General features: G+C 39.6%; 4 protein-coding genes across 4 annotated transcripts; 3 read left to right on the top strand and 1 right to left on the bottom strand.

Annotated features, from left to right (window-relative positions):
• Positions 1-14631: 14631 nt before the first annotated feature.
• Positions 14632-16686, bottom strand: RB195_003554 (uncharacterized protein; the record flags this gene model as incomplete). The annotated part of the gene is made up of 4 exons (XM_064201254.1): positions 14632-14676; positions 14737-14830; positions 14942-15014; positions 16617-16686. 4 exons carry the CDS (start codon positions 16684-16686, stop codon positions 14632-14634), a joined length of 282 nt encoding a protein of 93 aa, XP_064057135.1.
• Positions 16687-49185: 32499 nt separating this feature from the next.
• Positions 49186-52075, top strand: RB195_003553 (uncharacterized protein; the record flags this gene model as incomplete). The annotated part of the gene is made up of 2 exons (XM_013441095.2): positions 49186-49262; positions 51913-52075. The coding sequence occupies 2 exons, from the start codon at positions 49186-49188 to the stop codon at positions 52073-52075; spliced, it is 240 nt and encodes a 79-aa protein (XP_013296549.2).
• Positions 52076-58461: 6386 nt separating this feature from the next.
• RB195_003552 (uncharacterized protein) lies at positions 58462-59307 on the top strand (the record flags this gene model as incomplete). The annotated part of the gene is made up of 1 exon (XM_064201253.1): positions 58462-59307. One exon carries the CDS (start codon positions 58462-58464, stop codon positions 59305-59307), a length of 846 nt encoding a protein of 281 aa, XP_064057134.1.
• Positions 59308-67313: 8006 nt separating this feature from the next.
• RB195_003551 (uncharacterized protein) lies at positions 67314-68668 on the top strand (the record flags this gene model as incomplete). The annotated part of the gene is made up of 2 exons (XM_013441094.2): positions 67314-67390; positions 68533-68668. The coding sequence occupies 2 exons, from the start codon at positions 67314-67316 to the stop codon at positions 68666-68668; spliced, it is 213 nt and encodes a 70-aa protein (XP_013296548.1).
• Positions 68669-72089: the final 3421 nt, after the last annotated feature.

Below are 72089 nucleotides of genomic sequence, written 5' to 3'. Positions count from 1 at the left end.
GAAGATAGTCGTATTCTACTGTAAATTCGGCAATCTATACATCTTATCTGGATTTCCACAACAACCAGTTTGAAATGCCACGTACAACATAGACTATTCGTTACACATTCATTCTACAAAACACATTTTACTTTTTTTTTTAAAAAGAAAATCTTTCAAGTTGTTCTTCTATCATATTACTGAAGGTAAAATGAAGTAGATGGTGAAGCAAGAAGCTTATCGCTTTCTTCAACTCCTGTGTAAGGGTACGGTACTTTTGTAATGGTGAACCGTGCGACTTCGAAAATCCATAGGAATAAACTTCCTTTTTTTCTAAGTATAATGTATTAATTTTGATTTCATTTATTATAATTATGATTTCAATTTAGTTTAATTATAACGGCATGCTAACAACTCTCGCTTTACTTAATCTGATTCCTATTGAGATTGTCACTCTATAGAGACTCCTTTTCTTTCTATAATTTATAATTTGAATTTTGAATTGTAAGTTGAATTAGTTGCATACAAAAAAAAATAGCCAACATGGTAGTCACAACAACCAACAGGAACTACCCAGGAGAAAGAGAAGGCGTTTCTTAGTTGATTGTTTTTAAGGTTATCCGTACATAGCTGTATCCTCCGCTTCAAATGCAGGAGAAATTGCTCATCTGGGGCCAAAATCCACAAAATAACAACACAAAAGAAATATTTGCGACGGTAAACAAAAATATGCATCTGAGTCAAAAAACGCTGTTTTTGGGCACTGATCGAATTTTTGCAGGAAGTGTTCTTCCAAGGTAAAACAAAAAAAAAGAAACTTTCAAAAGATTTTATATTGGTAACACACGAGTAGGAGCACGAGCTATAGCAAAAATCAATAGGTGTTTCACTAAAATTTGAGCTAAACGATTCCTTTTATGAAAAAAAAAAGAATGAGAGGGTTCTACAAAAGTAGAAGAGATCGTAGCATGCCATTTTCATGAAGACAAAATAGAAGTTCGAAGCGGGAAACGAAAACAAAGAGCTGGATTACTGCTTAGAAATTGTAGATTTCAAATTCCTCGTAAAGGGCTCGTTGTAGAAAACAGCGCCCCGGATCGCTCGAAGCCGTATCTTCCGGGCCGTTTTTTACGGCAATTAGAAAGAAATTGACGGAATCACCCTTTTCTCCGTAATCTACGACTCCGTATAGGCATAACCCATCTGAAATCCGCACCACTCCAGATTCGTGGGGTGATCCCTGTTGCTCTGCGCACGTACGAACTATATAACTAGTACCTTTCTTTGACGAAAGTCAGCCAGGTATTGAAAAAGTATTGCAAAAAAAGGTGCTGTCGTCCAGCATACCAACGAAACAGGTCGAAGACTTGAAAGGGGCATGGAATTAGTGAGAAAACATTGTTTCGTTGCGCTGAACTCCTGGACACTGTCCACCCAAGGCACTCGGGTCACTCTGATAGGCTTGATAGGCAGCTCACGTGCGACTCCAGGTCCTGCATACTACGAAGCGGTAACGAATGCATTGGATTCTGTGTCAGCTCTTGTCTCAGATCGAAAAGGCTAGGTAGAGCAACGTTGAAGGACGACACGTCTCGGCGAGGATACGGTCAACCGCTCCAGAAAATAGTACTAGCACCCCAAAGAACACCAAGCAATTATGTGTCTCTCCAGAATTCTATGGAGTCGAACAAATCAAAGACTTTTCCGAAGTGGAGTGCCTAACGCTTCCATATGATATCACCGTTTTCAACAGGTACCACCTCGTCTCTCCGTGGGCAAAGATCTGAGGCAACCTGAGGTGCTCCGGTCACTCGGTGACATCGCAGCACATGGAACAGCAACGTGTGCATGAATCCTCTGCGAGCTTTTGCTGTAGATCAAGAATGTTTAGCTGAGCAATGTTCACGGATAGTAAGGTTGCTGGTAACCGCGTCATGCGATAGTACAGTCCGTGCTGATTAAGTCAAGTAAGTCAACGTAGAATTCAAAGAATAGTTCTAGGCCATAGAGGGGAGGGAGGGGGTGAGTGTGACCGTGCTTGGCCACCAAAATCGCCCCTGCATCACCCAAACCTTTCATATTTCCAATGTCAACAAATTGCTGCCGTATTTGTTCTCTTAATGTAAGAATCAACGCCTCAACTCATGCTCAAAAAGGATAACGCTTATTTTAAATCCAGGACCACTCGTCATCGACATTTCCATAGAGAAGAGAAAAAACGTGAGAATGTCAGACCAGCTTAGATAAAGAGAAGACCATTTCTACTTACTTCTCTTCTCTTTTACTTTCTACTTCTCTTTTAATTTGGAAACAATGGCCTTTTTATAGCAATGGTACTAATATTTATTTATTTTATTTGTTTATTTATTTATTTACTACGCTTAAAGGCGTGCCTAAAGTAAGAGGCAAGGAATGAATACAAATAAACAAATATAGAGAAAATCTCTCCCGAAAAGTGGGAAGCAGGCACAACAAACCTTATCAGTCTAGCGTTGAGTTAATTTTTGCTACAGTAAACAGACCAGACCATGATAATCAAATTTTTACCGTAAATATTCATAGACATCGATGTATTCAGAAAAAGGGGTACTGCTACTCTGGGAAAGAGTAACAAAGACTACTCATTCACTGGAAAGAATAGCCTGAACTTTGCAAAAAGACGATGGAGTTTCAAGAACTTCTCGATACTGTGTTCTCTACAGTATCACATGAGTTGGGACGTATTTAGCTCTCAGATGACACAACAAAAACGCGAAACTCCTCCTGAATAATGGACTCCTGGGATAATGGAGCTTCTTAGCAGGAAGAGTAGATGACTGTCCTCAGGAAAAAGGTTTATTAGAATTTCCCATAAAAATGGGAATAGTGCACCAAACAACAGTAGACAGAGAAGAAAACTTGGCAGAAAGCAGAAACGGGGGGAGGCGGAATAGTGCAAAAATACAGGCGAACAGCTCTATAATTGTATTAATTAAGAGGAGCAAAGGAATGGAGTTCGAATGCATCTATGATGAAAGAAGCTATATAGACGGCGATACGTTTACAAATAGCCAGACGAATGTGCGTCAGAACAGCAGAAAAACGACTGAATTGGTCGTGGAGTCGACCATATGGATAGCATAACTGCAGCATATCTCCTCATAAAACCTATGGAAAATTCGTGGGGAATTTTAAGCGAGAAAAAAGTGGGAATCGCATCCTTCGCCGGACTACACGCTCTCGTATCAGAACGAAGTCCTCCGAGTTCCCTAGAAAAACTAGGAATTGAAAAACCACCGGGTAAACTAAGTACAAGGTGGGAAGCCTGATGCTACTGAAACTCATCAATCTTCCAGGCGTTTGCCTTCTCGTGAATTCTTTTGCACCCCATGAGGGAGGTGTAATGAAAAACGAGCAAAAAGCCGCTGATTTATGTCTGGTCATTTATCAATCGTGCCAGCGATTGCTTCACTGATCTGAACGACAGGTTGGCTAAAAACTACGAAAAATGCCCGGAAGACTAGCATCTCCCATCACAGTGTTATTCTTCTTCAAGGCTGAGATATATTGGTGGTTATGGGGAGCTTCAGAAGCATTTTGTATGCAGAAAAATCAGTTCTCGCTTTCAAAAGGGATTGCCTTTGAATTGGGGTTGAACAGAAAATTTTCTTATGAATTTAGAATTATCTATGCTAGGACAAATACTAATGATCGTCATATATTATAAAGAACTAAAGACTTTTGAACACAAAAAAAAAACATTTTTCTTTGCAAAAAGCGAAAAAAAAACAGGAAAAAAACGGCGAAAGCAAGATCTTCTTTATTTGAAGATCGCAATTTAAACTACATGCATGTCACGAAACTGAGAGTGTTGGAAATTTCCAGCGATTAAATAAAGTGAAGGATGTAGTTCACGTATATGATTGCGATCAATTATCAGTTATTTCTTATCCACTAGTTACACCAACTGTGTATTTTCCCTAGTTATCCAGAAAAAGAGCTTGAAAAACGCTCGGTCTTGTCGCTCGTCTACATACTTCCGAAGCACCCCACAACGCCCCACGTCTGTAAGAGCATGCATCTGTACGGTATGCGCGTCCGTCATGCGACAAGGACATTTATCACGCCATTTTTCTGGATATCTAGGAAAAATTGAGTGTGTATGTGTTCGTATTCGTGGACTGCATCCCTAGTCTTATCTTTTCGTGTAGAAATACCAAAACGTTTAGTTTCTTGGTAAGTTGTTGTATGAGAACGGGAAAGGAGCAACCCTCTGCTAGAACACTGATATAGTCTAGTTCAAAATTTAGTTCATTTAAAAAAATATTAAAAAAATAATTTTTTGTCAGAGCAAAACGTTCAAAGTAGTTCTTTATCTTCTGTAAACCTTTTTCTCTTCCCTTAAACTTCTCACTAAATCTAACCATATTTATGTAATGTCCAACTTTTGAGAGACAAAAATTTGAGAGAAAATTTGTAAAACCTTTCAGCGAGGAATTGAACAAAATTAAAAAGATGTCTTTTTTGATTTTATTAGTCTACATTCCCGAATAAAAAATAGTTCGATTGGTTTCTTTTAGTTTCAATGCAGTCCACTGCCTATGGATCATCTCCGATTTTTCCGTAGAAAGATATTTTTCCTCAGGATTGCTCAAGTACAAATAGAAATCTTCTGACGCACTCCTTCAGCTGGGTTGTGTTGAGATTTTCAAATCTAATTATGCTTTATGGACATGCAGATATTTGGGCAAACAACCGAGCGTCATTAGAAAACATTGTTGTTTGCAGCAAGAAAAATAAATGGCTAACCTGGTTACCATTTAGGATTCAAAACATGACCAGAAGATAAACAAAAACAATCTGAGTGAAGAATGCCGGAAACAAATGTTTAGCGCAAGGGAACTTGATTGGTAATACCGCTGCTTATATAAAAGTAGGAAAAATTTGAAATTTCTCCTACTTTTATATAAGCAGCGGTAGGACCAATCAGAAATACGTTGCGCTCAATGTTCTTTCACCTTCGGATGGATTTCACTTGCTCGTGTGATCAACCTGTGAAATTGACCGCACTCTAATGCGCACCGATAGAACGTTGGTGAGGTGATTGCTGTAATTTCACGAGCCAAGGGCGCACAACTGGGCCCCGCCTGCTAGAAAGCCTCCTGTAAAGATCTATAATTAAGGGGTGGAAAGGCTATAAAAGAAGAAATGTGAATATCCAAATCATCTCATCTTCATGGCTATTTTGCAGGAAACATAGCACTAACGACTATGTACGAAAATGCATAGCTCCACTTTTAATTTCAGACATAAATCTATGTCCATTATTAACAGCAATATTTTACAGAAAAAATAGGACATACATGCGAATATTTCGGGAAAAAAATTGAAGCAATCGAAAACAAACGAGAAGAAGCTAGACGGTAATTGTCTGCTAGGAAGGCGAATTCGAATGTTAGCCAGATTTCAATAAATATCTTCAAAAAACTGAGTTGCTGAATTGCTATCATAGCTAAAGAAGTTGTCGTAAGGATTTGAGAGTAATACTGGAGTCATTTCATTCCGAGAGCGTTCGACATCTGGCAGAGATATTCGAAGCCAACGCAATTAGTCTTTCTGGACTTTGAAGTCGCTCCTGACCCTTTTCATCGAACACGTCTTCTCGACGATATTTGCGCCGATGGAGTACCAGGAAAGTTCGTTCGTTTACTTGATGCCATAAATCAACGAACAGCTGCTGCAGTTCGAACATCGTCCGCATTTGCCACACCGTTTGGAGTGGTAACTGGAGAAAGACAAGGAGCAGCTGGAAGAACCCTTCTTGTTCCAATTTGCCGTCGATGGCATCGTGCGAAAAACTGTTGATCAGTGTCCTATTTACATCGTCTTAGCTACTACGGGGTGTTGTTATATTCGCGCAAAGCAGCGCAAAACTTCACCATATAGTCAACGTTCTATCGAAACTGGCTGCAGCCTATGGACTACGTCTACGCCCTGGTAAGTGCAAGGAGGAGTGGGTCTCTTTGAGACCTCGAAAAGGAATCAAAGTGGTTGGAGAACCGATTGAACCCGTCGATGAGTTCTGTTACCTAATATGTATGCTGGAGAACAACAGCTACGAGAAGACATTAAGCAAAGATGTACTAAGGTCATTTCCGCATTTAAATCCTTAACGAAATGCCTGTGGTCGACCCTAATTACCAACGAAGTCAAGTTCCGAGTTTACCTATCCGCCATTCGCACTATCATAATGTACGGACCGGAGACTTGGGCAGTCCCGTCTTCGGTGATGGAGAGACTAGATTGCATCTGCTGCTTGCATTGCTGCTGCTCAGACGGTTGCGGATGAGGGAAGGTATCAATATCTCCGACCGCTATCGAAAGTGGCTATAGAAAATCATCTTTGCTTCCTTGGTCGTGTATAATACTAAGGGGACCAGAGACCGCTTCCTTCAACAAGTCCTGATTGCTTTGTCGAATTCAAGCTGCAAAAAGCCACCTGGTCTGAAAAAAAAACTTCTGGACTGAGCGTTAGTAGGTAGTTCAGACGATATGTGAGGTTTTACATGATATGGAATAGTGACGAATGGATTCTGTGCTAACTCTCGCTAAGATCAAGGTTTTACAAAGCTGTGGTAGAGGACGATATGTCTCGACGCAGATGCGGACAACCTCGTCAGGTGATAATATCAGCCCGCCGATTAAATCAAGTAAGGCAATACATATTTCCAAGAATCTCTGAGTACTCAATAACAATGATGAGTGCTTATTAATTACTAATGACTTTATGCTGCTCATAACACTCTGTGAGCTGCCATGTTGTCCCACATGGAGTTCCTTAACCCTATCGAGACAGCATAGGTACCGCACGGTGTGCCGATCTTATTTGCCCTAGGTGACAATCTGAGAGTTCGGTGGCTCATCCGCCCCTCTAGTCGGTGAGACTGGTCATTTTGTCACCCTCCCTCCATGCATGGTTCACTTAGAACACATAACAAGAGCATAGTGGAGATACAATAACATTTGGAAATGTCCCATACAATGGAAATGTGGTCAAAAAATCCACTTTATTTTAGAGAAATGATGCTGGTTTGAGAATAAAAGGGAAGGGAAGCGGTAGTTATACTTCATACCTTGGGTGTTTTCTTACATGAGGTGAGAGTCAATGAAAGGAGAACTGTTTGACTAGATAAATCACTCAAGAAACTTCTTGAATGTTTGGAGAAATTATTTATTACTTGTTAATAGCATGGATTAGTTGTTTTTTCAACACAGCTCAAAGAAATAGGCAGCGATTTCTATGCACTCTCAGCTTGACTAGGTCCAATTCGTTGGCATATCCGTACTTTTTTCTTTTTTAAAACACATTCCAGAGAACTTCAGAGAAAAAGAGAATGTCCGAGAGAAGGCTGAGAAATCAGTCGCCCGGTGTCACACAATCTCTTCCACGATCGTAGATGCTTCCTGGCATCACGTTTATGTCCAAGTCATTTCAAAACACAGCTTATTGAACACTAGATTCCAGTCGGTCACTTAACTGACAAAAACAGCAAGATTGTCAACCCTTTGCACTCCGTTGTCGCTGTACGTGCGACATGGCGAAAATGATATTACAACATTGACACATCTTGTCACTATTTCATAAACTAAAATTAGCTAGTAATGGTGTTTACAACAAATAAATAGTATTGCAGTTACTGTATTTTCTGCTTTATGAAGTATATGACTTAGAATTAAGGTAGCATTTGTAACAAGAGCGTTTCATGTGCTTGACTAGACTGGAAGAGTGCAAAGGCTTATCACGGAATTGGCGATGTTCGGGTATCTCTGGAAAACATATGGTTTAGACTGTAGATTATGAGCATGGGCGTGACAACGCTCAATTTACTCTAATCTTGTTAAAAAAAATGGCGTGGGAAACGGCCCAAAGTTCCTACGAGGTACATAAGAACGCGCCACACCTGTACACGCAACACTTTCACAAGCGACCAGCGACGATAAGTTCCAAGTCTGACCTTCTTTGAATCTTGGCATCGTAGAGTTTGATTGTGTACTACTTTTTAACATAGCATAATAGCGGCGCAACTCTGACAACTGGGGGTCCGCTAACATCACGATTTTGTGGCTATCAAGGCTCTGAAGAATGCGACGACGCCGAAACGTTAGCCAGAATAAAGATCAATAACAATCTTGGTTCTGCTTAAAAAGTAGTACACGACCAGTCAACAATTAATGGGGTCTCCTAAGCAGCCTATTCAAGTTAAACTATTGAATGAGCTTCTGAGATAACCAGAATATAAACAACGACGGTGCTTTCTACCTTAAATCATAGGATTTGGGGCGCTTCTCCTGCCGTTTTTAGGACGATTAAAAGAATTGAGCTTGGTCACGCCACCAGTAATCTACAGCCTGAACCCTATACTGCCCCACAAAGACCCCAAGATCGTCAATTTCGTTATATCCTGCCTTTGAATGAATGAATTTTCATTCTCCATAGTCCATAAAACTAGCTATGCTCATATTCTTTTTTCTAGAGCGATTTTCCTACACTAAACTTAAAATATGCTCAAATCTAACAGAAATAAAATAACGTGAAATAAAAAAAATCAAAAAGATCAACTTTTAGATAGAACTAGGTAGGCAAATCTCAACTTTCGATGCCTTTTTCTTTCTATCAGAAAAAAAATTGCAATCACAAGTCATTACATTGATCTACTCAATATTTTTCCGATATATCGTTTGTGCCCGCCACTGACATCTTTGCTGTGACAACCGCGCTATATTTTATGTTTTTTCTTGCATGAGTTTTTTTTTTTTATTTTGATAAATGTGTTCAATAAATTATGGATTACCCTTATGAATCTAAATAAATGGAGAACTTTCAGGTATTTTAAAAACGAACTTGCAGCGTGGTAATTTGTCTGCGGTAGAGAATATTTTATATCCTTCTCTGCTTCATAGGTTCTTCATCTTGGTTTCTAGTTACTAAATTCTCGAATTCTGAAAGATTACCAATAAAAAAATCTTCTACAATCCACAGACTTGAGTATGTTTTGAAACGTAGATAATTGAATAGGGTGCACAAAAATTCTTCGTAGTTCCGTGTTTTCTTGTACGATAGATACAAGTCAACGTATTTTTTCGTTCGTCGAATTAATTATTAATTTAATTATAATTAACGATCAGTTAATGAATAATGAATCATGAATATAATTAATGGAAATTTGGGGTGGCTTCTTTGTACTATAATAATTACTTAAAGCTAAATATGTAAGTGTCATCAATGCATTCACGTGGAATGTGACAGGATCGGTGATAAACGTTCAGTTTGATCCACAGAAAGTGTTCTCGAAATGACAAAAGATATCGGAAACTGTTTTCTGTAATTCTGTTGACGTCGTTTTGCATATGATTCGTATTCATCTCGTACGAACCAAAATCTCAAGAAAATATCCTTACTTCGACGTTTTCGGATCACCTAATGCGTTTTGGAAAAATTATCTATCTAACGGTTTCAATATTTGAACTGAAAAAGTTCTTACGAAAAATCAAATCTTTTTAGTCTATAAAAGATCACCAAAAAAATAGCTTGTACCATCCACAGACTTGAGTATTCACAAAAATTCTTCGTAGTTCCGTGTTTTCTTGCACGATAGATACAAGTCAATGAATTTTTTCTCGCTCGATTTGCTCGAGCAGGTACCAGTAATTACGAGTAGTTCCGATTACGCAAGGGTTGCCCAGTGTCTATCTCTTCTCGCGAGGGACTCGAAGAGCACCGAATCTCTCTTCGAAGAACTTCGTGAAAAGGTTTGGCCATCGAGTCTTCTTGCAGGGTGTTTGATATTGCGTGGTAACGTGGTATCCAGTCGCTCACAGCTCTGGTTCAGCGATGAAACGCATCACGTGTCCGGCCCACTTTCTTTCACTTTCCTTAGCATAAGGTACAGCGTATCTGATCTCCGGTCGTTGAAATAGGACCAAACTTCGAGTACTCTCTTTCACTTGCATAATGCCGGATACTCCTAGCATCCTTCTTCCAGTTGAGCGTTCTATGACATTGATTCTTTCTTGCAAAACGTAAAGTTTCCGAGAAGTAAGCCAAAGCGGGAAAAACGGTACTGAGTATATAAACACAGAGCCGAATGTTCTTATCCTTCTTCACATCCTCGATGCACTTTAATGCTCTCCAAGCATTTTTCTCCTCCTGCGCAGCTCGTAGTTCAGGACCTTTATCATGTTGAATTCCCTGCCTAGCACTACTTCGAATAATAATAATAATAATAATAATAATAATAATAATAATAATAATAATAATAATAATAATAATAAGAAGAAGAAGAATAGCAGTCATAATATTGATAATAATAATAAAACTTCTTTTAGCCTTTAGGAAGCTAGTAGAAAGGCCACTACGACTTCGAAAGGATAAAATGAATGTTATTGGTATCGCTGACGAGATTACCATGCACAGGAATCCTCACCTACCACCTAACAGCTAGGCAGCGTATTTTTGCATATAATTCCAATATCATACAGGATTTACAGATGCGGTTACGTTTCGTTGCGGATGTCACGTTCCTGTATACGTTCCGGTACGTAAACCGTACAAGTTTTACTTACCTAGAATTATTCTAGGCACGTATTCTGGGTACGGTAAAAGTCCAAGCATCAAATGTTTGGTTCATTTACTTCGCCCTCGAAGTAATTGGGAAAACGTCACTAAAACCAACATTTAAAGATTTATCTGCGCGAACTATTACATTGGGACCAGTGTGACTCAAAAAAATCCAGGATCATTTCCGGGCTCCTTCAGTTTATCGTGTAGCGCATGATAAATGCATTGCACTGGATATGATCCAAAAACTCAGATAGATCATGGAAATTGTGAGAAGAAGAAATTCTTTCCTACGATCTGACGTTTTATTGGTGTTGTACTGATCTTTTAATGAGTTGTACACGAGGATGTCAATCGATTTATTGGCTAACATTTCGGGAAATCGCTTTCTTCAGAACGTGAAACTCTGGGCGATTCAATTGATAATTTACGAGATGATTTCTCCACAACTATACAGACAAACTCTGTCTCTTGTTTTCCAACCACAGCACTAAAAGCTCACCTTGGATTGGAGAAACCTGTGAGTAACCACTGACTGAAACTCGTAAAGTTTATCAAAAATCAATATAATATCTTATTATGTCGAAATTCATCGAAAATTCGAAAGTTGCGCATTCCAAACGGTTTTGTTTGTGCGTGTACAGCGTAATAATTTCAACTGTATCCCCTCGCAACAGAGAGACAAACAATTAAGATTAAGAAGATAGAGGACAAGGCGCCAAATGCTGGCGTTATTCAATTCGTATGGTAGGCCCCAATGCGCTGGATATCGGCTCAGAATCCTATGAGGTCTAAACGCTTATGTTGTTCATATTCAATGTATTAGGTCAATACCCTTATCTTCCCATAAAAATTCGGCACCAATCTGTTGATTCCGGAAAAATGAAAAGAATTGTTGATTCAAGGGTAATTTGAAACCATCCACCGTGCACTCGGGGGCGGAACCTCCTACCGCATTACGATACATCCACACCTCGGAGAAATATAGCATTTTCTTCTATTCCTACCTCTCTCTTTCTAGTACTAGCAATAGTTTGCTCCTATTGTTTTTTAGTTAGTGGAACTTTTGTACTAAACGTTCTGGAAAAGAGAATTCCTAGATAAGACCACATTTACGCGTGATTATCTCCGGTTTCCCTTATGTTTACGATTGTGCTTGCTGCTTTCTCTCGCAGGTTAGCTGATTCTCAGAAAACTGCTCTTAATAAATTCGCTGTTTTGTGCGTTCACTTATAGTTTCCATGGTTTTTTTTATTATGCTTTTTGTTGTAAGCGCTACAGATGAAAAATCTAGGTTTCACGGTGGTGGGACGTAATTCAAACGCAAATATTTGTCCCCATCTCATTTTTCACTCATTTTAATACGTACATAGGTGGAATAGGGGCAGACTTGTCATTTCAGTTTAATCATTTGTTGAGTAATTCGTACACGATACGCTGAATTCATACAACACAATTCTCGAATTTCAGCTGTATTTTTTTTAGATATATTTTTTTTCAATTTGTACAACCCATTTTTCTATGCATCTTAAGGGATCTGTTCGCTACACTACAGTTTTTTTAAGCTAAAAAAATCCCTTTATGTAAATATTTTCAATGCCTAATATTTCATGGGAAAGTTTCGATTTAATGACGATAAATTCATGCTTTGGAAAATAAAAAAAAAATCAAAATTTACACCCGTCGCCTTTGTTTGTCTAAGCGCTTTATTCTAGCACCATGTTATCTTATTTATTTTATTTTACTTATTTTTATTTCTTATTATCATTATTTGTCATTATGTTTTTTTTACCTGTTTTATTCACTCTTTTTTGTTATTTTATTTATTTCATTTTATGTTCGTTGTAATTTTTGCATCGCTTCTGACTTCCATTCGTCACTTTATTTCAACTTATAACCCTGTTCCAATATTGTTCAGTATTTTTTCCGTTAAATCTTTTTATTATTCTTGTTATCTTTTTGTTGTTGTTATGTTATTATTGTTATTGTTATATTTTGAGGAATTTCTCACGAGAATTTCTCACGAGGAGCATTGATAAACAGGTTTTCTTCGGAAGCTTCTTCTCAAATTTCTAGCTTCAGAGTGTTTTTCTAGAAAAAAAAACACCAAGTTTTTTTTTCAAGTTCCTCGCTTTTTCTTCATGATCCCGTTATACCCATTCAGCGGTTTCTTTCTTTCACGTTTTACGCACCCGTTCTACATCATTTATTTATGAGACCACCGCTCAATCCGTTGGTGCTCTGCGGTTGCCATATGGCTAACTATTCCTACGTAACTTGCCGATTTTTGCTTCTCTTTCCTTCAAGACGAGTTTTCAAAAAACTCTACAATATTTTCTCGTGGATCATCCTGGTAATAGATTCTAAAATTAACCTAGGTGAAACTTTTCCAGAAAACAATCCAGAGAACAGAACGTGAACACTGTGGCTGGAACATTTAGCAGAATGTAATATTAAATGAATGAATATGAAAAAATATTAGGAAAAATCAATAATACTGGATTCTAAAGTTCCGCAAGAAACTCAACTTTTAGAGTTTTCTCGAGATTCCGACATAGCCTCCTTGATAAGTCTTTGAGGAATTCATTCGAATTCATCGAAGTTTCTTCCAAATATGAAATGTTGAGAACCATTTCATTTCCTCTAGAGATTATCACTACAACATAATACTCGGCGTATCTCCAAAGTAACTTTAACATCTCTCCTGGTTTTTATCCTTTTTGAAGTGTGCAGAAAATGTAATTTACTTTCATAAACATGCTACAGCTCTGTAGAATACGTCGCATTGGAAGGAAGATAGTGCATTCCGTAGTTAGAGTTAGTAGCTTACATTTGTTATATGTATGTACAAGGGGTAAGGGAATCCATGCACGTTTTATTCACTTTTATCCCAGACACCAAATATGCAGTAATTTTGCAAAAACACAGTAAAAGCAAAGCGTCTACAGTATCTCGTTTGATTGGAAAGCTAGTTAGCACATTCTAAACTATAGTCGGGTCTGAACAACATGAAATACGGTCCAGTTATGTGAGCGGTTCTTTTCCAAGCGGCGCAATGTAGCTACCGGTTGGAATCGACGTGGGACTATCGCAAATTGCAGCAACGAGTTGTGCTAGCAAGGGTCCCATCTCGATCGTAACCGTCACGCTTCACCGCACCGCTACGAGCGCAGCTGCTAACGTAACCGCACCGTGATTCATGTCGTTTTGACTCGAATATATGTATAGAGCGGCATTGCAACTCAACATTGTTTTATTTACTTATTTAGAAACTCAAAACTTCTTTGGAACGATGAGAATTTCACTGAACCACTAAAAAAAAAGAAAAAAGATTGAGCAGACAAAATTCTCGGATCTTAATCTGTCTCAGTTTCTCCCCTTCCAGCACATAAGTAGAAAAAAGAAATGAAAATCAACACTGCTGTTGCTCCGTTCAATTATATGATTTTTTTGGCTTGACTAGAACCAGAAAGTTTTATAGATAGCTTACAGACTATGCCACATGTCCATTTTGTGAGAAAGGTAAAAAAAAAAGAAGAAAAAGCTTCATTTCATAAAACATCTACATACCTCAATCGCATCGCACTTAATTATATCCATGTTCAATGATCCATTCATACAAAATGATTGTTGATGCTTTATAAAAATATCCGATTTGCAAACGAAATTACGCGCTTTGTCGGAAATCCAGATCTATAAATAATAACGTCATTTATTTTCGTATTTTGCGATAACCGCTGCTCCACAACAATTTATTTAGAGTCAAACATCATCGTGTGAAATATTGCTACGCTTCAGTGATTATACTTTGAGGGTTGTCGTTTAATTAAGAACGATTTCACGCCATTTACGCTGATAATTGATATCAATCTATCAAATGTCACTCATCTCCACTTCCCTGTTGAAAATGTCAACAAGGTAGATCAAAATCAAAAGTGTATCGCGCTCATTCGTTTAAAAACGTCCAAAGCCGGACAAAGTCTGAATGTGTTAGTTTTTTTCTGTCTTTTGCCTTTCTTTTCCTTCCTGATTGAATGTATCTTTGTACTCCAAGATCAGAACCGCGTACAGGAGTCTGCTTCTTGTTGGGGTGGTGCGGCCTGAACTAAATGCAATTAAGCATTCGAGAATACGTTTTGGGTATGTATGAGCTATATTACCTGCACAGGTGTGTGACGGAAGTTACCTGGATATTGCAAAAAAGGTACTACTGTCCAGGACGCTGCCAAAGCCCAGCCGAATTGGTTCAAATACCTAGAGAAAGCGTGAAATCTATGATAACCATTTCGTTTTTTTTCGCGATGAACTGCTGAACCTTGTCGACCAGGGGTACACGGGTTACTTCGGTGTTGATTCCCAGCTCACGCGGGACCCGAAGCCTCGCTGACCACGAAACGGTCAAGAATGGATGGATTCCGCGCGGGCTCTACCTTTAGACCTTTAGACCGTGAAGGTTAGGCAGAACAACGTCGAACGGCGACACTTCTCGGCGAAGATGCGGTCAACCGCATCAGGCGAAAGTACCAGCCCGTCCCGTCGATCAAGTAATTATTAAAAACTACGAAATTTTACGGAGCCCAACACAACAAGAGTTGTTCGAAATGGGCTCTGTAATGTTTCTGTGTGATACCGTCATATTCAATAGACACCACCTCGTCTTGCCGTGGGCAACGGTCCCCTTCGAAACATTTAATCGCTCATGAATTTCTAAATAGATTACGACTCATTTCCAGATATATGGTACTATGTGTATCGAACATAGTGAAGCAGGGCATGTATGTCGAGAAATATTTCTGCAGCGTGTTTTCTGAGCATAATTTAGGAAATTCTCAAATGTATCAACATGGTCACCTATAAAATGCTCACTTTCCATAAAGGATAATACACTTTCTTTGTCTTCGCTTCTATCTCTAGGAACATTGACGGAGTTGCTTCGAAAGTTCCACTGCTTCGGAGAGCAGTACGGAAGAACGAGACAATAACGGTTGTTTAGAAGAGGAGCAAGAATAGGATAAGTGAATTTTTCCCTCTTTAGCAGTGACACCATTTCTCCTTCAAACGCGCTTATAAGTTATTTAGAAGTTCGTTCTTGTGAATAGTTCGTTCTTTTAGGCATACGTAGCTATCCATAACTAGTTGATAAATTTCAGGACTTCCTAATTTCACAAGACCCATATATGCTGATTAATTGGTATTAGTTCCACACTCCTCTCTCAACTGAGTTATTAGAATTTACTAACCTAGTCGATAGATCCCTTCAGTTTTCCTTTGTGCCAATCAAACCTGCGTCGCGATCACCCAATCCAAGACATACAGCCCCGAATACATATTTTTTAAAATGTACTGCGTCATCGATGGCTTGACGAAAAGAAATTAGAGTTCTTGCAACAGTGAAGAATTTAGCGATTATGATTTTCTGGATTTTATTATGATCCTATTACATTTAATCCTATTCCTACTGCGGCGGAGGCACGTCAATTCAATCTAATTCCCACGAAATTTCGCCAGTTTGTAGGCTCCTCCCAATTTTTTTTTATCGCTGTACAGTATTTCCCAACAAGCACTATCAGTAATTACCATTTTGTCCCGGAAAGAAGATTTTCGGGGTTTTAAGTTTAAAAAGAACCAGGCGAGCTTTAATGAATTTAAGTTTCTCCCGCCAGCCTTAAAGGCAGCGTATCACAAAATGGACGATGTTAGGGTCTTTATTGACGAATGTAGAGCTCAGGGTGAACACTAATCGTTTTGAAAAACAGCGTGGGAATCAGGTTTGTTCCTACGACGAGCGTAGGAACACACCTTATGCACGCAACGCTAACACGAGCAAGCGGTTGGGAATCGATGAGGTCTGCTCAAGAGTCTATTTGAGTGAAACCAATAAATAGGCTGGTGAGGAAACCGAGGTTGGCGCGTTCTAGCGTATCTCGTACGAAAAAAATATTTCCAAAGCCGTTTTTAAGGACGGTATGGGGTTTGGGGGAAGGCAGGAAGGGGGAATTGAGCGGAGTCATGTAATCTACATCCCGAATTCCATATTTACCCACAGAGACCTCAACATCTTCAGTTTCCTGATAGGATGCCTTTACTCTTTTCTCTTCCGTCTTCTGCATCTGTCATATCATATCACGATGTCCACATTCGTGTGCCATCGTTATAGTCGCTAATCATGTAAGTTTATTATCTGTTTGAAGAGGTTGCGGTCTACTATCATCCGATCTTATATCGATTTGATATTGTCATCTATTTCGTTCATATAAATGGCACCCGGGCAGATCCAACGCAGTACTAGGAGGTTCTGCGACTGCACGGTTGAGTCCACGCGTTAGGCCTAATAAGCCTTTCATCTCTCCAGATAAAATGGTTCCAGACCTCTGAGAGGATAAACTTTACACATCAGCTACAAATAAACTCAAATGCATTAGCGCCGGTCAAACGGATTGATTAGCTCCAGAATTCTTCGGGAATTCTATAACTTATTTTATACTTTTAAACGCCTCACGTCCTCGAAAGGTATCGAATGAACATGCTCAGGTCACTTCACTGAAAACAACAGTTTTAAAGGCATCACCCCACGAATCTGAGGTGGCACGGATTTCAGGTGGAGTACTCGTATACGGGATTGTAGATTATAGAGAGGAAGGGTGATTCCGTCCATTTCCTCCTAATTGCCGTAAAAAAAACGGCCCGAAAGATGCGGCGCGTGCATAAGGCTGGCGCGCTCCAGTCGAACTCCATGTAGAATATACTGGGCCAGAACATCTGAAGCCGTATCTTCCGGGCGGTTTTTACGGCAATTAGGAAAAAATGGACGCAATCACCCCCTTCTCCGTAGTCTCCCATCCCGTATACGAATACTCCACCTGAGATCTGCACCACCTCAGATTCGTGGAGTGATGCCTTTAAATCCTAAACGCGAAAGTCCTGGTGTTTGCGCATTTTCAACGCGTTTGCTCTGGAATAATTCTTGCCTATCCTCCCTTATAAATGTTGCGCTGTTCCTTAGCCAACAGGGTTGTTAAAGTAGTAAAGTTGCAGTAATTGCTACGGTAAAAATGTGGAAAAAGAAAAGAATTGATTTCCTCAATCAGCGGTAATTTCACAAATGCAACATATGTGTTCGGGAAATTAAGATTCTCTGCGTACATATGTATAAATTTTATGTAACATTTTCTTGCGTAACTCCCCGATATACTATGGTGTTTATATGTTTATATATATGGTGTTTTGTTAACGGAAGCGAAAGTCTAGACTTCGAACTGTAGATTTGGGACCGGACTGGTTTCGCTCATCTTTCCCTAATTAACGTGAAGAACGAGGTGGAAAACGCTGTTCTTTCCTACGAAATCTGTTGCAACGCGCTACGTTCATGTGCGAGCGGTCGAAGGTGAATGATGACTTTTCAGCAGCCTAGTCAAGTAAAATGAATAGACTGCTGAGGGAACCGAGCGTATACACAAAGGTGGGGGAGGAGGAGAAGGAGGGAATTTCTGACGTTCCTCGCAGGACCTCAAGCAATTCCCACACCGTGTTTTACGACGATTAGGGAAGCAGAACCACGCTGGACTCCCCGATCTACAACCCAAACTCTATGTTCCCGCTATGGGTTCCGCACTGCGTTAAAATCGTGAAACGCTGCCTTGGAGCGGTCTGCGGAATGGGCGTTTTTAGGATTTTTAATTGTTGGAGCAAGAAGAAATTTGCCGCTATCCTAAATTCGGAGAAAATTTCCAGCAAACGACCGAACAAGTCGAAGTTACCGTTATTTTGTGTTCACAAGGTCTCAATGCTGTTCCACCAGCATGTGGTCAATGAAATTTATCAGCAGCCACGCGAGAAGAAATTTCTCAAGCTAAAGTGGAATTTTGTCTATGCAATTATCGAGAAAAAAAAAAACGAAGAAGCCGGCGAAATGCTTAATCAAAATTACGGTATCTTTGAGCAAATTAAATTCTTCCTAAGTGACTGCTGCATGCTTTTTTCGATGCAGCTAAGCCTTTGCATTCCTTCTTTGATGCTGCTCTGCACAAAAAAAAGAACAGCATGAAACAAAACAAACGTTGTAAAACAGTGACGAAACTACATCCGGGCACCGTCCCTCACCTACTTTCTTTGCTCATACATAATTGCTGGATTTTTGTTTAGATCACCAGAAAATAGAAATCCTTACAAGTCATTTTCAACATAGAATAAATATCAGCGCGATGGTAAATAAATGTTTGCCCTTCTTTGCTCTAGACCGCACCCATAATTCCCAGAATTCAGCATATTGCTATTCCTGGCCGACGTTTCCTTGAGCTCACAAGAGTTTTTCCCTGACGCATTTGTGTGATTCTGATCGGAGATTGGAGGGTGAGAGTTCCCTCGCATGCCGTACTCAGAAGTTATCTCCAGTAAAGTTGCGTTGCCGAGAAAGCGAACTTTGTGGGAAAATTGACGGAGCGCCGATTTGTCAGACTCCAAGAATAGCAAGATTGAAACCATGGACTTTACTTCAATAGAATCGAAGTGGAAGTGTCTGTCCACTGATGAGAAGCGCATGTGAGGAAGGAATGTTTGAGACTGAGTGAATTTCAGGGAACAGGTGATCATTTGTACATGGATTCGTACCGCCACGTAATTCCTAAGGTTTTCGTCCGCTGTTTTTCGCCGAAACAAACTTCTTGCGTTATACAAGCGTTGCCGAGAAAGCGACCTTTGTGGAAATACAAGCGATCTTAGGATATTGTGAATGAGAAAACGCGCGATTCCGGTTCGTCAGATATACATTAGCTACATATATACATATAGCTTTTCACAATTCTTATTTTTCGTTTCAATTCCAGTCATTTTTTTAGATCTTTCGATCGATTTCCTTGAGTTATAGCCAAGATTGGTATTATTCTTCCTTTAATAACCAAACAACCAACGTTTCCGCATTATCGTCTTCGTCACAGCCTTATTCGCTGGATCTCGTAAAGTAAGAAACCACCACCTTTTTCTCTCTCTTTAAATTTTTGGTGGGTTTCTTTATGAAAAGAGGGTCTGACGAAGACGTCAGCTGTTAGTTTCTATAGAAAAATCAACACCAATCGCTCAGCTCAAGCAAATCAGTCAGATGCTGCGCATTCAGCATAGCAAATTTCAAGGACAGTCAAAGATGGGCATTTTTCGGGCATCACTCCACGAATCTGAGGTGGTACGGATTTCAAGTGGAGTATTCTTATAAGGGATGGTAGATTATGAAGAGGAGGGTGATTCCTTCCTAATTGTCGTAAAAAATGTTTCGCAGAAACTGCATACATACTCCTTGAAATGCTAATTTTTACTTACAGTTCTAAGGAAGGGACCATGAAAAAGTAAGTAAAAAGGATGTGGTCCCAAAAAATTCTCATGTGCGTGAAATATATCCTAGCACTTTTTTTAGCAACTCGACGGATGAATTGGCTAGAATGACGTCGTTCTGATCGCCACAACAATATTTCTCCGCAAATCTTATGTTCTCCTTTTAAATTAGACCATTATTTTTTTTCTGATGACACAATTAAGATTAAAATAATCCCACTTAATTGCGTACATTGTTCTTTTCTGGTGAAACGAATCAATGACGAAAGCACTGCTGATAGTATTTTTCCGAGTTCTTATAGCCCAGCGATGTTATTTCACACCCGTATGTGACCACGCGAGTCTTTGTTGTGTATTTAAGTTCCATTTGACATTTCCAGTTTCCGAAAATATTATTTGCAACGAAAATTGCATCAACATTTGACATTAAGAAAAATCGTCAATTGCGGGTGTTAATGTCACCTAGGAAATGCATAGGAATGTTTCTATGTAGACTAACGGGAGTGATAGAAAGGTTTTGGAAGAATTTTTAGACCAACTAAAATTTGCATCCATTTATATTCTAAATCTTCCCGAGCCATGGCCTTTTTTTGGGCGAACCTTTCGGGCAAAGACAAAAAGCGTACTTTTTTTAATAATAGGCCTTTACTCAAATTCTTTGCCAAGAATTAGATAACGATTCGAAAGATTCGTGCGTTCCAAACCCGCAAACTTTCGCAAACTTTCCGAACCAGATTCCGTCTATCCTCGAGTTCCTCATACCTCTCAATTTCTTATTACGCTCTGCACTTCAAGCAAAACTTTGTTCGATCACCAATTCTAATCTTATTCGGTAAAAGATGCCCTCAAAAATAGTGGATAGCCATGACTCTCAGATAAGAACCATAAATTGGAGACTTTTTTAGCGCTAAAACCTTTGGCTTAAAGGCATCACTCCACGAATCTGAGTTGGTACGGATTTCAAGTGGAGTATTCTTATAAGGGATGGTAGATTATGAAGAGGAGGGTGATTCCGTCCATTTCTTCCTAATTGTCGTAAAAAAAAACGGCCGCGAAGATACGGCTTCAGGCGTTCTGACGCACTATTTCCTACGAGGAGTTCGACTGGAGCGCGCCAGCCTTGTGCGGCGCCGCATCTTCCTGACCGTTTTTTACTGCGATATAGGAAGAAATGGACGGAATTACCCCCCTTCTCCGTAATCTACTATGCCGTATACGAAAACTCCACCTGCACCACCTCAGATTCGTGGGCAGATGCTTTTAATTACGACCTGATGCGGGTGCAGCGCTGTCGATAAGAGGACCGCTGTGGCCGCACGGTAAGTGGTTCAAAACCGCTTTAGTGCAAACGGAGGAGTTTCATCTCTCAGGAGTCGACAAACCAGTACCAGACTTGTCTAAGAAGATAAAAGCACAAACTTTATCATCGGCTGGCCTCGCTATTCACTGTAAAGGCAAACACGCGTTCCAAAACTTTATCGATACGAATCGCAGTAGAACGCGTTCGCGTATGCCAAGCGGATTGATGCGCCAGATGTCAGTATCGTGTACTGATTTATGTAGAATGTTATGTATTTGTTGCATGCTGTTACTGTAGCTTGTCGTTTCATTACGTTGCTCTTTCGATTTCGAAAGTTTGAACTTGAAAAGAAAACTTGAATGAATTGAAATTGAATTGTACTGAGCAGTCATGTGCGCCCCAGTCACGTGAGTGGCTGCCACTTGATATCAGGCGGGAAATCCCTGTGTATAAGAAGATCGCTCACGGTCAAGAGTCATTCAGTCGGTTCGTCAGTTCAGTGCCACACTTCGTAGCGGAGAGCTGTTCGACTTGAGGGCAAGGCATTAATTCAGTGCGATCGAGACGATACTGTTTCCGAGTGCAATTCTCGGAAGCAGGGAGGCTGTAGCCGAACCACTAGTGAGTGAGAGGTCGTCAACAGCGCTCAGAGCTCCCTTGAGGTCTCAGCGGGAGGACCCATCCCTAGGCAGTTTAGAAGGCGTGTGTGGCGCCCTAGCGATTTGTGCAGGATTGGCTGCAGACAACGCAGAGCTGCAGAACAGTTTGGAGAGGTAGCGTTGCTTCAGACAAGGAATGTCAAGAAATAGCCGTGTGGGCGAGGTTTCGCGTCACTGCCCACTTATCCTCTTAACCCTCTAGTTGTATTTTCTGTATTAAGAATAAAGGTTGGTGGGCTACCTTGTGTATAGTGAAGAGAATGAAGGGACAAGGTGTTCCTCTATGATTACTTACAGATGGAGATGAAAAGTCCCAACTTCAACACAGGGAATTTGTCTTTTATCTTTCTAAATCGAGAACTGCCGATTTACGGACGCAGCACTATATTAGCAAAGAAAAATACTATTACTAATAGAAAAATCATTATTCGCAACCCTTAGGTTGCAAATCTGCTTTCATCCTCAATTCTTCTTCCTTCTGCATACGTGCGATGTGAAATCAATTACATGGGAACCTTTTCCTTCGCAAAAATCCTACTTAAAACAGATTTCCTTTCATTTGTATTCTTGTCCACTGCTTCAACGCTCATGTCCGTTAACATCTGTTTTGCTTGAGCGATATCATGCAAAAAAAAAACGATGACGTCCATAAATCAACGTTTGAGAGATCCCGTCTATCAATATGAATCCTTCCATGTTCACCAAAAAAAACAACGAGGAATATAATCACAGCTGTGCCCAATACTTAAATGTACAAATGATTCTCATATATATCTGTATGTGAAAATAATGACTGATATTACAAGAACAGCAATTGGACAAGCGCTCGGTCAATTTCGAGGATTAACCTATGTGGATAATAACGAAGAAGTTATCATGTACAACGTAATACAGCATCATAGCACTATTATAGCAAATTATAAAACAAATCATTATGTTATAGAGAAGTTTTCAAACACAGTTTCGCTCAATATTTAACATTAACTGGAGTACGGTCACATTAACAAATATGTATACATAAACAAATAAATATAAAAATAAATATAAATAATGCTAAGAATCAAATAACATAAGCAGTAGGTTTTTTCAGAAGTGAACACACACCTACTATAACGTTTCTTAGAAAGCAACTACTTAGTATATATATATATATATATATATATATATATTTCTCCTTGCACCGAATATATTATAATAATATCGGCAGTGAAGGGGCGTAATATTGCCGGTAAAGGGGCGTCTATAAATACCCATTTTGAATATGGTAGTGCTGCTTGGACATGAGTCCCATGATTTCTAGTCCATTCTTTTCATTCAGCCATGCATAGTCAATTTCATTCACGTCAGGTATCTATTCTCTGATTGTTGTTATCTATATTATTTAAAAAAACGCTCGTTTTCCACACAATTGTACTCTAGAAAGCGGAAAAAGAAGCAACGCGACAACGTACTTTACTATAAGAGGCACTCTTATGAGGCCATTCATCACTTTGAATTTGATTCTGACCACTTAAGTAAAATTTTTAAACGGGAAAAATTGTTACCTCAATGTTGTGAACAAAGGATTTATTTGTTATTGTATTGTTGTATTTATTGTTCGTGAAGAATCTTTGCTCTGTTCCATCTAACAATTTCTATTCACCAATTTCGCGAACTTGTCAACTTTAAACCAAAAGCTTTAGTCCATTACCCTTAAGAGATTTGTCGCCGGTTACCGTTCTTGTCTAAGGCAGCTATACAGTATGTTTCCTACTGTATAAAGTGAGAGAAAAACTTGTGCACACATTTTTTCGAGACATACTCATAGACCTAGATAGTGATTCTGATCAAGAAACATTGCAGTAGTTGAAGACTACTTTCACTTCCGCATATCCTAGAAATAGGCGGGTTGTGGGATTTCGCGTCTGGAGATTCGAAAACACTTCTATATATCCAATCTTGAGATATATCTCATTTTTGTCTCAATTCCGCTGCTTTTGTGTCATCTCTCCAAAGCCTCTTTTCTGTCCACAACACAAAGAAATCTGAAAATCTGATAAAAGTCCCGTGAGCTTCCTAACTTTTCGAGGTTTTGTTCTAGCATCTCATTAAATTTCACGCAAAGTCCAAATTTTTCTCAATCTAAAATTATCTTAAGCTTTCAGAACAAGAACAATTTTAATTAGAGTTGACTGTATTAGTACTAGCACCTGAAACTAATGGAGGGAGGGAATGGAGGAGATGGAATAAAGTGCAGTCGGTTAGAGATGACTGCGTGGTTAATGGTTCGAAACCCCACTACTGCCAACCAAGTCGATCTCCGAGGTCGATAGATTGGTACAGGACTTGCCTAGGATGATAAAAAAAAACACTGTCGTTGTCTAGGCCAAGAAGGCTTCCAAAATTTCAACGATTACGAATTGCAGTAAAACACGCTGACGCATTCCAAAGGAATTGATATGCCAGTTACTTTTTATTTCGACCATTCTGAACGTCCGGCTAAAGCCGGACTTTAGGCTTATTTTGGTGTTCGCTCGCCTTCACCGATCAGTAAGAAATAACAGTAGCGACATTCTTCGGAAAATTAGAATTGCTTTTTTCTATCAACGCTTTCTTCAATTTTTTTTTACCCGAAAATTTAAACATAGATGAAAGATTCTATGGTTTTTCCCTAAACGCGTCGGTTCTATATTTGGAGAAGAATAGAACTTGATTTAACATCTATGTTTCTCTCAAATCTCCACATTTTGGAAACATTATTCGAAGTATGAGTTTTCTCCGTTCTCAGCTATTAGCAAGGAACGAAGTGCTAACATGAAATAAGTAATCACTACCGTAGTGATTATTCATTATTATTCATTATATTCATTACTTATTCATTATGAATATCACTATCGTAGTGATAAAAATAACGTTCTACGTCAGATCGCGTAAACGTTGGCTACTATGTATTGTATTTAAGCAGCCGTTCGCAAGTGCTTTTCCTCTTTTTGAAGAAAGGATGTTAGCAGCATCAGGGGACATGCTGGGAAATGCGAAGGAACCACAGAAACTCATGCTACTGCGTTGGGGAACAGCTATCTGACTCCGGGTTACGAATTCGACGCCACAATACCCATCTCGCCCAATTTTACCCTCACCTTTGGGGGTCCAGCGCACCAAACCGACGCCATAATATTCCCTCACTTTTTGGAATTTCTTGACTGAGACAGACACATACACAGACGCACACGCGTAACTAAGCCCGTTATTATATAGCATGACAGTTTGCAAATCTGGAAGTATGAATTCACATAAAAGTTTATTTACCTTCGCTAACATATGAACCTCACTGCTGTAGAGTTTTGCATCATTATGGAGTATTTTCGTGACACACACACACACACACACACACACACACACACACACACACACACACACACACACACACACACACACACACACACACACACACACACACACACACACACACACACACACACACACACACACACACACACACACACACACACACACACACACACACACACACACACACACACACACACACACACACACACACACACACACACACACACACACACACACACACAACACAACACAACACAACACAACACACACACACGGACTAAGCGCGTTATTATATAGCATGATTAGAAACTTACAGGATTTTGCTAGCTTTGACTTGGGCACAGCGATACGCTGCTGAAATTCAAATTAATCTTGCGCAGCTCTACCGAGAAAAAAACACAGAGACTCAATAAAAGAGCCCCGAATAGAAAATATTCGCTGATTCTTCAGTGGAATTTGCTGCAACAACCCATGAGAAATGTCTAGAATTCCAAAATTATTGCATATGCATATAGTTACTGCGTCACACTTAATGGGATAATGATACATAATAATAACATATTACATGAAGATTATTCATTTGAATGGATTTGATTAGATTTCCCAGTAAATTACATTGAGCTAGAAAAAGATCCGATTAGTCGTGGCGGAAAAATTTTGTCACGCGTATAACACAAAATTTCTTAGAAAAAGATGTTAAAGGGCCAGTTTGTCGAAGAAAAATCTCAAAAAGTTTTAATTGAATCTCACCGAAATAAAATTTTCAATTATCTGGACCTTCTAAATGAATAAATAAGTTTGTCCTACATAGTTCTATTTTTCAGGGTTCCTTTTCCTGGAGAAGGACTATTCCGCAGAATAAATCGTTTTCGTTGTCTATTAGAAGATAGCTATGGCCCCGTTTGATTCCAGTCTACGTCCTATCCTCACAGCATTGGTTACGGCTTCCCTTTAATCAACATAGGCATTTGTTTTAGACAATATTATGGAGCGTTGTGCATTTCTTCTCCTTCCATGGTTTACTTAAATTTTGTTCACCTTTCTTCACTACAAAAAGATTTGCACAAAATGCCACCTTTTTCTCAATCGTAGATAATTTCTGATGTTTTCAAGAACGTTTTAAGGGGCATATGTGCGCGACACAATAGAGTCAAAGTGAGTGCTTATTATTCCTGATACTGGAGCCATCCCATTATGAAGACAAAATCTGGTATTTTTTTGCTCAACCTATATCCAGAAGTTACGAAAATCTTTGATTATAAATGACACGTTCGTTATATGGTATAAATTACCTTTTTTGCCTACGGTCTGCTCACGAAAGGGGACGACCAACACGTCAACATCAACAACAACATAATCTCAACTGCTCAGATCCAAATGAGCTTGCGTTGGACTTAGTCGCTTATGGCGACCTAGCTCCTCTGGACCAGTACCCGAGAGCTTTGACTCCTTTCAGGTGTTAGGGCTATATCTGTACAAAACTCAATACCCCTCATGTGCCGAGTGCTGTGGACTCGACATATTATGCTGCACATAAAATAGACTGATAGGGTTCATCCGTATTATGACACCACAAATTATATTCCCAAACACAATAATGTGGAATGGAGACGAATTACTACTGCTAATTACGATCACATAACTCAAACAACGGAAATACTTTAAACAAAAGCAACATGTGTAACTAGTAGAGAATACATGGTTAAGTAAACTACAGTAGTAAGACACTAAAGGCAGCATACCACGAATATAACGTACTGAGGAAATCAGCTAAAAGACCTGGGGTTGTGGATTGCGGGATCCGGGGTGGGTCCGCTCACCTCTCTCTAATCGTCATAAAATCGGCTTGGAGCGTGTACATAGTGGAGCGTCCTAGCGTACCTCGTCCTAGCGTAATAACCAAAGTGATTCCCACGCCGTTTTTTTAGCGGCGAATAGGGAGAGATGAGCGGAAGGACTCCGGAACCCGCAATCTACAACCTCATGACTTACCTGACCTAATTGGCGGGCGGGTGTTACTGCCTAACGAGGCTATCCGCATCTTTGCCGGGATGTGTTGTCTTCAAACATATTCGAGCCTAACCTGTTCGAGCCTAACCGGTTCGTATAGAATCTACACATCTATTTCATAAGCGACGGAGCTTTACGTCTCAGCTGCACTGACTGTCAACGCCAAGTATCTTCATATCTACCTTCACTCCCTTCGTTCAGAATTTTCCTCTAAAATTACGGGGCCTTGTCCAGTTATGATCTGGAAGCATCCTAACTAAAAAAAAGGTATAAGAGTACAACCCATACCCACTTTTTCCTGAGCAATAACAAATTATTAGCTGGTAGATAAGTGGGAGCGTTAAACAAATAAATAATAAATAAACGAGTCTTACTACCTAAACTAAATTACACATCAGCTGTAGTTCCCTCTTTATTTCCTGCTCAAAATCAAGCAAAACTATTGTATAACCAAAAAAATCCGAATTAAAAATCCATTGGCGCTAAGTTTGCTTCTCATGGGAGTGCGTGAGCAGAGTGATATTTGCGGAATATGCTGCAGATTTGTAGTTATTATTTAGAATGGTTGCAAAAATACGCTAGGCAGTATTTTTTTGTCGTGTTTCTAAAACTAAATCCTTGTTTTAAATTGGTAACAAATCAATTCTATTATGGTATTATTTCCTGATATCATACTTGTCTGGCTGTTCACTTCTCGAATTATTTGCATACATATAGAGGAGCATTTTGTTGTTTTTTGATGTGCTTAAAAGTACATGTGTTCCGTTTGATGAAAATCTAATTTCCTTCATGAATTCCATACATGCAAATTAGAAACACATGAATTTTTTCTTTGTCCTGCAGACTAAGAAATAATAGCCAATTCTGACATAATAAATTAAGCGTGATGATAAGAAAATTTTGATAACTTAGTTACCATTCCACTAAGTTATTAACATTCCAAGCGTTTAACTAGAACTTCACATAAATTTTGTTCATCAAGTCATTCGTTGCTCTGAAATAATCTATGTGTTCAATAATTCGGCAATAATTCTGATAGGTGCTTCAAGGGGCGCGGTGCGGGGGGAGGGAATGGAGGGGAGGGGAAAAGGGGGCCCTCATGGCGTACCCGAGCTAATTGGGTGCAACCGACAGGAAAAGACAACATAAGACAAGACAAGATAAGACGAGACAAGACGAGACAAGTTAATGCAAGTTAACACAAACCAATTGACAGTTTTCAAAGTTTGAATTTTGCGCTCATATAAATACATACAAATATATATGTGCTTCAAAACACTTGCAACGGAGGGACCGAATCCGCCGACGAAGGATTTAACGACGCATTGGCCGATTTCAAAGATGAATTGAGATCTAGTAGTCACCAGAATCACTAGCAACGAGCGAGCACTGTCGGAAAATGTCCGTTACGGATTTTCCGAATTGAGACGGAGAAAACTACATAAGAGAATATGTGTACGTAAAGCCGGACCTCACGGACTTTCTGTGGTGTTCGCTTCGCGTGCCTTCACTGATCAACGAAAATTAATATTAGTGCCGTGTTCTATGAACCGTTTTCTATAACTTGTGTATCTCCAACAATCTTTCTTCTTTTTTTATATTATAACTAAAAGCGAAAGATTTCATAGTCTTTTTTCTAAACGCGTCAGTTCTACATTTAGAGAACATTCGAACTTCAGCTTCAAACACTTTTCACCAATATATTAAAGACAAAATTTAAAAATATCACTCAAAATATGGGGTTTCCTCCTGTTTTCCCCAAACACTTATCAAAGAATGATGTTTTGGCATAAAATGACGTGAGAGACATCATCCTACTGATAAAGATAACGTTCCACGTCAGATCACATAAATATCTTGCTACTATTTAAGCGCGCGTTTGCATGCGTGTTTCCACTTTTTGAGAACGGCATGCTACCAACTTGAAGCGAACAAAGAAGGAAATGGACACGCGGAGGAGTCATAAAGGTGAAAAGGAAAGCGCCCACGGCTATGAAACAGATGCAACCATCTATCTTTTGCGTGATGCACACGAAGTTATTGCGCACCATTTCGACGCCGCAGGAGCCGTCCTACCTCATTTTGAGGCTACCTGGCGCCGGCACACCAATCCGACGCCGGTGGACCCTCGCACCCCCCTTTTCGAATTTCGTGACACACACACACACACACACACACACACACACACACACACACACACACACACACACACACACACACACACACACACACGTGACAGAATAAGCTCGTTATTATATATCATGATCATGATGATATATTTCTTTCTTTTCGTACAAGTAAAAGTTCGGCTTCAAGCTGTTCTCTGGTTACTCATTTCGGAGTCCCTGGATCAAAGGTCAAGTTTTGAGTCATAACTTGTCCTAACTTGTCTTAACTATGTAAGTCATGTCTTGTCTTCTCGGCGGCGTCCAGTTAGCTCGAGTAACTCTTGATGCGCACCCTGTTTCAGGTTATGGAACCGTGTGGGGTGTGGATAAGAAGGACATCACACAACAATTCTATGTGTTCTATACTTTAAAGGCATCACTCCGCGAATCTGAGGTGGTACGGATTTCAGGTGAAGTATTCTTATAACGGATAGTAGATTGTGGAGAGGAGGGTGATTCCGTCCATTCCTCCTAATTGCCGTAAAAAACGGCCCGGAATATGCGGCTTCAGGGGTTCTGGCGCACTATTTTCTACAGAGAGTTTGACTGGAGCTCGCCAGCCTTGTGCGGCGCCGCATCTTCCTGACCGTTTTTTACTGCGATATAGGAAGAAATGGACGGAATCTCCCTCCTCTCCATAATCTACTATCCCTTATAAGAATACTCCACCTGAAATCTGCGCCACCTCAGATTCGTGGGGTGATGCCTTTAACTGCTCAGGGAACTCATGCGATCCATGGTTGCTTTTTATACAAGAATTATTGTGAGAGGCTACTTAGTGCACTTTCCTCAATCTCATTACCCTAATTTATTTTAATTTACAAATTCATTCTAGGAGCCATATAGAAGAACTCGAAAGAGTTCAGACTAAATTTAGCAGAAAACTCATGATCAGAACTCATGAATTCAGATCCTGTGGGATTGATTGACATCGGCATCATCCAGAAATAGATAGTTTGATTCAAAACTTCTTTCATTTAGAAAATCCTCAATGGTTACAATAGTCTGAAAATCTCTGATTTCATCTCTTTTGAAAAAATTGATAACACGTAGGGCTACATTTAAGATTTACTTTACTATCCCTAGGTCTTCAATAGGACAACACTTTTTCATTAACAGAGCTGACTCGGACTACTCAAATATCTGCAAAAAATACCCACTCCGACCAAGTTTTGAATATTTAAGAAAGCTGTTAACAGATTCCTTATGCAAACATGTAATTAGAGGTTTCTTTACTCGTATTCAGTGACGTATTTATGTCCTCATTAGTATTCTTTTGTTGGTGTTATTTGTGCTATTTGTTTATTGTATACTGCATTAGTAATCGCATGGACTGCCATGTAAAGAATAAATAAATAAATAAATAAATAATTCATCAAATAAATAGAAAAATGACGCAAAATTCACTACTTTCATCTGATTCTGAAGTTTGATTAATAAGTCTTGCTAAGATTAATTACTTGATAAGATCAACTACAGCTTTGAAAAAAAAAAAATGAGAAAAAGTAGTTTTTTTTTTGCAGTTTTACGTACTTTTGCTTTTTTTTTTGCAATTTTCCCTTGAAATATAATATAAAACCTTATAAGGTTCTATCTAGTACAAAAAGAATGTCTCTTCAACAACCTCAGTTCTTACGATCGAAAAAAAAAGAATCGAAACGGGATTGTTTACTGCAGAAGACAGCACGTCCTAACTCTCTTACTCTCTGTTTTATGGTTCGACGCATCTGTCTTTTCTATTATGTACCTTTTATAAACGTGGAAGCTTCCAATCCATCAATGAACGCCTCTTAAATTTTGTGACAAGGAGAACTACTGCATCTTACCATTTTATTGCTATTTTTCTTCCCCATAACCAGCACGTGGGTGCTTAGCTTTCAGTTGGATGGACTGGGCATTCTGTAATGTCAACCCACTTTCATTGTACTTTTTCTTTACAAAAAGTGTTAAAAATAGAAATTTCCGCGTGAAATATCACAAGAACATCCTTAATTGTCAAAATATAGCCAATCAGTAATTGGAAAATTTTGACGGGAGATTCTGAGTTGTTTTCTATTCCTTTTTTTCTCCGTTATTCGTCGTTATTTGTATACCTTCTAAAATCGCAAAATTACATAATTTTGTACCGAAAATAAATCCTTCGCAGAGGTATGTAGTGTCAATCTCACAGATTTTCTACAAGAAAAAAGTAAATTTCCGTCAAAAATTTCTCTCTACCTGACTTTTTCATTCCGTCTACTTCTTTTCATATCTTAGTTATATTATAAGCAAGTTTTATAATACGAACTACGATTAAAATATTGCGCAGTCTTCACAGTTTTCATTTTATTTGATATTTTCATTTAAGCCTGAAAATCTCATGTCTTTCCAATATCAAGTGATAAAATTCCAGATTTAGCGAAAATACGACGACGACACATTATAAAAAGAAAACTCTCCGAAATGTCAACAAATAAACTCGTAGCTATCGAATTCGCTTAAAATGACGTGGTTTCTTGTCGTAAATGGCGACATTTTAGTCGAAATTCGAGTCAAGCGTCGAATTTCTCGGTAATGTTCTAAAGTGGCTTATTACGCCTTCATGATGTTGTCGAAGCTTCTCGAATTTTGCTGCTAGGATGACGTGGTATCCACGTTTGCTCGAATTGAAACATTTGGTACTCTTGTACTATGCTACATCATTCCTCCTACAAAGGTTCAAAAGAACTATTTCTCAGACTTTTCTTTCATATAGCAATCAATGAAACAAAATATGGTAGGGCAAGAGAGAATGATTGCGACAGGAGACGGAAATTCTTGTTTTGCTAGTTTTTTTTTTCACGGAGAGTGCTCCTTCAATGATGTAGCAGATTCAAAAAAATGCTTATGTGTTTATGCTTAAAAAAAAAACTCCAAAAATTTTCAAACTTTTGTATCTGTTGTTTTTTGTTCGAGCTATGGTAAGGGTTATACATAGTTATTCCGTTCGTTCTCTGTGCGATTATTATAGAATTTTGCACACACACACACACATCGGAAATCACTAGGAAATACTAGCTCTCTTTTTCCTCTCTCTTTATTTCTCATGATTACTCAATTCAGAGAATCTAACGCGCATATAATCACCGTCAATCAAACATTTTTTCTGCTTCAAATTCTCAACCCTTTCAAGAATTCAGAATCGTATTACAACGAAAATGCCACATCTCGGTGAGTTACCTATTTAACTTCGCCATATCTCGATTTTTTAGCAATAAATATCCTTATGCTTGAATAACCGTGCATCATGGTCAGCATTTCATAAATATCAGTACTGTACGACCCAATCCTCTGTTCTTCTTCCTATACGGCATTACTGGAGTGAAGCAATTAAATAAATCAATAAAAATAGCTCTAGCGTAGTTCAGAGAAATTAATGGGAACATTTAATAAAATATATAGTAGTGAACATCTAGAATAGCACTCTTCCCAATATCTCAGCATCTAGTATAGCATTCTCATAAAAAATGGGCAGCTCACAAGATAAAATTGAAAATTTTATCAATATCTCATATATATATATATATATATATATAGTATTTATTTTATGTTTATATAGTGAAATTATATAGTATGTGATGTGTGCCCGCTGATATGCTATAATATGGGGTGCGACGGGTCCAGGGGTCGGATTTGTCGCGGGCCATATATGTATGATGTGCCGGGTCACCGGCGTCGGATTGTTCGCCTGATAGCTATGATGTGCGACGGGTCCACTATGCCGGCGCGATATATGTATATATATCATGATATATAATAAGGGGCTTATTCTGTCACGTGTTTTTGTGTGTGTGTGTGTGTCAGTCACGAAATTCGAAAAGGGGGTGCGACGGGTCCACCGGCGTCGGATTGGTGCGCCGGTGCCAGATAGCTATGATGTGCGACGGGTCCACCGGCGTCGGATTGGTGTGCCGGCGCCTGATAGCTATAATATGGGGTGCGACGGGTCCAGCGGCGTCGAATTGGTGCGTTGACGCCAGATACCTATAGAAGGAGTTGCAACATGTCCAGCGGCGACGGATTGGTGCGCCGGCGCCTCATGGCTATGGGGTGCGACAGGTCCAGCGGCGACGGATTGGGGCGCCGGCGCATGATAGCTATAATATGGGGTGCGACGGGTCCACCGGCGTCGGATTGGTGCGCAATAACTTCGTATGCATGATGCAAAAGATAGATAGTTACAGCCGTTCCATAGTAATGCCATTGGGCGCTTTGCTTTTCACCTTTATGACTCCTCCGCGAGCCTATTTCCTTCTTCGTTCGCCTCAAGTTTGTAGCATGCCGTTCTCAGAAAGTGGAAACACGCATGCAAACGCGCGCCTAAATAGTAGCAAGATGTTTATGTGATCTGACGTGAAATGTTGTCTTTATCAGTAGGATGATGTTTTTTACGTCATTTTATGCCAAAACATCATTCTTTGATAACTGTTTATAGAAAACAGGAAGAAAACCCATATTTCGCGTGATATTTTCAAATTCTGTCTTTAATATATTCGATATGATCATGGCATATTTGAGGGGTAGAGCGGTTCCCTTCCAGAAGAAACACCAGATTCTTCTTTTTTTCCCCTACGTACAGAAGAAGCTGTCCAGTCACAATGAATATCAGTTCAAATATGCTTTCCTCGTATCCTAAGATGCCCTTAATTCGTACAGCAGAGAAAGCTTGGACCATTTTCATATAATGATCCTTGCACTTGAAATCAACTCTATACCTAAAAATTTGTGAGAAAACAAAACGGAGGCGGAGATCTTGATAAACGAAGGCGGAGATCCTGGTAACGATGACGTATTCACACTTGCGCTCTTTTCACCAACATCTCCGGAAATTGCGTTAGTATTGTTTTTTTCGACACACAACTATGACGTGCGCCATAGTGCTACCTCTTTCCTTAAACACTTCCGAAGAAATGTAGTCTAACCTTCTCACAGCTCAAGATGTTCTGCTCTTCCATAATTTGCTATTATGATTTTGATTCAATTTGCTAAAGATAACCTTTATAAATTTCCCTAATTTATCTCTTATTACAAAGGACGAGATGCTAAGGATCCGTCAACCCTTTTCGGATACGCTAACGAATCCCATTATGATTGCAGCAATTAAAGGACAGAGTGCATGCCATTGAGCAAATCCTATGGAGATGAGGCCACGCATTCGATTCCAACTTATAATCGTTTGGGATTTATGGATAGTTAATGATTTCTGGTTCCGTGTTTGCAGCTCAATAATGATTTGCGGGGGCCAGCCGGACAGTGAGATGTGTCGAGTCACTGTTTTCTTCCTCTCAGACAACTTTTCGACAACCAGGTACCGATTAGTAGACCGCAGAAAGAGGAATGATGTTTATTTGGGAATGAGTGAGTCTTGAACCATCGATCGATCGTGTAGTCACAGTCGAACGTCTTACCGATTGTGCTGCACCCGTCCGATCCCTAAGATCAAACAATGAGATTATATTCATTGAACTCATATACTGCCTATGCCATCATTAACCGAAGGTTTTCATTTTCGAAGACAAATCTGCTATCAATCTATGTCTCCTTAGCCCATGACGCGTGAAGGCTTAGTGGGCTTCCGGGGAAAAAAGAACTAATGCGATGTGCGGAAGTAGTGCTGACCTCTCGTGACTATGCTACACCCCGCCTCCCATCTCAGCTACAATTCTACTATTTTATAATCTTCTCTTCTGGTGATGGAATTAACTAAGATAGGTTCTTCACCATAGCGTCAAATAGCTATTTTTAGAATTTGTCAGCCTAAAGCAATTATATCAATTTCCTCAAAGTACAATTTATTGTTCTGTATAACATTTCCTTTTCATCAGAATTTCCTTTCTCCGGATTTAGTCCTCTCAGCATGCCGTTCATCGTTTTCTTTCATACGTAATTGTTGCTGTAAAATGTTTCTTTTTTATAATAGCATTTTTTCCTTGACATTCAGGAAACGATCATGAATCCATTCATCTTTACCATCGTCTCCTTCAAATCTCGTGACTGTCATCTTTTAAGTGTTTCGCAGATATATTTCTGCGTTTGTTCCGGTCACCTGATGCATGGGTTTATCAGAAGAACATCGGATGGGATGAAAATATTGCTCTACTGCCGGTGACAATCGGTAAGATCCGGTACAGTTCGGTTTCGTTTACAAGTAGAGAGTCGAGGCAATGACTCTCAGAATTGTGCGTTTTTTGTGGACGGTCAGTCCAGTGAATCTTTTGCAATACCGTGATCCGCAACCAAATTGCTAATTCTTCAGCAAAATAGTGTATAGACGACAGATATTGTGCGAGTGTCGACCTACACGTTTTTGTGTTGAACCGTGTACGGACGAATTGCAAACAATGCAATGCTTGCGCACCCCAAAGCGAATAAGACAGTCTTTGCTGAAATTTTCGGTGCTCTATCCATCAGTGGATTTAAGATGCAGTTATAAGAGTCATATCGAAAAAGCGAAAAATCCTCTATCTTGATTATAGTAAAAAGATAGATCAGAAGCAGTGAACTGATCAGTTTACTCGACATTTTACCAGCATTCATTTTACCAGCACCATTTTACTAGCTTTGAATGACTGGAATCATGTGAAAAGGAGGTGGAAATACGCGAAGCTGCCATTTCTATTATTTTCACTTTTGCGATTAATAACACCCCCTTTACGCGATTTTTTTTCCGCCGGTCCATTATATGTAAAGAATCGCTTCGTTGTAAACTTGCCAATGTGGTGCTCGTGATCCATAAAAATTTAAAGCCATATCGTGAGCTGTGTGAAGTTTGAGTAGCTTTGTAGGAGAAGTAAAATATTATCCGGACAAACAACTGCATGAATGAATGCATGCACAGCTTTCACATCAAAATTAAGCAAAGTTTAAGGAAGAAAGAAACTTTTCTTGTTTCTACAATCGCAGCGGGTTACTGTAGATCAGAAACTAATATTTATAGTGAATATCTTGAAGGTTGCTAATCATTATAGCACATTATGTCACATTTTGGTCTCATGCTTCTTCGTAATTATTGCTCGGCATTGAAAACAATCAGGAAAAAGATGATTGAATCCTGCGCAAATCAGATTACACGATGACTATAAGGATTTTTTCATCATTTCGCGCAAAATAATAACTAGTGTGTCATAAAATGATATTTACGCCGATGATTGGCGATATTTTATTCAGTTTCGTGGCGCACTATATTATTTCGAATTTCAGGTAGAGATCAGCAGTGCGATGCGCTTTCACGGAAGTGAGGTGCTCGCCCATCCGTTGCATAGTTTTAAAAAATAGCCTCTATTCTAAAATCCTCCTCTAACTCACATATCAGGATTATGTGGCAGTAAATCTCATTCGTGGCAATTTTTAAGCAATTATTAAGCATAAGAAAAGAAAGACAATTATTTTCTTTATTATACTCTTGCGAGCAAACATCACACACGAGAAAAGAAGTGTTTGGAATTACGAATGTTTTAGTATATGTTGTGCTTATTGTTCAAATATAATTTTTCTACGATTTTCTTTACTCTATTAGCCATATACCTCCTATTACTATACAATTTTTAAAGTTACACTGCAAATTTCTGGATTAATGTTTTGCTTTTCTGCACAGCAATTTTGTTGTTTTATTTTCGAAAAAAAAACATCTCAACGAAAACAACAACAACTCAAATGCCACGACATAAGGAAATAGAAACGGTATCACAAATACCACCTGATCATGAGCATATCACCTGTAAGTTTGCATTTCCCCAAGGAATAGCAGGTTTTTCGCCTACACACACTTGTGTGAGAGAAGATTGAAACGCAGGTGGATATGTGGTTCTATGGGTTAACAAGACTTTTTGAACACTATATAAAAACCCTTGTCCCCAAAATACATTCTGGTCTTCAGGATAAGAAAATATGTAGAGAAGTTACATAAACAAGAAGTTTTCGACGTCACTAAGAAGACTGCACACCAGCTGCCACTGACCACAAGTTGGCTCCTGGTGATTTTTTTCTTTTGTTTTTTTTTCTGCTTTGACTGAAACAATGTTTGTTTTCCTTTTCCTCCTTTCTGGTCCACCAATGTGGTGCATGTGAAACATAAATACGAAAAAAAAAATAGTACTTTATACATGCAAGCTAAACAGCGCTGAAAAAAAAACCTTAAAGGAGGAATCATTCAATTCTTATGGAGATTTTACACTATCCATAATCCCAAAAGAAGTGTGAGATGATTTTAACTCTGGTTTGAGCTCAGGCTCATTGCTCTACTAAATGAAGGTGTGTGTTTCTAGTTCCCAGAACTTCTGCCCATCCCTCCTCTCGATCTTTTAAAACCTTCCTCACTAGTTATTTCTATGTCATTCGTATTAATGGGGAATACAACTCGGGATACTCGACTCTATTCTTTTTATTTACTTCATTGTCTTTTGTAAATAATACATCCTTGCTGGAACACCAAAGGAAGCCGCCTCCTATCCAACAATCTTCATATTTAACAACTAAATCGGAGAGACATCGTATATTTTGGGACGTAGTCATTAGGAGACTTTTTTTTCCTTTCATGATTACCAGTCCATGCGCGTATTCCTAGAAGGACCTGAGTTCCACCATATTACTTCCACGCAACATCTAAAGGCAGCATGTTATGTAATTTTCGATGTTTGTTTCTCCGCGGCAGTAAATATTCTTTGAGATGCAGCTTGCGCGGGTTGCAGCAAAGAATGCAAATCGTGTTCAAGTCTAAGAAACAGAAGCATTAGAAGCAACGGAGGTCTCAGTTCACCTAAAAAAATCACACACAAGATCAAAAAAAACTAATGAAAAGTGGATTAGTGCAAAATTACCCACTGAGCTACTTTTACAACGGTACGAGTAATGAAATCAATTTGAAATCGTCAATCTTTTAGATGTAACCAGTTGTCTCGTAGGGAAAACTGATACTTGATAATGCGTCGGATGTTCCATCCCCAACTCTTACTGTTGGTGTTTTATGTTTTCGCTGTGCTACTTGGAAATCACATTCCAAATCTAAAGTATCTACTAACATTGAAAAGCTAACATAGAAAATTTCTTCGAACATTTTCTTTCTTTAGGCGAAAGCTGAGGATTGGTTGGGATTTTTGAAAAATTCCATAGCTAAGCTGTGGTGGTTACGAGTTATTAGTTAGAACAACATTATTCTACAAGCGGCTGATAGATGGCGGATTAGTTGTGTGAAGTGCATGTAACTACATATCCACGGGCAAATATTCAAAATTTCTTCAGAGAATGAAGCTGATCTGATCAATTGTTATTTTTCTTCATCTTCTCTCCACATACTACGAATTTTTGTAATCAAGTTTTAGCAAAGTAATTTTTCTGCTAATTTTTCGCATAGATTCAGTTGAAAGCAGCGTAGCTCTTGTGGTGCATACTTTCAAAAAGAGGTAGACGTTCGTTCAACGCCAGCGGGAAAAGTTTTAGATCTCCACTTCAGTTCTACTGCCTTTTTTGAAATTGAAACCCATTCGATAAAATACAACAATTGAGCTCCTGACAACAAGAAAAAGATGTTTTTGATTCAAACTCTTAACATTTGACTTTTTAAAATCTTTTTCCATAATTTTTCTTCTGACTAATTTGTATAGTATCTCTTCTGATTTGTACGATTAAGATTCTAGTACAGCAAATTCCCAGAAAATGGCCCCGCATACTATGTATTCAAAGGAGTTATCATTTAATTTGTGCGTCTAAAGTTATTTTTTTGGAACTGACTGATGAACTCAGAATTTACTGTAGTATTTGATAGAAATGGCCAGATTAGTGTAACTTCATTCCAGCAAAAAGGAGAATTTCTTGAAAATTGAAGATATCAATGCACCTAGTTACATAGCTATCAGTTTTTGCATTCCTGCTCTTGTGAACCAACTGTGGTTGTTGTAAGCTCTCCAACTATCGCTAGCTATGATTAATTTGCATCAAGTATTTTCTCTCATTTTCTTTAGTTTTCTCTCTCTAAGTCTTCATTGTAAGGAATTATTTCTCTGAAGTGGACGAACTATGTGACTGCAGCAGAAATTTCAATAAAGACGTTTCTACTACCTTCCTCCAATTAGTGACTCATAACAGTGACCTCTGTAATGAAAATGTTAAAGGCATCAACCAACGAATCTGGAGTGGTACGGATTTCCGGTGGAGTATTCGTATACGGGACCGTAGATGACTGAGAGAAGGGTGGTTCCATCAATTTTTTTTCTGATTGCCGTAGAAAACAGCTCGGAAGGTACAGCTTCGAGCGTTGCGCGCCAGCCTTGTGCATGCGCCGCATCTTCCGGGCCGTTTTTTACCGCAATTTGGAAGAAATGGATGGAATCACCGCCCTCTTCATAATCTACTATTCCTTGTAAGAATACTCCCCCTGAAATCTGAACCACCACAGATTCGTGGGGTGATGCCTTTAACCTCAGAACAGCACCACCTCGAAACCATATTACCCATAGAGAAACATTCTAATTACAATTATATAATCTCGCCTCACCTTACGTGTGGCCTTCCCTAGAAAATCCCATGTTCCCTTCTTCTGTGCGAATTCACCAACACCATCCTACATGGAGAGTATTTTTCCGACTGGAATAATTTTTCCTGTTTTGTCAACGAAATTTTGGTGAAACTTTATAAATAGTCTCACGTTCAGAGACAAATTCGTTTTTACTAAAGGCCACGCAAGACCTTCAAGGAGGAGAACAAAATGGCCAGTCTGCTAGCAGGCCTGGTGAACCACATTTTCACAGCCAAGTCGAATGTGATCTACAAACTATGTTGTGTGTAGATTAGTGTCTGGACAATGTTAAGGAACTGCATGTTGGAAAATCGTATCGTATAACAAATTGTTATGAGCGCCATGAAGTCATCAGTAATGGATAAGCACTCTGGGATACATAGGCATCTTTATTATTCATGAATAAATTTCATTTTAGGAGCGGTGTAGCGCAGTCGGTAAGGGGTTCCGCTGTGGCTATCCAACAGTATCCAACTAACAATCCATCGGAGGTTTGAAGCCGCCATGGTGCAAACGAAGCCTTTCATCCCTTCGTGGTCGACAAGTTGGTACCAATTGTCCGGGAGGACAAAAACACTGACTTGGCACATCGGCAAGCACCCGCAAGTCACTTTAAGGCCGCAAGCGCGTTCATAAACCTCAAACGAAATCTTAGTTGGAGTCAAACGCGTAGGCGAACGCCTATCCCCATAGGGATTGACCAACGCCGTGCACTTTATCCACTTTACGAATAAATTTCTGATGGAAATACATAACACTTTTAAAGCTTTTCCAGCCGATATTTTGTTCTCGTGGGTTAATATCGTACAGTTTATTTCAAACTCATTTTCATCATGTTTCTTATTCTTGTGTGGCCCTGATGGTGTCATCGACCTTCCCGTCCTTTTACCGGCCTAATGTTTTTTGATACGCTTGCTCAGTCGTTAGCTTCCAGTTTGTCCAAATTTCTCCAAAAGTGTCCATCTATTAATAACGACCTTTATTCCATAAGATTATCCACAATGCAGTTCCTTAGCACTATTCAGAAACCAATACGTAAAGGAAGCTTACCACGAATCTGAGGTGGTACGGATTTCAGGTGGAGTATCCTACGGGATCGTAGATTATGGAGAGCCGGGTGGTTCCGCTCATCTCTCCCTGAATCGCTGCAAGCAGGCGGTCCCTGAATGCTGTTTTGTGCGATGCCTTCCACTGCAGCGCGCAGCGTCCCTTACTGCCTATCAGGGCAGTCCGATTTGATTTTCGACGAATCGCAGGGCGGAGGCGGTGCAAGGGGTGGAGCGTTGCAATAGATGACGTCGTACAATACAGCATTCTGGAGGCGGCTGTTTGCAATGATGCAGAGAGAGACAAGCGGAATTACCTCCGTCTCCATAATCTACGACCCCGTGTACTCCACCTGAAATCCGCACCAGCTAACATTCGTGGTATGCTGCCTTTAAGGATACTGAACAGTGTGTAAATCTCATTCTTCTTTGGTGACAATCTGTAAGAACACGATACTTCACCAGTCCCGCTAGTCGGTTAGACTTATCAATTTGTTTTGCTGTTTGGAGTTCTTGCGTGCTGTATTTAGACCGAAATTAAGTCCTGGCAAGGAGAGGCGAGCTTAGATGTGATACGCATGCCATCACAAACTCAAAACATTTTCAGCCCTTCGATAAAGATGAAGTTTCCGAAGAGTAAACATGAATACACCTTCTCCAAAGTCTCGTTTACAAAGCAAAAAAAGCTTTCAGGAAGAAAAGACTAGGAGACTATTCTTCGCAAATCATTCCAGCTTTTTTTTTGCATTTGGAAACAACAGCATATCTAAGGAGAAGATTTCATTATTCGAAGAAGAGAATTTGGAAATGCACAAAACCCAGCACGAGTTTCTTATCAGAAAATCCTCCACTCGTATTCATTGCCGTACTGTTTTTTTTTCCGCAAATAGTAAGTTTACTGCAAATAGTGACTAAGATCAGCCTTCAAGTAACACATACACATCAAGGAAACTGAGAACGATAAATGCAGCGATCAAAATAGACGTTAGAAAAGGTTTCATTGTGGAAAGGTCAGTAGATAGGCTTAGTAATTTTGAAATTGTCAGCTAATCATGGTGCATTAGACCATTCCACAACATTCCCACATTGGTTCTCTCATTCATGTAGCTTAACAGGTATTAGCATCTTGCATTTCAACTAAGCGTTTAGTACTGCTTCACCTTTAAAGCGTACATAAATTTATTTTATTTTTATTACGGAAACTATCTTTGAAAAGCAATCAACAATGGAGCTGCACTTTTAAAAAGGAAATTTCATAATCTCGAATGATTTTTCCTAAAGACATGTTACTAATTATCACGTTACCACTACCACCGCAGCAGATAGATCCTATGTTTGCCCACCTGATCACTACGTGTTCGCATCAAATTGCGCACCTTCTCCCCCCAAAAACAAATCTGTTCTGAAACTTCTTTGCACTTCTTTTTGTAGTTCGAATGTTCTCGTCTCTCGAAACTTTATCATATTACTGTCTATGTTTTGTGATAGTGTGCCTACGAGGTTTTTAGATGGAAATTTTATTTGCCTGACGTTTCGGCTTTTTTGCCGTCTGCAGAGGCTTAATAGAGGTTGGATGGAACAATGCTACCTTTATCCCGTTCATTGCCACACTACCCTGCGTCAGTGTTTCAATAATCGTTCTAGGTAGTAAAAAACACAACCAATATACATCAAAAATAGCCTTATGTATTGTTCCACCGGATGTGGTGTGGCTGGTACCACGCACTTGTCACTGCTCAGTGTACCAGCGAATGAGTATGGATCACCAGCGACGATATAGATGATTTGATGTACACACACGATATCAGGAAGTTATAGGTCACAGAACGGTACAAAAGGCAAGAGCTCATCTGTTATTGACAAGCATTCATTGAAGAGTTTCTTTTAAGAATTCAAAACGCCTCCAACGTCTTCCTTCCCGATATTTATGTTTTGTGAGCCAGAATAACCCCTTTCACATCATGATCGTTTGTGCCCCTCATGTCTATGCAAGTGGTCGTGGTGCAAGTTTCCAAGTGGTCGTCAATCTTATACGTCGTTTTTTCTGCCATGTCTTCATTAATCCTCACTCCAACATTCATATAGGTCTCCCCATTGTAAATTGCTTTGCACATAAAGCCACCACACCCAGTGGAACCATGCGTAAGACTATTTTCAATGTGTATGGGTTTCGTTTTACTACCTTGAACGATTATCGAAACACATTCAACTATTTACTTACTATCTACTTAGGCTTCTGAAGATGGCGAAGAAGCCGAAGCGTCAGGCAAATAGAAGTTCCATCAATTCAAAATCCTCAAGGCACACTATAAGAAAACACTCTTTTTGTCTTACCTCAGTCGAGAACACATCTCGCGAATCATGGCAAGTGTAGATACCACCTGGTGTTTGCGTTCGCAGAGAAACAGCCAAAATGATTGTTATTGTTGCTGTCATATTATCTCTGAGAAAATTCACTTCCCCTTTTGAATGTTAACATTTACTTTTAGTATCTCATTCTAGTCACATGACTTGTACATGTAATAAGATGATCTTGAAAAACCGGAAATTCTCCCACACCACTAAATGGGCAATTTTCCTCTTTGGCAACCGTTTATTATGAATCCCGAAGAGACTCATTGGTCCGAGAACTTAGGTGCCGTAAAACAACAAGACCAGCAGGAGCAATCTCGTTATCACTCCTAACTACACTACAGCCATTTAAAGACTATCGTAGATGATGGTCAAGCTGCGTTGAAAAGATGTATGGAACATCGGATGTGTGAGAACTCAGATTACAATCACGCACTTTTCGTGAAGGCACAGTTGATATTCACGGACATCCCAGAACCTTCTAAAGGTAGCGTAACACGAAACTGACTGGGTTGTGCTCTCCGCAGGCAAGCATACTATCCAAGGTGCAGATTATGAGCATGAGTGCATCCACGTTCAATACCCATAATCGCACTAAATTCGGCGTGGGAAACAATGAGCCACGTGAAAACGAGCCAATCTTATGCACACGCTGCATCGTCAAGCGAGATGAAAGAAATCGATAGAGTCTCTTGAACCGCCTACTCAAATAAAACCAATGAATATGCTGCTGATCGTGTAGGAGGGTTGCGCGTTTCAAGATACTTCTTAGGAACAAACACCGTTTTTAGGACGGTTAAGGAGACTTGAGCAGGGTCTCACTCATAATCCACCCCCGCACTCCATATTTGCTCACAGAAACGCCGACATCGTCAGTTTCGATACGCAGCGGTTAATTCTTCTGAGTGTATCTATGCGCCGTCTCGTGTAACTCAAGACTCAGCAGAGGGATCAAAATCAGATTTTCGAAAGAACGTATATGCAAAAGTGGAATAGGTAAATGCTTTCTAGACTGAAACTCCAGCAACCTGGATAAAAAATACGCAATCATCCTTGCATAGGATGATCGGAGGATTCTGAACATCCAACGTGGAAGTTCTGTTACATAAAAATCCGTACTAAATAAAATACCTACTCACTTATCCAGTTAGCGGATAGTAGATCCGGCTAATAATAATTGCCTGAACCGGTTACTCACATCTTAGCCAAGGCGTATTGTTCGGAAACACAGCTCTGCACAACTTTCTCTATCCGCAGCAAGTGCTCGTACCGAATGCATCCATTCCTCACTGTTCCAACGTCTACGAGACTTAGTGTCTCATACATGTCTCATGTCTCATGTGAACTGAACTGAAAATTTGCGGCAGTTCAGCTTAACGAGAGGGAGTGTTGTTAAGGGTGTTATCCCACCAGGTATTTGACGTATTTTGGTTTGTGTGCAAGATGATAGCCACCTTTTTTTTGCAACATCTGGGTAAGTTCCTATAAATAACACTGCCCGTTCAAAATCCTCAACTCGTTAATCGGATCTGGTTTATATTTCGTCCAACACACAATGGAAACGTTCACGTCATCTTCTACCTCAGGTACCTTGTGTTGCAGAGTGATACTGTATTTCTTTTCAACATCGACAGCGCTGACGGTAATTCTGAGGCAGTTTCCAGTGTCGCGTCTGTCGCATTGTGTTCCGCTTTGAGTTGAAGTTTCGTAGAAAATGGAAGAAACATCAGGAAACACTTGTTTTACGCGCACCTCGAGAGGGAGAAGTTTTGCGTCTTCTGCAGAGTCAACGACATAATCGATAATAATTCTAGATGGAAATTCTGATGACCATGTTGCGCTTATTGGCTTTGGTAGAGAGCGCGCCACTCGTTTTTTCTATCTGGAATCAATTTATCGATGAGCATACGATTCTGCACTGGTTTCTCCGTGAATAATTTTTCTCCATTGAGGTACACATCGTACGTTTTAATTTCGAAGGGCTAGTCGCTCCCATGCTATTGTTGTTCTTGTGTTTGTAGGCTTCAAAATCCTCAACTCGTTAATCGGATCTGGTTCATATTTCGTCCAACACTCAATGCCACAAGTACGATGTGTACCTCAATGGAGAAGAATTATTTACGGAGAAACCGCTGCAGAATCGTATGCTCATCGATAAATTGATTCCAGATAGAAAAAAACGAGTGGCGCGCTCTCTACCAAAGCCAATAAGCGCAACATGGTCATCAGAATTTCCATCTAGAATTATTATCGATTATGTCGTTGACTCTGTAGAAGACGCAAAACTTCTGCCAGTTCACTTATACAACTTGTACGTTTCCAGAAAGTGTACTAAAATGTCTGATTGCAAATCGATACATCTAATACAAGTAGGATCAACGCTAGCATGTAGCAGTCAGACTCGTATACCCGTTGCAGCACAGGAAAAAGGTTCAACAGGACTGATTTATTTTCTTTCCAAAATGTGTACAGAATGCCTTATTAAATCAGGCAGTCTTAACGGTTTTTAGTTGATTGAATACTTATGTATTCACTTGTTTATTTACTCATCCACTTTATGCACCGCAAAATTTGGCATTCACACCTGAATCGAAAAGACAATAGTGTGCTTAGTCGATCTAGAGCACATTTTATCAAAGCAATGATCTAGAGAGACATTGACATTTTTGCTTGATATTTCTAATGCATTGCTGTAAGAGCTAATGACTTAAAGGTAATGTCGTATTGATTTATACTGGAGAAATAAAACCTTTGAGATAATCACTACCCCAAATACGCAACCGGAACAATCTGTTCTGGGGCGGACGCGAGTCATCTCTGTGATTTGGCATGAACTTAGGTAGATGCCTATCGTCATCACTAAGAAGGATAAAGGGAAGGTGTTTGTTGTCGTAAATTAACCATAACAAAAAACCAATACATATTGGGTGGTCCATATGAAATGCGAGGGGTTATGGAAAATCCAGGGACCCGGGATTCCTTGGGACAAAGAAAACGGCAATGACATTGACTGATTCTTCCAGCAAGAATCCCTGCCAGCCCACGGCGCGAAGAAGACATTAAAGTGGTGTGAGATCAATCATTCGAATTTCTGGACGAAGGTGTTTAGCCGTCGAACTCGCTTGATCTCAATCCTTTGGATTTTGATGTCTTCCCGATTCTGAAGTAAAAAGCCTGCTCTTTCAAACACCGGTCACTGAATTCGCTGAAGAGAGCCTAGGAGAAGGTATGAGAAATGTTCGCGCGCATCCTCAAAAATTTCCGAAAGAGATTGGTTGCTTGGATTGAAGCTAAAAGAAGTCATTTCCATATGTGATGTGTGAGAACTTCTGCAAAATTTTGTGACTACTGAATAGAAAAACTCTCTCATTTGTATTGACTGGTGCAAATGTGGATAGTTTTTCGCATCACACTTCATCTGGATCATTCTTTATACAAGAATATCATATCAATAACATGATTGCAAGAATTTCAAGAAAGGGGCAGTGAAGCGCGGTCGGTAAGAGGTTCCGCTGTGACTGCACGATCAATCTATGGTTCAAATCCTTCATCTCTCCATGGTTAACAAATTAGTACCAGACTTGTCCGGCAGAATAGAAACACTGACTTCACACATCGTCTAGCCCCCGCAAGTCATTGCAGAGTTGCACTTAAGTTCATAAACCTCAAACAAAGCCTGAGTTGAGGTTGAACGGGTAGGCTCATCCCCTTAGGGATTGATAAACGCTGTGCACGCTTTAAAATGATTTCAAAAGCAGCATCAACGCTAAAGAATAATTTTGTGATTTTAGCATCTCTAGTCATAAGGTGCGAGGTACACATAATTGGAGGGAATTACAATAGATCAAAGTAGAATGCACAGATGACAACTTGTAGTTTATTATGTTCTTTTTCCAGCAGTATGGAACTTTAGCATGACAATTCATTTAAATTTTCATAATATCAATGACAATAGACACATAGAGACCGCCGATCTATTGATAAGTCCGAAGCAATGAAAATTTGGTGAACACTCCTCGAAATCTCTCAATGATTTTCAATTTTCATTTTATTTCATTTAAATTTTCATAATATCAAAGATTTTTGCGTCATTATTGAAGACTCCAAAACACAAAACTACAAAAGACTATCAAAATATAGCGAGAAAACAAATTAACATTCCCAGTAAAAGCGTTTTTATGAATGCTGCTACGCTCTAAAGACGGTAAAGGAACTGCGATCAACAAGAAAGCGACGAACACAACTACGATTCGGTGGCTAGCGACATGATTCAGAAGAGTAAAAAAAAACAGAACTTTTTGTAAACAAGAAATTTTCATTCTCGAGCAAAGGCTAGCAATTTTCTTCAAAACCGGAGCATGATACCTTCAAAGAGGAGCCGAAGAAATTCTGAGAAATTTCTGCAGAAATTGACTCAGAATCATTTGAAGTTCCGTTGTCAATTTGTAAATCCATATTCGTAGAACGTATTGCCACTAATTGGCAGCAAGTAGCTGCGCTAAAAGCACTACTACTTCACACATCGGTTTAGTCTGGTCAAAACTTTTTCTTTTTTCTTTCTCTGAAGCCTAGTACTGCTTTATAATGCGCTCGATGTATTATAGTAAGCGGAAACTGTGGTTGCCAATGAGGTGAGTATCTTACTCGTAGTTGCAGTCTGACTGCAACCAGCTAGGGTCCCACCTCGTTTTCAACCGCTAGCTCCCTCACGCTGTTACGAGCGAGTGACAGCAGTTTACGCAAGTGCAACAGGCTTCAGGGTTTTTTTTTTGATCCAGCTATACCAAAGTGGAACGAACAAAAATCTGTGACGGAGACAGCGCGCACACATACATAACACCTTGAGAATATCCTTCCGCATGCAGAGGAATTCTTTAACGTGGGCGAAGGAAAAAGTTCAAAAATTTTAAATTTTCAATCAAACATGAGCAGCGAAAAGGTGTTGTGTAAATATCTCTGGGATTTCTCATTTTGATTTTTTTCGAAAACTCTACCGGTACATAAAATCGAGTTCTCAGCTTCCCACATGAAGCTTGGAAATTCAGGCATAAGGCATCTATGAATTAAAAGAAAATTTCAAAATTTCAAATTCCTAATGAAGACCCTGCTCGACTCAAATTTGTCGTGTTTACTTTACATAGATTAGCATTTGCACATTCTTCAGTCAAACAAAAAATGTGACTGATATATTCACTCGGATGGGCTGGACCGGTTACTCACGAATTCTTAGTTCTTCACGTGAGGGTTGGAAATTCAGGCATAAAACATTCACGAATTGGAAAAAAGCCATTTTTGTGATGTTCTCGAGTTTTTCTGAACTGAATGACATTGAGATGTATGAGTTCGGGACCTCCGAAAATACAGGACGACTGTTCGGAGAGACACGTTCTCCACGAAAGAAAATAATTGCAGTTGCAGAGACCTACGGTATATGCATTTCGTTGCTTAGATTCTTGTGAATGAGGTATCTTATGCATATATCCTCAGCGAAATGGAATTTAGTTCATATTCAATGAAATGAAATTTAGTTTCTTAGAAATGGTGCATTTCTAACAAACTAAATTAACGCTCTCGATTTGTTTGCGTCATATATGTTTGTCTGTGGATACTCCTACATATGACGACCATAGCACAATAATCTACAGCTAAACACTAGTTATCAGCGCTACAGCTAAGCTATGAATCTAAGATCCATTCGGAATTTCCATCTCGTCACTCCTTTTTTCTTCTTCTCCAACACTCCTAGATTCGTACATTTTTTCGTGTTTGCCACAATTACGAATGTTCATTGAACTCTCAGCCTTCCGATCATCACTGAAATTCACTCTGTTGTGATTCGCATGTTCGCTATCCCAGTTTGATCAAATGAACCTGAGATCTTTTGTTTCTTTCAGGATGCAGTCTAGTACCCGGTGGTCATTTCTTGCCATTATTTCACTTCTTTTAGTGGTACAGAGCTTCGCAAATCAGGGGTAAGTTTTTTTCTTCAGTAAATCTAGTCATTGATCAGCTTGAACATATGGTTACAAGAGAAGTTTGCCACCCTCAGAACAATCTGAGCCTGTGTTCCCAAAACTCGTTCCCGATAGATCATTCCATCAAAAGCCGATGGAATCCTCGGAGGTGAACAAAATTAATTTTTCCAATTGAAGAAATGATGCAAACCCTAACAAGAAATATTAGACAATAATCTAATAAGATATCACCTTAAGAATCACTTTCAAAGCGATGGAAGAAGTTTCCACCGTAGCATCAAAATTATGGCTGCTCTACTGCAATTCACATGGGCTTATCTACGTTAATGTTTTCTAACTCTGGAACCCGTTAAAGATTTTATACAAAGCAGCATTCAATAATAGAATTCTACTGCATGAGTGTTACGTAGGCCTTGAACATATCCGTCCACACATGAACTACGCTCAGAAGAAATGCTTCTCATCTGTATTTATTTCTATCTGCTTAGGACAGATAAGCACTGTTTTCCGATCTTGGCACGCAAACGAAAAAAATCATATGTTTTTTAGATATTAGAAAGCGTTGCCATGATACTTTGTTTAAGTTTTTGCCAAAAGCTACTTTTCAAATGTCATTTAGCACAATCATGCTCTGATCTTTATCAACTAGCTATCAACATCTCGAAAAACCACCAGCTAGCAAGAAATTGAGGATATTGATATTGATTATTTGTTATTATTTATACTGAATTATATTGATTATCTCACCACAAATATGTAGGTAGGGGTGTAGTTGTGAGCGCTATCACGCTCAATTCCGCCAAATAATCCAGAGAGAGGCGCGAGAAACCCCCAAGGTTGCAATTCTGTCCTTTACGCTGCAATCTGTTACGCCATAGGACACAGAAAATTTCGTCGTCGTTCAACCTCCGCTTTCTACCTAATGCAACTCACCATCAAAAAGCAGAACCTGCTCCACCTGCACAATCGCAGACGCGTTGCGGATTGCCCGTATTCTATCGTTGTAATAAGTTGTATCGTAGGAGACAGATCACTCAGAGCAGTCTCATGTGCCTTTTTTCTGGATTACTAGGAGGGATTGCGCATGACCTAAACCTCACACTCGTAACCTCTAACCCTAATTATTCGTTATGAGATCCCAATAAATGTCGAATTCGTGATACGCTGCATTTAACATCAAAACACGACTAGATTTGTAAGATTTCCCTGACATGAGATCTACTTTTTCATGGATTTTGTAAAAGTGATGGTTTCGATTGTTTTAATCTCACTCTGACTCAGTGGTAATTTATAATTTATCAAGAAGACTTTATGGAAAAACTAAGGAAAAGAACGCTCAGAGAAAATACGAAGGAGAAAACAGGGATTCAATTAATATAAGGTTTTTTTTTTCTTCAAAAGACATTATTGCATGCAGTAATGGCTAATGCAATATCAATTCGATACCATATCCAGCGTTGCTCGGGGAAAACCTCGCAAATGCCCCCAAGCTTTGTTCAAAACATTTTCTTTTGTTGTAGCTCGAGTCCTCTTAGAATTATATACCTGCATCATGGTTTCTTAGAGAGATAAACTAGAAACAATACGGCCAAAAGTGGCTTCACTGGTGCAGTGCTTATAAAGGCTGTGAGAGATTAACACCTAGACGTTTGCGTTAATTTGCTATCAATAATGTTGACACTCTCGTAGAAACTCGTCAAAAGCGTTTTAATTGGGAAATTGAGATGTGTTTGGCAGCGAATAAATGCCAAAGAAAAAAAAAAACTTCCATAAAATCGACATTCAGTGTGAAATAATTATCATTTCCGTGCTCAGCATTCGCGAATCCTTAGGTGCGAAGACTCAAAAGGGACATAAAGAAGAAAACTTTAAAAAATGGAACTAGAATCTAAAACGAAAGAGAAACTCAGGAAATTGATAAGGAGACCGATGGTATCTCAATGCAGATCGATGTTAATGTTTTATTGGACACAGAAAAATTGTGCATAGACATCAACAGAATATTAATGTTAGAGTCTATATTTTCTATTGAAGAGATTACCATATTTGTAATCAGTAATAATAATCACATTTGTCATAGAAAAGCCTTGTTATAGAAAATAGAAAACGAGGTTTTGTAAAACTAGTGAAATTTCCTCATAGAACAGCGATTTATGTGCGTACGAGTGCCGGAATTTGCTTTATGAGATCTCGACTACTACTAATAATAATTAAATAATAATATAATAATTGGGACGTTTAGTAAACTGATGCTTCTGATTCCTAGATATAAAGGTGCCTTGTTTTTGCAGTGAGGCTTGCAAACCATGACCCATACCCTACCCTAGTGGGGAGAAAAAAAAATTGAAACTGAAAATTCTGCCGAACTCTGCCTTTACTAGCACGCATACTTTGCGGTGGTTGCTCGGAAGCGAAGAGCCCTCGGCGCCAAGCTTCGCTCCGATCAAAGCACTGTAGAGTTTGGAGTGTTTTTTAATTTAAAAAAATATAAGGCGGGAGAAATGGTTACCACAGAAAGAAAACCACCGTGAACTCCAGGGAAATGATGAGCACTCAAACTGGAAGATAAAGAAAGTGATTGGCATTGATTGGAAACAAAATACATCACACTCATTATTGTTTTATCGTTATTGTTATTTATTTTCAGTGAAATTGATCGACTACTCGGAGCACGTGTAGAGCGAAACTGTTTCTTCTCGCCGATGGGCTGTATGTTCTTGCCTGGCAAGAAGTTGTCACGTGTTCGTCGTTTGCCTGAATTGGCTGATCAGGATCCACAATCAGAAAGATCATTGCTTTGGTTTATCTAGCGTTTGCACCTCATATTCGCAACCAAAATAAGACCACCTCAAAATGCTGAACGAACACGGAACCGTCACTCTTACGTCGTTCATTGGTATATTCCCTAACGTCACTATATGAAATCAATGTTATGTGATGTAAGCGATGAAAAAAAAACACCGGCCAATCCACTATTTGGCTGCTTGATCTCCCTTACAAATTCAGTAGAAGATAGACCGATTTCAAAGCGGTAGCAATCATTTCTGGTATTTTTCCCATATTTCATATTTGTATATTTGCTTCGGTTGGTTTTATTCCAATGAACCAATTCAGCATAAATGTTTGAAAAAAAAAATGAATGTCTCTCAGCAATTATCAATCAATAACTTTGAAATGTCATCGTTTAATAAGAAATTACCAAAGCAATCACTACTCCGTCAGATGATGTTCCTCGTCAGAAGTACCCTTGTTCCGCTACTTTTTCGTCACTCCACATCAGTTTTTGATCGTGACGATGTGTCGTGAATTATCATATGTCACATATTTTGTCAGTTCTGATCCTTTAGATACTCTCAAATGAGTTCTGAATATTAAAATCCATCGATAATCTCCATAAATGTGGAAATCTGCGACTTATTTAATGATACTTCCGTTGTGATAAGCCTACAGCTACAACATGGATGCAGAGACGAGCGAATTCTATCTGCTGTCATCATATCTAAAATACTGAGAAGCTATATATGACTTAGGGACGGATGTAGCGCAGTCGGTATGAGGTCTGCTGCAGTCGTTCGATCGAAAAAGTTGTTACCGCCAACTAAACCTTTCCTCCCCCTTCCTGGGTTCGAAAACTTGGTACCAGATTTGCCTAGCAGGGTAGGAGAACTTATTCGCAAACAACTGCAGCATCAAACGTATCTCCTCCACTTTTTTAGGCCTGGAAAAATGAATATAGGATATGTATATTTAGGCAAGGCATTACACAGATGTCTGGGAGGATAAAAACACTGACTTGATCATCGGCTGGCCCTCGCAAATCATTGTATAGGCTATCATGCGTTTCAAAACCTCAACGACTACGAGTTTCAGTAAAACGCAATCGCGCATCCCACGTGGATTGGTCGAGACTTTGTCCTTCTTTTACATCGGACTTATCAACTTCCTTTTCGTATTCAATAATATTACATGGTCATCCATGCTACGGAAACGTTTAATGGTCATATTATCCGAATGCAATGATTTCTCTGAGAATACTTGATTACACTTCCTCTACATAATCTCACGCAAGAACTACATGCAAAAGTCATAAAGTTTCCTACTTGAAACAGAAACCTTGTGAAATCTGTGCCACATCTTTGTATTTCTGGAATTAAAATCATTTTTCCACAAATCGCGATGTGGTCAAAATGGAGCACTCCTTGGAACGAACGAAAACGATTGGATATTTCTGTACAGGATCCTCAGTGACGACAAGCTTATTTGACAAGGAAATATCTACATCAACGTTAGCTTTGTGTGGTGACAGACCAAAAAGTTCGGATTCATTTTTTTAACAGAATCTGCTAATAAACTGCTCCATAATCCTCCATACAGTTGAAACTGCAGAAGAACCATCGTCTTAAAATAAGATCCAGTTTTCAGCATTGAATACCCTGCTTTGTAAATAGAAATTTTAAAAGGCAGAAATTGAAAATGTTGGGGTCTCTGTGGGCAAATTTATAGAGCTTGGGTGTAGGTTACATGTATACGCGAGGCCCCTTTAAATTCCCCATAAAAAGTCATGAAAAACGGCATGGGAAGTGGCATTTTTTCCTGTTCTGAAAAAACCTCTTTTCTCACGCCTTTTTTTAGACGAACAAATAGGAGGAATTGAACGGGTTCCGCACATACTCATAATCTACACCCGCAACTCTATTTTTGCCCACAAGGACCACTTCATTTTCGTGACACACCACCTTCAAAACATAACGTTTACATAACGAATATTTTAGGCACTAAAAGTGTTTCAGAGCTCACGACCTCAGCACCTCTGTTGTATTTTTGGTGCTCAGAAGAAACAACAAATAATAAAGAACGATCTAACCAGACTGCGCATACCTTTAAAAGGATCATAAAGAAACACCCACCTTGCTATTTTTGTCTTCCTAGCGCTGCATATGTCAGCGATGGAACAATTCATAAATAGGTCCTAACATTCCACATTTCATCACTATCCATGACATCAATCCGTCTGCATTAAATTACGTGTTATCGTTTATGTTTTGTACTTTCTTTCTTTGAATTTGGCTTTTCTTGGAAGTAAACTTGCATATAAAAAAAGCTAGCACGAATGTGAATGTTCCCATTGTATCATTCTTCATCATCTGCCTTTTCATTTCATGTAACCGCTGAATGCGGCGGATGTACCGCAGTCCGCAAGAGGTTTTGCTGTGACTGCACGATTGATCATTGGTTCGAAACCTTTCTAAAAACGAAACCAAGCCTTTCTCTTCGATGTCGATTAATTGATGCCAGATTTCTCTGGGATGAAGACTTCATACATAAGCTAGCCCCGCATGGGTTCGCAAACCTCTACCTTCTGAATTGAAGTGACAGCTTTGGCGCATTCCTAGTGTACTGCGTACTCACCCCATGAGCTTTAGTTAATCGATGGATGCATAACATCATGACCGTTACCTCCCTCAACTACTTCCTAGTTAGCTTATTGTTTTAGGCTGAGCAATCGGAATCAATTAAATCCGCATAAAACCTTATTATCCGATTTTGACGCAGTGCGTGGTAAGAGCGGTACAATACACGACGAACAGTCTTCAAATCTAATATTTTTATAACATAGAAATATAAGGAGATGATAGTATCCACTCCGTTTGATTAGATTAGAGGTGATTAGTCGTCTTATCACATAAAACACAAAATTGTCCGTTCATCCGTCCGACACAAATTCCCACGGTCAGAGATTTTCACCGTACATTGCACAGGGCAGAGTTCGAGTTAGAGCGTGTGATAAGATTTGAGAAACAACATTTGATCGAGGTAACGGAGTCGCATTTTCAAGTGTGCTGTAGTGAGCAGTGATGGGAAGGTGCGGAACATTTCCTTAAGCAATAATAAGATTGGTCCTCTTGTATCGTATAGTATCGGAAGAGACTTGTCTCTATGGGGTAGTCGTCGATGCTGAACACAGTTGTACGTGGTTCACTGACGATATCTTCCAGCAACAACAACTCGACTTAGTCAATTTTTTGCGCTTCCAATGTAAACCTCCCAATCAGGGTTTACAGAATGTGACCAAAACTGATACGGATACTTGATTTTATACTTGATTGTGGATATGGGGATGCGGAAAACTTCTTCGGGTTATTATCGACAATGTTAATATTGAACTATATTTCTTTTGTAATATTGATGGCAGAAACGTGACCTAACGCTACTTTCACCATTCTTTTTTACACATACTGATCACCAGTTTTATAATTGCCAAAAAACTTTCATTCTTTCTAATTCGGTGATGGTTGTGGCTTGTCGAAATTAGATTCGCTTCCCATGCTCATTTTTGTAAACTACATCGAAATAAAGAAACCAGATTCCAGATAGATAGATAGTTTTTTTTTTTACAATATGCTCGTGAAACGTTTGATCAGCCCAGAGTTGGTTTACCGGGAAAAGTTTTGACATTGAGAAGTGATCTAGATCTATCCGAACCTAACCGATTTAAACTTTTTTCTCGCATTTTTGAAAACAATACAACTGAAAGTTGAAAGGCAGCTAGGGTATGCGCAGATGCTTGCTCAAAAGAAGGGAATTTGGAGGGAGGCGTTGGCGGGAGCTTTCGGAAAATTGGACGAATTTGTTCCGTGCAGCTGTTGGTGTGCTAGCGGATGAAAACAGTCATATATAGAGGGCTTGTCAGCGATAGTTAAGCGGAAACTTTTCGCTTCTGAATGTTGTAGAAAGTCGCCAAATTTACTTTCAAAAAAAATTATATCAAATGATCCTTTATTGACGTTCCATATTCGGAACCATAGAACCAATTGGTTCTCTTGGTATATCATTTCTGTCCAGTCAGTCCACTCTGAACGTCCGACTAAAGCCGGGCTTTTTTTGTGGTGTTTTCTTCGCTCGCCTTCACTGATCAGTTGGTCAAAAGTAATCAAAAATTAATAGCAGTGACATTTTCTGTAAAATCATTGTTCTTAATTGTTTTCTTAAAACGATGTTTTCTTCTTTCTTTTTTTTACTATAAATAAAAGCGAAAAATTTCATTATTTTCTTTTTAAACGCGTCAGTTCTACATTTTGAGAGTATTCAAACTTCAGCTTCAAACAATCCTTCGATACAAATACAATATAGACACAATCTGAAAGTATTACTAAGTGTAATTGTAGGTTTTCTTCCTGTTTTCCTCAACAGCTATCACAAAATAACGTTTAACATAAAATGGCGTGAACGACATCGTCGTAAACGGTTGCAATGTCCCATTCACTTTTTACGACAGACAGACAGACAGACAGACAGACAGGCAGGCAGACACACAAACGCACACACACCAACACACACCAACACACATCAACACACACATAACATACATGACAGACCAAGCCCATTATTATATAGCATGATAATCAAAGTTCATGGCAAACACGTAGTTTCTTCTAGTTACTTCTTTACTTTCACACCGAGTTACGAATATGGAAAGAACTTGTCAGATTCAGCAGTGTAAAAAAACACTTCAGAAAGTAATGCATGAAAAAGATTAATGTTGACAACTACAGATATATTTTTTGAATGATTCTTTATTTCACTAACTATGACATGGATTTATTACTGGTGCTGATAAGAACTGATATAGTTCCTTTCAGAAACTATCTTGTAAAGCGGTCGAATATTGGTATTAGATTGGTGAAAAGAAGATTTAGAAAGAGGAGTATTAAATTAACAATTAGTGCCTGATTTAAGACAGATTTAATTGAGAACTTGAAGATGTACTTAAGGGAAAAGCTGAGGATCACTTCTATGATACTAAGCACTACTAGTTCTTTGTCGGTTGCTCATATTGTAATGTACCTCTTTTTTTTGGAATCAAGAAATCTAAAAACACAATCACCATGAAAATCTCATTTTCTAATGGGGGGGGGACTTTCCACAATTAAAAAACAAACAAAAACTTGTTTGTTTGGTAAAATTCGAGACAAATGTGTGAAAAGTGCGAAAGGACGATTAAGAAATACAAGAAAATGTTTGCAATCGAGCAATATGAGACGAGAAAGAATTAAGCAAAGGTTAGGAGCATAAGAGCGTCATGTCCTCAAACATGAAGTTTAACTGAGAGTGTAGGTAAAAAAAACTGTTCCTTTTTCAAGGGCAGTTTTTTTTTCCAAGATAAGATGGAAGTAATATACTTGTCATATTTCTATATCTTTTAAAGGCAGCATACCACGAATCTGAGGTGGTGCAGATTTCAGGTGGAGTATTCGTATACGGGATGGGAGACTACGGAGGGAGGGGTGATTCCGTCCATTTCTTCCTAATTGCCGTAAAAAACGGCCCGGAAGATACGGCTTCATTCGTTTTGGCACACCATTTTGTACAAGAGGTTCGATTGGAGCGCGCCAGTCTTGTGCGGCGCCGTATCTTCCGGTCCGTTTTTTACGGCAATTAGCAAGAAATGGACGGAATAACCTCCTTCTCCGTAGTCTCCCATCCCGTATACGAATACTCCACCTGAAATCCGTACCACCTCAGATTCGTGGGGTGATGCCTTTAAGCGCGGTCTCTCTAGTAAGTTAATTTGTTCCCTGCTAACTTTACTATCTTGTAGTGTTGGGGCCGCGTATACGAGTCTGATTACTACCTGCACCTTGTGGCCATGCTTTGACTAAACGCAATCAGCAGTTCGACTAAACGCATTGGGAACGAGTACAAGATATATAACCCGCACTGTTATATAGTGAGATTTCCATACATTGCAAAAAGGTGCTGCCAGCCCATCGCCAAAGCCCATAACCTGAAAGATCAACTGCCAGAAGGGAACATGGAATCTTTGGCAACAACCGAACAACCAACAAATTCGTTTCGTCACGTTGAACTGCCAAAGACTATCGAGTGAACTCCAACAAACCGCCTGTATAGACTTCGCGATATCTCTGTGTGCCCTTTGCCGCACTGCAGAAAACACGCAGAGAGATCGGCCTGTCATCAGCATCGAAAATTACACCATACTCTGCGGGGATGCTGAAGAGAACAAAGTTGGTGGCTGCGCGGTAGCTGTGAGGAATGGTTACAACAATTTAGTGGAGGAATTTAGCTCAACGTCGTCTACACGACTGCGGGTTTGCAGAGGACGTAAATTCTGGATCGTGCTCACGCACCTGAAGACAACAGTGAGGACGCCCTCTATGATGAACGCAATACGTTAATGCCCAAAATAACAAGCCTGCAGGTGGTTATTGTCGGAATCGACGCAAATGCAAGGAAGGGACTCAAACAGCAATCCGATGTGCTAGGAAAATGGTACTATGCAGCGGAGTGCACGTCGGACAATGGTGACCGTCTGTTCAAGTTGTGCGAACAGACGGGCCTCATCATCGCTTCCACGTTTAAGAGGAATCATCGACGCCATCAGCTCACGTGGCAGGAGTCAACCCTTTTAACGCCTGAAGAGCAGCGCAAGCGGAAGATGAGGACTTTTGAACTTCAGCTCGACTACGTTCTGGCGAGGAACATTCCTCAGTCAGATATCCGAAAATCTAGAGCTGTTTGGGACGTCGCGTTCGACCCTGACCACCGCCCAGTTCTTCTCAGCTGCAAGATACGGTTCCACAAGAGAACCCAAGGAGTTCCTCTTCAACGGAAAATCTACATGGCAGGTCTGAAAAACGATGAATGCAGAAGAAAATTCCGCCAACGTGTGTCTATTCATGTTGGAGTACGGACCAGGAAGAAGCTTAGCGATGCGGATTCCTTCACAAAGTGCATCCAGGACGCTGCAGGGGAAAAGCTCCCGGTTCTATTGCCGCGGAAGAAGTTTGCCTTCGCATCTGCGGAAACAAAATCCACATACAATTCTGTATGTGTCGCACGCAGCGTTGGTGACTTCAACCAGGAAAAGCGTCTTAGAAGGAAGCTGCGTCGTCAACTGCAACAAGACCGCGATAACGAGTGGACGTCAAGAGCGATGGAGTTTGAAAAGGCGTGGGAGGACAAGAACCGGCGGAAAGCCTATGCTTTACTAAAACAGTATGGCGGCAAAATGAAAAGATGAAAAGATTTAGAGAGATCACTTCAAGACCTTGCTGAACCGGCAAGCACCGTGAAGACGACGGGATTAGCGCAGAAACAGTGAAATATCTTCCTCCAACTGGGATTCGTGAGTTGCAAAGATCATCCTTTCAATAAAGATAGACGAAAAGATACTTGACTCGTGGAGACACGCTATCATAATTCCTCTCCACAAGAAGTTATCCGTCACGAACCCTAGTCATCGGGGAATCACTTTGCTGCGCGTTATGTACAAGGTATTGGAGCAGATTTTCCTGATCCGACTCATTAAACATCGCGAAGAAACAACGTGCAAGTCAATATCTTTCTTCACAGTCTCGCCGTATCTCCAATTTGCATTTTTGAGGAATTTTTGCCTCTTCATTAGACCCGCAAAGATGTAATGAAGAAAATCGATTTTTTGGAAACCATTATCGCGTGTAAAGCCGTGGTTTGTAAAACTAAAACGTTGCCAGGGAAATTTCCACTGCTTTCAGAGAAAGGACAAAGGATAAAGACCATTGCTGTGATCAATCAATGTGGGGATACGCCTACCCGTGTCACTGACTTGACAAATCGACTAGCCTCCGCGACTCATTTTATAGTCTAGACACGCGTTCATAAACTCCGAACGATTTCAGAGCAAGACTAAGTTAAAACCGATAAAATCAACCACAATGACGCTACTACAAAATTGCAGTTACATTTTGAGGTAGGAGAATTAATTATCTTTCTAGATCTTGCGTTTGAGTCTTGTTTGTTGTGTGATTGGTATCTTCGAACTTTCGACCTTGAAGAGATGCAAGAATCGTCAATGTATCTGCAATACAATAGGACGCAATGCAATAAATGGCAAACCCATTGAAACTACTTGCGGGAACCATAATTCAACCTTCAGTCATGTTATTTCATGAGAAATTACTGGAATGGCATTAAGTTGGTGCAAAAATAATGCGCGTTTTCACCCACTTTCGCCAACGAGGCACAAGTTTGCATATTCCCGCTGCATAAAAGTCCAAGCTTTCGGAGCCCACGAACTTCCAGAAGTCGCTGTCGGTATCACCTAGCTTTTGTAAGATCTTACCTTTCAGGCAGCTGTCCAAATGTTTGAAAAAGTGATAGTCGGTTGGAGAAAGGTCAGGTGAATATAGTCGGTAAAATAGTCTCGTAGCCTAACTTGTTCATTTTCAGTAGCGTCACCTTTAAAATGTGTGGCCGGGCATTGTCGTGTAGGAGAATGTTCACCTTCTGTTCACTAACGTCAGACAAAGAAGTTGGAGCTTCCAGCGCATTTCGTTCAGTTTTTTTTGCAGTACTTGTCTGCGGTGATGGTCTCGCTATGTTTTATGAAGCTGTAGTTGATTATACCTGTAGCACACCACACCAACCATAGTCACCATGGTCTTCGTCGGGTGCATCTTCGGAAAGTACTTGGGAACTTCATCCTTGAGCATTCATTGAGCAGGACGTTTACTGTTGTCGTAAAGGATCAATTTCTCATCACACGTAACAATACTATCGAGAAATAGATCGCTCTTGTTGCGTAGGTTTTTGTTTTTGATCAGAAGCGTTGAGCAGATCTCAAAAAGGAACCTTTTTTCGAGACCTGCTCAATTCATGGGGCACCCACTTGTCCTACTTTTTCACCTTTCCAATTTTTTCGAAATAACGAACGACTGTGGAATGGTCAACGCCTAGTTCTTAGGCAACCTCTCAAGTTCTTTTAACCGGATTATCTTCGATTATTGCCTTCAGCAGGTAGTCAACTGCAGAAGAGCGGCCACGACCTTTCTTACCTTCAAAGCTCATATACCCACAGCGAACCCTTTGGAACCAACGCCGTGGATTCGGTGGTGCTTCTTCCACCCCAAACAGCATTGATATTCCGAGCTGTCTCCGCTGCAGACGCACACAGCTCGAACTTGTAGAAGATTTGGTAAAAATCTTGCAAAAGAGATATTATGTTCTAAGTTTTGGTACCGATCAAATACTGATTCTCGTTCAAAATCACTTCAGCATTAACAACCACAACGAAATGCGCTACAAAACGCTACGCGGCTTTTAATATTAGAGGTGAGTGTAGCCGGAAAAAATATGTCGTGAAGATAAAGCAAAGAAAAACGCGCATTTTTTTCTACACAGTTGTTGCACGTTTAGCTTTCTGACGAAGGAACGAACAAGAACCAAGAGAAGTTTGGAAATTATCAACTACTCGTTTGGAATATTCCTTCATCCGTAGGTATGCCGCTGCTGACCACTTAATATAAAGAAGTAAGCTAAACAGCTGCTAAAAGGCTCTTATGTGCAAGTTTGTCTATTTCTGTAATTTATTAGAGTAATGGGGTCATTGTAACCTCATCACCCTAACGTCATCTAATTTAGGGGTGGGTGTAGTAGGTAAGAGGTTCCGCTCTCTGCACGACCACGACCAGAGATTTGAAACCGCTCTGGTGCTCACCAAGCGCTTCATCCCTCCAGGGTCTGTAAATTGGTACCAGACTTGTCTGGGAGGGTAAAAACACTGACTTGACACATAGGCTAGCCCCCGCAAGTCATTATATGCCAGTTACACGTTCGTAAACCTGTAACGATTCTGAATTGAAGTGAACGTAGTGGCGCATCCCAAGCGGATTGAGTAACGCCAGACACTATGCTTTAACCTTTAATGGGCTCATTGTGACCTAAATCCTCATAATCTAAGAGAAAGAAAAGTTTGAAAGAAATATAGCGCTGGCGCTTGATTATTTTCACTCTCTTGTTATAAAGGGGAGCAATTTCTTGATGCCATTTTAGTGCTAATTATATTTCATATTGAGTTAAAGCTACCATTTCTTGTATACAAGTGGAATATCTAATCTATTTAATGATTTAGAAAAACTAGTAAAGAAGGGACTAGTGAAAGTGTGCAAAAAATTCTTGTTTGGCAGGTTTGAGAGGTGTGTTGCGATCCAACAAACTGTAGTCAGAGATGGAAACCTCAGATTGCGAATCTAGTCTTTTTATTTCAAAAATCTGAATAATTTAATTGACTGATGATGCCTCATGCTTAGATGGAAAACTGACCAACATCTTCTAGAAAGGAGGTGTTTTTTTTTTATTTAGTGAAAATCAGTCTTAAATAGTCCTTAAAGTTTTCGGTTCTCAAATACATTTCAGTCGACCAAAGTCAACCTCTCAAACCCAATCAAATTCTGTCACGCGCTGATTGTAGTTCTCTTTTTGAAAATACGTGTCTTGAAGGAAAATTAACCAGGAATTGAGGTAAGGCTCTCTATTTTCCTGTAATTTTTCACGAGGGTTTACAGCTCCAGCTGATAACAGGTTATTTTGACTTAATCTTCGGGCTCGTATAAACGCCTGCCTCAGTTATCCGTACCTAGGCGTGTAGCCCATGAACACAGCGGTGAAAACATTCTCGATCCACAGCAAGAGCTCGCGACGATATCCATACATTCGCCATTGTTCCATATTCTGTCAGACTTGGTGTCTCGTGTGAACTGTCTATAGACACCGAATGACTCGAGTATCTCAGAGTGTTGTTACTAAAGATTCCACGCCCCTCTTGGTAATCGACCTATTTGGGTTAGACGTTAGCGGTGTGCAACAGCATCTTTTTGCAATATTTGGGTAGCTCCCCCTAGAAAACTGTGCAAGTTACATACCTCGTACATTCTCAGAGCGTATATTCAAATCCCTCATTGCATCTGGTATAAGCAGCGGCACAGCCGCCAGGTATCATTCAAACTCGTATTCGCGGCCCCACAGGTTCTCAAAATTTCTTTCATAGGGCGTTAAAAAATATTATCCAGGCAGAAAGCGTCTCTTAAATAACTAGACAGCTGTTTTTCCTCTACAAGGTTGTAAAAGATTAGAGCCAAGAAATTACAAAAATAGTCGAGATCATAGATCCGGCTGATTACAGCTTCTTAAAAATTTGTTTTGTGAAGCGTTGAAAAATATTATGCAGACAGAGGTGAAAAAATCTCCCAAAACACGTTAATGCTGTTTTCACTCTAGAAGATTGTAATAGATCACAGCCAGGAAGTTACAAAAACAGTCCGCTTCACTGATCCTTGTGATTACAGGTTCTTAAAATTTCCTTTATGAAGCGTTAAAAAGTACTGTGCATACAGAGGTGAAAACGTCCTTCAAACTACTGGTCTTTGAATTTCAGAAATAAGAAAGCCGTGCGCATGTACCTCGTCGGGTCTGGATTTCGGTCCCCTCATTTTGCAAATTAAAATAGCACAAATGCAAGCGTACGAATTAGAAATAAAAGGATAAAAAAAGATAAAGTCACTAGTATGAATCCACTTTGGATGCACCAACGCGTTTTTCTGCAATTCGTAACCGCTGAGGTTTTGGAACGCGTGTTGGCCTATACAATGACTTGTAGGGGCCAGCCAATGATCAAGTTAGTGTTTTTATCCTCCCAGACAAGCTTGTACCAATTTATCGACCCCGAAGGAGAGGCTTGGTTTGCACTAAGGCGGTTTCGAACCATCGATCGTGTGGCTACAACGGATCTCTAACCGACTGCGCCACAAGCACTTCTAGTAGAAATAAGTGATTTATAATAGTAACAAATAAACCATGAACCACTTGTTTTAGTTGTTTTAGTTTTAGTCGGCCTGGTAATGTATTGTCTTGAAGAATAAGTAATGAACTTAAATTTATGATTTCTTATTTTGCCGCCCTTATTTAGTGATACTTTATTTGTGGTCTGAAAATGTGGCCTGTGTCCATACATGCGATAGTCGGAGCTGGTGCTCCGACCCTCTTCATTTTTGGACGGTTGACGAAGAGATCCTCATCACTTGAGCTGCATACCATGAGCAGAACCCAATTCACCTGAGAAGGTTCTGACTCCTCCTTATCGCACCTACTCTTGTGTGGACAACCTTATTATTCTTGAAAATCTCAAAATGCTCGATTTCGGTTTCTGATACCATGCATATCCCATCACACTCCTAAGCTAGTTACAAAGATCCCCTCGATATCTTTCCAAGTACAAACAAAAAAAAAACAAATTAACCAGTCTCACCGACCAGTGGGGCTGGTGAGAAACCTTAGATTGTCACCTACAACAGATGAAATCTACACACTGTGCACTCGTTGTCTAGATATTGTTGAGGATCTCCATGTTGGAAAATCTTGTAGGTCATAGGGAGCTACGAGGGGCACCTAGTCATTAGTAAAAGATGCGCGGCACTAGTGTAAGAAGTCCGACTGTGATTGCACGATCGAGCGAGTGTTCGAAACCCTAGTGGTCCCACCCAAGCCCTTCATCCCTCCAGTGTCGATAAGTTGGTACTAGAATCGTCTGCGAGGATAAAAACACTGACCTAATATAAATGCTTAACTTTGAAAAGCCACTGCATAGGTTAGGACGAGTTTATGAACCTCAACGATCCCAAACTGCAGTAAAAACGCCTTGGAGCACCATAAGCGGATAAACCAAAGACTTTGTCCTTTGTTTAATAGATAAGCACTTATTTTTGCTCTACGTGAACGGATTCCCCCCGACAAAAATCGAGAGTGCCTTTAATGCTCTCCTAGCAGATTTACCTTTTCCGTAAACCAAAATCGTACACTTTCTTGTTTTTATTTCCACTTGCTTATTTAAATCACTTTTCTCATTTTTCTGCTGTCCCAATGGCTGCACCACACATTTGAAGCATTCTGGATTTCCGTCGGGAATCCGCCCATCTAGGACAAAAAGGAGTGCTTATCTATTATACGAAGGATAAAATTTTTCGCGTATCAATCCGCTTGGGGCGCATCTAAGCGTTTTGCTATCGTTTTGCTATGTATCAAATCACCGTTTCTATCCTTCCAGATGATATTGGTACCAACTTATCGACACTGGAGAGATAAAGTGTTAGTTCGGGAATAAGATTGTTTCAAACCATCGACCGTACACTCACAGCCGAACCTCTTACCAACCGCAGTAGACTCATACCAAATAGATTTTAAAAGTTAGAAAATCCTATTAGCAGTCACCAGTTTCATCCCGTTCTTAAAGGCATCACCCCACGAATCTGAGGTGGTGCAGATTTCAGGTGGAGTATTCGTATACGGGATGGGAGACTACGGAGAGGAGGGTGATTCCGTCCATCTCTTACTAATTGCCGTAAAAAACAGCCCGAAAGATGCGGCGCCGCACAAGGCTGGCGCGCTCCAATCGAACCTCTTGTACAAAATGGTGCGCCAAAACGAATGAAGCCGTATCTTTCGGGCCGTTTTTTACGGCAATTAGGAAGAAATGGGCGGAATCACCCCCCCCCCCCTCTCCGTAGTCTCCTATCCTGTATACGAATACTCCACCTGAAATCTGCACCACCTCAGATTCGTGGGGTGATGCCTTTAAAGTCACCATACCACGAATTTGACCTGGTGAGGGAAATCACAGGAAAAGGTAGGGATTAGGTTGTAAACTGCGGGATCCGGGGTGGTTCCGCGCATCTCCTCCTAACAAACGTGAAAAGACGCCCCCAGTTGCAACTTCAATTTGCGCCACCTTTGTGCACGCGCCTCATCCACGTGCGAGCGGTATTCGGTAGATGAGGTCTTCTTACCATCCTATTCAAATAAAATTAATGAGTATGCTGATGAGGACACCGGAAAGTGTACACAGAGGATCATTCTAATATGACTCGTAGTATGCTGCCTTCAAAGCTTAGTATTCAAACATTATTATGAGTCTCTTCTTATCGGAAAAGTAAACCTGGATATGTATTAAAAATGTTTAATTAATCAGTTGACATTGTTGATCGAAACTAGTCAACATCTTATAAGCAACATCATCAACTGATTATTGATACTGACAGGTTTTGAAGAAAATAAAAAAAGTGTGAGTGAAAATAATATTAATTAATTAATGATTTTTTCCAACTTTTATAATTTTCCTGATAATCAAACAGTAGCCGAAGCAAAAATGCTGAGCAATATAATGAATGGAATTGGCAATGCAATGGCAATGAAGATCAAAACTGAGATAAATAAGAGAAAAGACATTTGTAAAAAAATAATAGCTCGACCACTATTTTTTGAAGAAAAACTTAGTACAATAAATAACTAACAACATCATTGAGTTTAAATATACCAAATATAAGTTTTCTGATTTGCAACGAGAGTAGTTGGCTAAAATATTTTTAAAATGATAGAGGTGATATTATACGCTCTTAATAACGTATGCAGAAAATTCTTTTTGGTTGTTTTTTTTTTTGGTTTCCAATGTGCAATGAAGCTTGGAGTTCCTCTTAGCAGAAATCCAGAATGAAACCGTTTAATTTCTTGAGGATAAGAACATTGAAGTCAAAAAGTAGTAGGTACAAACTAAGCCCTCATTCTCAGAAGATTTTGCAATTATGAAACTAGGTTCAAAAGAAAAAAACAAAAAGAGTAATCAGGCAGCTAGTAGCCGTGAGGATCGAACTAATCCCACAAATCTGATGAGATCATAAAGAAATGGGCGGGTCCCAAGAGTTGACGGATATAAATGGGAGTCTCACAGGCAGTGTCTGCTCAGTTTTCTCATCGTGGCCACGTTACTTCTTTTCTATTTTCTTCAGATTCATTCGTTTAGCAACTGTACGCAAATCCTCCCTCATGATAATGAGTTAGTTTAGTCAAGTACTAGAAACATGACTGCAGATAGCTACTAGACCCCCCAGAAAGCGACATTGGATTTTTTTCTCATAAACAGTTCAAGTCCTTTCCCCGTAGTTGCAACGAGATAGGCAGCGTCGCTGCGCTTTTTTTTGAACAATGAGATCCGCAAGGAACCATGTTGAATCTACAGCCAATACTGTCACATCTTGTCTTTGTGTTTCTGGAGAAAAGTACGGATAGAAATATAGTCTAGAAACTTCGAAGCAGAATAAACCCTGATCCTTGTCCTTGGTAAGGATGCAAACAAGAATTTCGTGCCATAATGTTACCTCACCAACGCTACTTGATGTGAATGAAATTTCTGCAGAGGGTTCTCTATGAACTTTTTATTTCAGAATGCGATATTCGGTTTGTTGGGTTCTCTTAGCAGCTTTCACGATCATGTCAATGACATCCGCACGAATACATGAAAGGTTGGTTATTCAATTGAACTACTAGAATTCTTTGTTTCAAAAAATAGTGCTGAGAAGTAATTTCAATTCTATACTAGTTTATATATGAAATTCTCAAAACAGTACTATCTAGAACATCTCAACAATCGACCATTTCCCTTTCGGATCACAATTTATAATTGTCGAAAAAAAAATTCGAGTTGAAAGTGCTGAATAGGTTACATTATTTACAGTCTTCTTAACCCTCGGAGTTTCCCATTTAACGCCTTTCTTAAATCGGGGCCCCAGTTTCTATAAAAACAGAAAATCTTAAACGTTTCGACACCTTTTCACATTTTCTTTCGCATATTTCATTAACGAATAGAAATGAATAACTTATTGTATAGAAATTATCAATCCACCATTTCACAAAACTCAATTAAAGTAAAACAGAAAAAAATGAAAAAAAGACATACATATACGCAGCGAGTCTGAACGCCCTTCTAGAAAATTTCTCAAACGCTTCTGTCTTTCAAAGTTCTACACGTTTCAAAAAAAAACGTTCGGTTTCTCTTGAATTCGAGTATTCAAGCAATCACTTTTTCTTCGAAGTATTCAAATTCTAAAAATTAGCTTATGAGTGAATAAAATAGGGAAAGTTGGTAGAGTTGAAATGCTTGGAAGTATATAAATTGGAAAATAGATGATCCCTATCAGCGAGAAAAGAAAGAAAACCGAGAAACGTTCGCAGATTTTGTTCTGAAAGTTTTTTCTTAATCTCTTGAAGAAAAAAATGTATTTCCTTAATTTCGACCAATCAACAAGGTTTATTACTGGTCTAGGCCTTACAACCCATTTCACATTCGGATACTGCACCTACCAAATTTCCACATCCAATGTTTTACGAAAATTTAGTTGAGTCTTGGATACTACCACAGATCACATAATCCCTAATATTTGAAAGCAGGTGCTAAGCAACAACAAGTCATATCATATTGCAGAAAAGGATATTAAATCAAGATCATCTTTATATCGACTTAAATAAATGCGTCACTCAAAACCAATGAATGTTGATGGAAAACAAATTTCAAAAACGTCAAGAAAGCGACATCCAAGCGATGAAACTGTTGTTTTTGAAAATTTGAGCTTCAGCTCTGAGACCTATGTCAACACGCAGATTTCAGGTATGCGGATTATGCGATAACACTGCGATCAAGTCGAAACTGCTTTTTCTCACCGATTGGATGTGTTTTCTTCTCCAGTGGTGTAGAATTTCCACGAGCACGGCACAAAAAACGACATGTAAACAGACGACATTAGTGCCTTCATGCGTGTCCTTGGATATATCCGTGTACTTGTATATAATTGCTGTTTGATAAACTGTGGTGTTCTCAAATACTCAGTAACATGAATTCACTGTTAAATAGCTCATGCATAATTTTTAGAGTACTAATAAAATTTTCATGAATGAATAATAATGAAATTGTACCATGTGAAGCGTTTTGGACACCTTAACGTCAACAAATCTCAAGTCGTACCGTTTCTAGTCGTCTTTTCCCTTTCGATCTTGTCCTACTGCTATGTATAAGTATTTTCTCGTGCTAGATGCTTCCCAGAGATGCTCAGCTGTTTATTCCCACTGAAAAAAGAGAAAAATCAGCAAAAAGAAATCCCCGATACTCGGCAGACAAATCGAACCTCCTTGTTCGACCAAACTCGCCCCGTATCACTGAAACATTTTCTGAGCACAAAAGTTTCCTATGAGAAGAAGGCTAACTTTCGTCAACTACGAAGGCAGAATCTTTTGTGGGGATCCTGAACGAAAAGCTTCAAGACGTTTTCCCACAGACGGGAAAAGAAATTCAGAGAGGAACAATGTGGGCCTAACGTTTGTTAGACTAAAAATCCGCAAACAACTGCAGCACCAAACGTATCTCCTTCCTTTTTTTAAGCCTGGAAAAGTGAAGATAGGATATACATATTTAGGGAGGTCATTACACAGGTTTCCGTGACCCTGCTATTAGAGTTGAAAAAAAAATTGAATTGAAGCTTTACCTTGCCCACGACTTATGGACCCATAAGAACACGAGCCACGTGAAGGTGCGGGAAGCCAGACCGCTTCACGTTCTTTCTATCTCTTAAAGTAAGCCACATATCCAAGCTCTTTAGAACTTCCAATCTCATGTTTAAAGGCATCACTCCACGAATCTGAGGTGGTACGGATTTCAGGTGGAGTATTCGTATACGAGATAGTAGATTATGGAGAGCGGGATGATTCCGTCCATTTCTTCCTAATTGCCGTAAAAAGCGGCCCGGAAGAAACGGCTTCGGGCGTTTTGGCGCACTATTTTCTACAAGGTGTTCAACTGGAGCACGCCAGCCCTGTGTGACGCCGCATCTTCCGGGCCGTTTTTTACGGCAATTAGGAAGAAATGGACGGAATCACCCTCCTCTCCACAATCTACTATCCCTTATAAGAATACTCCACCTGAAATCTGCAGCACCTCAGATTAGTGGGGTGATGCTTTTAAGTCCTTCTGTTTCTTCTCGTTCTAATTTGGCTACACTTGCTTCTATAAAACGCAATGGCCGAAGCTGTATGAACTGCTGCAATACCGAGACAAAGTTGCGACTAACTCTCACCCTTTACAACACTTCTATTTACTCTTTTGCAGTACCATCGTTAACAATTTTTGCAGAATAATAAATGAAAATGTGCGCTACATACGTCGGCAAAGTAATTTGAATGCGCACGTGCTTTATTCTCATGTGTATAATGCTGCAAAGCTGATGGTCTTTAGAGCTAATACAATCTTGTTGATCGTGTTTATTTTGCATAGCACGGTGAACAAGAAAAACACCATGAGTGATTTCTGCATCTAAATTCTAAATAATATGTGATGTATAGTGCATAATTTTGATAATAATTAGATATATAGAATTAGAATAATCAGATAATGATAGAATTTTCCATTCAAATTCCAGTTATTGTACACTAGAGAGCCAAACTTAAGGATGAGATAGCTGAAGCAACATAACATATTCACAATTTGGTGAAAATGAATGAAAGGGGGGGGGGGAGAGGGATATGTTGCAGAAGATCTTCCAGTCTTGTAAAGAAAGCTGTACGTCACATGGGATGAGGTCAACGCCACTATAACGCTAAATGTGACTCGCTTCGCAAAACGAGGCGGTTGAAGAAATGGGAGAATACAGTGTGTGTCAATCAGTGAGCGGTCACAGTACTGGTGTTCTTCATTACATCATGGCCCGGAGAGATATTTGTGGATGACTTCAGAAGGGAAAAATGAATATGAATATGAATCTGGAAGAAGTACGAAGTGAGATGAGAGTAGCTGAGGAGTTTGTTTTTGCTCACAGCATTGTTTAGAATGCATGGTAGCATTCCAAACCGCTTTCCTTGCTGCCATAAGCGAGGAGGTGGTCTGTCACGATAAACTACCCCAGCAGATGACTGCTACATTGTGCAACTGGTGAGAAGTAACCCCAGGGAGTTTTTTTTTTGGAGCTGTTCGATGCAGTCGCTCGTTGTCATCCATAAAAATGAAATCAGGCTCGGACGCACCCCTGAAAAGACGTACCCGGGGAAGGCGTACACTGTCACAATAACGTTGACTGGTGAGTGTACCGTTTTCAAAGATTGGAGGTCAGTACGGCCATGCAACATTATTCCACCCCACACGATAACCCCTGGTCCACCAAAGCGATCATGTTCGATAATGTCTCTGGGTGCATTACGCGTTCCCACCTCTCCCATCCACCAGGTACGTTCACATTCACTATTCATACTAAATATGCTCTCCTCCGAAAAGAGCACGTCTCCAGTTCTCGTTTATTTCAGCCCTATGTCCTTGGCATCATCGTACTGACCTCCAGACCTTTTAAAATTTTTCTAGACAAGGAAGAACACAGGAAAGTTTGTTCTGATGTTGTTCCAGCTCTTGTTTCTGCCTAGATTTACGATGGATCAGTGATAGATCTTGAATCGAGTGATGAAAATAGGGAACGGAAGGAAATCCCTACAATAAAGGAAACTAGTACAACACGATTGTAAAAGAATTTTGCTGTCACCCCCTTTATGAAAAGCAGTACTACACAGTGCGCCCTAAAAACGTAGTCTTAGACATACGAGTAAAATCCTAAGAAATTCAGGGAACGGCTTAGGGAATAAGAATAACGTCACAATCGCATATCATGCATCATGAGATAAATCCTTGATTTGAATCACGTCGCCGGAAATTTTTCTCTAATTTTGATAATTAGTGATAATAATGAATGAAAAATTATCTATAGACATCTCGGTGCGCTTCTAGAACAAGAAATGTTCACGAAGACAAATGAGCACTTCAGAAGCAAACCGTTCTATGGATATTAAATTTAACTCGACTGAAAGTAAAACGACACACAGCTTATCAAAATCATTCGATTGTGATTGAATAAGTTGTAAATAATGCTAATAATAATGCTGGTTTAAATCTTTCTCTTATAGAAGTAAAAGGATATAATTAAAAATTCAGACATCACTCTTATGAATGCCCAGAACGACCACAATAGATATTTGATTCATGACAAACACTCACTACCAGTTTCTTATTTGTTTGATGAAATGTGGATGCATTTGGAATAGAAATTTAATTTTGAACTTATGGAATATAACACCTTGTAGCTACTCATATCACTTTTGTAAGATTGTGGTCAGGCCCAAGCGTGCAGCAATTGA

Source organism: Necator americanus, chromosome IV, assembly GCF_031761385.1.
Source record: "Necator americanus strain Aroian chromosome IV, whole genome shotgun sequence".
In the NCBI taxonomy this organism is placed as follows: Eukaryota; Metazoa; Nematoda; class Chromadorea; order Rhabditida; family Ancylostomatidae; genus Necator; species Necator americanus.
Note: the sequence above shows the minus strand (reverse complement) of the source record. Positions and strands in the feature narration are given on the sequence as shown.